This window comes from Uloborus diversus, chromosome 10 (assembly GCF_026930045.1).
Source record: "Uloborus diversus isolate 005 chromosome 10, Udiv.v.3.1, whole genome shotgun sequence".
NCBI lineage: Eukaryota > Metazoa > Arthropoda > Arachnida > Araneae > Uloboridae > Uloborus > Uloborus diversus.
This window is the reverse complement of record NC_072740.1, coordinates 105276068-105348156: the sequence shown is the minus strand read 5'-3', so window position 1 is coordinate 105348156 and position 72089 is coordinate 105276068.

Sequence of the window (72089 nt, the reverse complement as noted above, 5' to 3'; positions counted from 1 at the left end):
TACACATTGACGTCTGAACGATATCCACAAAAAAACTGACGACTGCAATATTGTGTTGTTCTTCTGCAGAGACAGCGAATAAATTTATGCATTTAAAAAATTCATAGACGAACTCTAATGTAAAAAATCCACGTTATAATTGGTTTGCTTATTTTGTTGAACATTTTTTTTCTTTTTTTACGAAGAAACCAACTTTCAAAATTTCTGTTTTAAAAAAGTATACGATCCCCTAAAGTAGGAAAAAATGAATTTTTAAGCATAGCGCAAAAACTACTGAATATTTCGAGCTAAAATTTTGGATTCCCCCATAAAAGCTCTTCAAGATTGTTTTTCTGTTAAAATTTAATATGGTTTCAGATCATATTTTTTTCAAAAAATATTAAAATAATTCATAAAAAAACTAAAATTACATTTTAGGTATTGTAATCTATGTTTTTATTATTGGGTCGATTCATATTTTGATATAAAAAACAATCTTTGCCGTGCCTAATATAGTTTTTGTGTTTTGAGTAAAAATATCAAAATACGTTTTAACATTACGAAAGGAATTTTTCAAAACTCGATTCTGAAGTAACGGCTGGATCGAATTAAACAACACTTTGTATACAAAGTTAAAAAAGGATGCTGATCACAAATATGTGATAAAAAATTGGGGTTCTTATTGAAAAATTTGAAGTTGATGCTCGTTTTAATATGAAGACGACCCCTTTAACAACAATTTTTTACCATAATTATGTAGAACTTTTTAATCCTGAAACAATGACACCTTACACGTGTCTCTAGTGTCAATAATCTTGGAATACGATCGAGTGTTTCGTTTTTTTTCGATGGAGTGTTTCGTTCACTGTAAAAACGATTCAGAAACGTTCCTAGAAAATAATGGGCAGCTGATGTGCCCAATTTCTGCCAGTAACATATCTTGCAAAATACAGGAATGTTTTCCTCTAAATGTCAGTAACCTTCCTGTAATTATCTTGGAATCTTTCTGAAAAAATCAGTTATCTCCCCAGTTAAAGTCAATTAAAAGAAAACTTGCGTGAGTTTAACATAAAAGTTCAGCGCCTTCTTGATTTTCCAAGAAAGTTAAGACGCAATTAGAAACACCTCTCGTGCTTGAAATGCTCCGAAACCCAGAGACTTACACGCGTCTTTTAGAAGTTTAACTAAGCCTAGACTGACTATACTCAAACTAAAACCGGTACACTTAATATATATACGCTCAGTTAATCTTTAAACTGGTAGCCATAAATATTTTTCACAACAGTAAGAGGTCTGTATTCGTGCAACTAGAAGCAATTCAGGAAACTTTTTAACAATGATACTTGATTTTCTCTGGAAGTGGATGAAAAATATTGAAATCTCGAAATGTTACACTAAAATAATCAGTAACGTTTCGGAATTTTTTTACAGTGTAGGGCGTGTGGTCTCCTCGAATAGCTAAGAATGCTGCACACCTGTTTGCCATGGATGCGATGACGTTTTCGATTAGTTTTTGGGGAATACTGTTCCACTCCTCAAGAAATCCAATCTCCAAGTCTCGAATAGTAACAGGCATCCTTGGCGCAGCAATGCGTCGACCGAGCATGTTCCAAACATGCTCGATTGGATTCAGATCAGGAGAGCTCTATACGCTATTGTTTCAGCTTCAAGCGTATTCTCCACCAGACGAACTTTATGCTGTCGGGCATTATGATCCTGGAAAACAAAGGAATCTCCAATGGCTGCCGCGTAAGACGAGGTCGCAGTATCTCGTCTGCATAGCTTTGAACCGTCAAAGTGCCATTCCGAATGATATGCAGATCCGTACGTCCGCTTATGCTGATTCCACTCCCTACCTTGCAACCAGCTCGTCTGTATTGTGACCTTTCACGAACGAATAAAGGGTTATTTCGAGTGCTCCTATGCCTCCATACCAGAAAAAGCACTCCAGACTGAATCGGGACTGGTCTGTAAACAGCACTTGGTGACTTTGTTAAAACCATGTTGATTCCCTAATTGTTTTGGTCAGTGTATAATAGCACGGCACAGCCCAAAGTTTCCAAAAACGCTTCTAAGGCATTTAAGTATATCTGGGCGAAGCTGAAGCAGTATTTTAATCACACACAAAGAAGCTTACATGCCTGAACAGATATAGTATCGACAGTCTCATTTAACAGCTATAGCATCGACACTCTTTTTCGCCTTCATTTAAGATGGAACCAGTTAAATGAGAAGCACTCAATACGAAAACAAATTATATGTTCACACGGTTGGGTTAATTATACAGGGTGTTTCAAAATGAATAGCGGGGTTTTAACATGTTATAATATTTATTACACCAAACTTACAGCCACAAGTGATATATCAAATGAAGGAGAAACTCAAACAGTTTTACACAATAGCCTACAAGTGTTCAATGTGAGCACCATTCGTCACTCGGCACACGTCAAGACGATATGCGAGTTCTTCCCAAACTTTGATGAATATCTCATTAGTAATTGCTGCAACAGCTGTTTCAATCCTGTTCCTTAATTCGGGAAGGTCGGCTCTCAGTGGAGGCACTTACACACGTTCCTTAATAAACCCCCAAAGATAGAAATCACACGGCGTTAGGTCGGGTGACCGTGGAGGCCATGGGGAACAAGCCCTGTCATTAGGCCCCTTACTGCCAATCTAGCGGTCGGGTACAGTTCGGTTAAGCCAATCGCGTACCTCATTATGCCAGTGAGAAGGCGCACCATCTTGCTGAAAGATGAAGTTTTCTGTAAAACACAAAACGCTTTCTGTTCTTTAGTCGCAATCTTTGCTACAAGCGCTTTCTAGCGGATTGCAGCAGAAACATTCCACGCGCATGCGCACTGATGCTAACAAACAAAACTTTGAGTTTATCTTTCATTTGATATATCACTTCGGGCTGTAAGTTTGGTGTAATAAATATTATAGCATGTTAAAACCCCGCCATTCATTTTGAAACACCCTGTATTTTTCACATTATGTCTGCATTCATGCAGCTTGTAGCTTCATAGGTTATTCATTTCAGTGAATGAACTTACGTTTAATGTCAGTTTTAGAAATCTAATGATGGTTTAATATTTACTACTTAGTGTAACACATCAACCTTCCAGTAGGAGTACGCATTTAAGAGATACACAAAGCGATACTTTTGTTTTTTAGGTTTGTGCGAGATAGCCCTACGAACATATGACCTTAGCAAATGTTTTCCCCTTTCTAATCCTACTTTTTGATATCATTGGCATTTTTGCTTGCGTCAGGAGCAGTCTGCATATCTGCTGATTGTATCTGTGAGCTACGCATGATTGTTGAGAAAAGGTTTTGCTGCATTCGTTTTTCTACATAAATAAAATTTTTAAGTTTAAAAAATGTCACCTCTTTTGATAACGGTCGATATAAATACGTTTAAACCGTGCTCCTTGGTAACAAAAACATCCTATTAAACGTAGAATACCCAAGAAAATTACCAATTACTTAAAAAGTCTTGTGTATCTCTCAGAAACACTTCTTTTATTCAAACCTTAAACTAATGTTAGTGTAAAAACTACATGAATTTATCATCCAAAATGACAAGCACACTAAACTCAGCTGCCAAGTCTGCAAAAAATGTATGTGTATCGATAAACATAGCTGAGAAATACGCGCAACCTTTCATATTGGCAAAAAGGTTGCTCTCACTAGTATATTAAAACCCGTTCGCACCCAGTGTCACGCGGACGCTACGCAACGATTCCTCTCTTATCAGCCCAGCGTCACTTCCCTGCTACGCGATCTGATCAACGCTGAGGTCCCAGCGTCATGTATATGCTTTCTCGAAATGGAACGATTGAATGGAATATTTAAACGATAATAGATGGCGCTAAATGGCTATAACTTTGATCATATTCGAGTCGCATGGTATTTGATGTTCATGTACAAGCTTTAGTTTCTTATTTGGGCCTCTCAATGGGATAGATTTTTTTTATGTAAACAGCAGTGAATCACTGCTCTGCGCATATGATTTATGAGGTCTCAATTGCTCTTGTTTATATCTTTGCTTCTCTTTTTTTTTTTTGTTACGAGTAGTTGAAAGATATATACAGCTAGCTGAATAAATTATGGGGGAGGGGAGGAAGGTTAAAATATGTTTGCGTATGTGTTCCAGACTTTTGGGATTCCATATTCCATGAGAGTACAGGAATGATTTCAAGTGGCACTGAAGTTTATGATTATGTTTGAATCCTTTCTAATATTGTTCTTGTTTATTTATTCTTTTTCATTTGGAGATTGGAAAACTGCAATAAAAATGGTTAGCGAAGTGAGAGAAAGGGAGTGTTTTCGAGTGAATTACGAAGCAGTTTTGAGACTTGTCGCGTGGGAATTTAACTAGTTTAAATTAGTTGACCTAAGTTGTTTGAATTAAAATTACATAAGGAACATATTTTTTTGCTAAATTTCTTTTTCTTTCATTGCACACTCACAACGTCAAACTCTAACTTTGTTTTTGTGCACATATCATTTAACTTTGTGCATATAGTTAAAGTTTTAGTATTCTACTTATTTCACTTCCTTCTAATAATGTAATCGTCTTTATATTAATAATTAGTAATCAGTAGTACATTGTTTAAGCAAATTTGAAATTTCAAGTCATTATTTTGAGATGCTAATTTTATATGACTATTTTTGTTCAGTTAGGCTTAACTGCTGTAATTGCTTGGGCCGATGGCGGCGTTCCATTTCGGAACGTTCGGTCCCGTAGCTGCGCTTCGTTTTCCATGCTCTGGTCCTCAAGGGGTTTTAAAATCATTTAAAGACAAATGCGTCAAAATTCAAAAGAAACTGTAAGAAAAAGTCCAAGTTTAGAAACAATTAAGCTACTGACATATTTTTTTGCCTTTTCTTAGAAAAAAAAAATCCTAGCTTGAGATACAGCCCGCCAAAGATGGTATTACAAGACTATTTCTCATTTGCAATTTTAAATTCTTTCTTTCAAAACTGCTACGACTCAGGAACGGTGAGTGCAGTTTTTCTAGCAAAAGTTTTCAGAAAAAAACATTAAATTTTGATTCCCCCCCCATTTTACTGAAAAATATTATGTTCTACTCTTATAACTTTACGTTGCACAAAATTGGGTATTTCTTATAAGGCCCAACGTTACTGATTTCATGAAAATAACAAATCGAATTACATTTACCAAGCATCGAAAGTTTCATCATGAAACAAAGAATGTTATAAGGGGAAATATTTGCAGCATAAAAGTTACGACCAGGTACAGATGCATCATTGATTGATTGTGATAAGTTAATCATTGAAATAAAAAATAACACTACTACAACTATTCCCATGGTGAATTAGTCTTTACGATGACTTTATACATTTCAGTATGCAAATTTATTTTGTTTGACTTTTGGTTTAGTTAATTATTCACGTTTTTTCTCTTTACTCTCGTGTTTTAAATTTTCCGGATATTGTGCATCCCCAGAGGCACGCCCCGCATGCTGAGAACGCTGCATTACATGAAACACACTAATAATATAATAATACATTTAGTTATCTACAGCAACTATCTGTCTCAAAGTATAAAACCTTTAATTCCTCTCTCACTTCGTTAAAACAAGCAACCGATAAAAAAAAATGCCATAAAATGAAAAAAATACACAAACAATTTCCCACTGATTGTCAGAAAAGTAGATAAATAAAAATTGAAGCGAAGCAACTCAGGAACGTAGTACGAGTACCATAAAATAATATTTTTAGTGCCTTTAAAAATTACTCAGGTAACTACTTAGGCGGTAGTATTCCCATGAAACGATACTTGCTGCATGTTTTATACCTCGTAAAGAAATGTTCAGTTTTTGTTCTGCATGTTTGAGAGGAAAGAAATTGGAGACAGATTTCGTAAATCCACCCACCCGTTATGTCTGTACAGTTTTTTAAGACGTTTGTTTCGTTTTAACTCTGCAGTTAAAGTGGAATGGCATTGCAAAAAATATTGAATACTGGCTTGTATTTACACGATATCTTCAGGTTCAACTAGAAATAAATATGTCAATTTCGATTTTTTAACATGAGTTTAGAATCTCCCTTTATTGACATAGACTACATTTATTTAGAATATACATTTTTTTAGGAACTTAAATAAGTTTCTGTACGAAAACTATGTCACTCTAACATAAAATAAAATATTTTAGTTGGAATAAAAATTATTTGATATTAACCATTATTCATAAGTAAAGTGATATATTTATTTATTTAAAACGAGTACAGTGTTTTTAAAATGACACCAAAACAATGAAAAATTTTTTTAATCTATCACGATTTGCTTATTGTTCTCATTTGACCGTTTTGATGTCCTTCCGTCCGTCTTTTGTTTTTATTTTTGAATCGCCTTCCTTTGCAGCAAACCAAAAAAAAAAAAACCAAAACATGGACGAGCAAATTAGCATAAGATATTGGCAAGAAATTCAAAATCCATTACATTTCATTAAATTAAGCTTAACGTCAACTTAATATTTTAAAAACAAAATACGCTTTTTTTATTACAGTATGCTTGAAGTTCATCTGGTAGTTCAGCGTTTTGGGGGCACATTAATAAACTTGTTAATGTACTCTCACTACCAAAAGCGTTCAAAGATCTCAAGGATGTTACCCATGCGGCAGTGATGATCATTAGCTGGATAACTCTATCAAATGTGTTGAGTGAGTTAATCTACGTAATGACTATCACTGCCACATGGATGCTATCCTTGAATTTTTTTAACCTTTTTGGAAGTGAAATATATAAACAAAGCATTAATGTGCCCCCAGGGCCCCACTGAAAGAATAAATGATCAGTATACACAACATAAAACCTAAGGTCACTGTATAAGAGCAGCTGACTCGTTCGGCATATTAGTTCCAAAAACGTCGGGGGAAAAAACTAGTACTTGTACAAAAGCCTCTTTGAAGAAAACTGGTGCCCAAGCTTTAGATGTTTACCTGATTCATGTTTAGTTATTTTATTCTGTAAATGAAGAAGGTTTATTACAGTAAACATTTCCCGATCCACTTTTGCTGAATTTGAAAATTAAGTTAACTTTCTAGATTTACCTTACGGGACATTTTACTCAACTTATTATTAATGTTTTTTAACGACGTAGCAACCAGCGAATACTTTAACGTATTTATAAATACTAGAAACGAGGTTGGATTCAAGGTCGTCTTGGAATCAAGATATCGTATAAGTCGCCGGTCCTTTTCAAGTAAATCAATAGAAACAACTCAGAAGCGTTCCTAGAAATCAGTGGGTAGCTGATATTCCCAATATCTGTCAATAACACATCTTGCAAAAACACGACCGTTTTTCACTAAATATAATTAACCTTTCTGATATTATTCTTAAAACTTTCAGAAGAATTTGGAAACCTTCAACAAAAATTTGAAAGATCTAGAAGCGTTTCTCCAACCATGGCCAAAACCAAGACAGAATTTCAAGCAAGAACCATGTATGGCCTTCTGCTCAATTATAGCTATCGAGTGACTTTTTCAATCTTATTGGGAGCTTAGCCAGTCTAGACGGATCGTTGGCCAATGTAATCAGATACACTTAATAAATATGTTTAGTTAATCTTTAAACTGATATCTTCAAATATTTTCCACTGCAGTGAGAAGTCTACGCTCGTGCAACTTGTAGTAATTCAGGAAAACTTTTGACAAAGATACTAAAATTTTTCAGTAAACTGCTAAAATCCCGAAACGTCAAACGGAAATAATCAATGATGTTTCGAAATTTTTTACAGTGTAATCGAAGCGATTGTTTTAACTCAGAGCAGTGGAGTCGGAAAGAAAGTGATTGACTTCTTCTTCGATTCCGTCAACCCAAAATCAGTCAGACTTCAATTCAATGTTTCCAAATGCTCCAAAGGTCTGGCAGAACTAATTAAGAAAAATAACTAACTCCGACAAAGACTCTTGGAATTTTAATGCTTAATTCCGACTCTTGACTCCGAATCATTTATTTCAAATCTCAAAATCAATCCGACAGTGCAGCTATGCCTTAAATGAACTTTGCATTTTCTTAACCTTATTTGAGAAATGCAGCTGTCTGGTTAGACTAGGCAGCAGCTGCTTTAAAATTCATTGAGAATGCTTTAACTAAATCAAAAGGTATTTAAAACTTTTTCAATGCAGTGAACATATATGTACTTTCATACGTTTTTTTTTTAATGTATAAATTCATATTTGCCGTACACTGTACTCTAAAACTTGTTTCGCTCTTCACATTCACATATCACCCGTTTGGAGTTTCAGGCAAGTTGTACATTCCAAACAATAATCATCTATCAAACTTGACACCTAATTAACATTTACGTAGATTCAAACTGTGCAGTTTCTTCTCTGAGTGGCAGCAGATATTAATTACGGGGTTTATATTTCGTAAGGTGATTGAGCTAATTAAAGATTGTTAATTTTTATTCAATTGCAGTTTTCAGTTTTTTCTCTTGAGTCTTTATAAGGAAAATTGTATTTAGGGATTTTACCATCCTTTGTACACTTTGCTCCACTGTCTTTAACATATACTTCCAGTGTTCAATGCTATAAGAGACAGGATAGAGTAACTCGTAAATGTTAATTTAAGCTTAATTTTATTTTTAAAAAACTCATAGTTTGGTTTAATCTACAGAATTTGTCACATGAGGATAAAAACGTTTTACTTCATGTATGTTACACTTACTAAAATTAGTGAAATCTTTTATGATTCTTTATAAGGTTTTCTGAAACGTTGCTGATTATTTCCGTGCAACGTTGCGGGATTTCACGGGTTTTCACTTATTTCCTCGTAAAATCAGGTTAAAAAAAAAAAATCCTTATTTGCTTCAAGTTGCACGAATGCAGACTGTTAACGGATGTGAAAAATATTTTTAGCTAGCACTTTAAAGATTAACTGAGTGTACTTATTAAGTGCATCGTCCAATTTTCGATGGTACTGTCAGTCCAGGCTGACGAGGTTCCCTATGAGAGTGTTTAAAACTCTGGACAACTGCAGGCCCGAGAGATGTGTGGTTCCTACTTGCAATGCTGCCCTAGCGCTTTAGCCATGGTTGAATTGATGCTTCTGGAGCTTTCTTATAACTCTGGAAGGTTCTAATAAATTGTATTAAACCTACCGGATTTCCATTAAAGACTCTACACTTGCTTTAACCGGTGAGATCTCCATATTCTTTAGAATGGTTACTGATTTGTATAGGAAAATATTTCTGGTTTTTGCAAGGCATGTTACTGGCAGAATGTGGGCGTATCAGCTGCCCATCAATTTCCAATAACGTTTCTGAATCGTTTTTACAGTATAGTTTGAGCGCGTAATAATCAGTTAAGAAATTTACATTTTTCTTTGGAAATGGTATGTAGAGACGTTACTGTCTTTTTTCATCTAAGAAAAAGCTTTTGAAACTTAGTTAAAAAATAAACATTAACTGCCCATTCCATGGTCGATCTAATTTAGTTTGTTTTTTGGAAAAATTGAAAGAAAAGATCTACCTGCGTCTTTGTCTCATAAAATAAACGAAATATTTTTTTGTTTGTTTAACACACTGAAATTTAATTTCCTAGACGCCACAGGGTTTTGATAGGTAAACTCACGGAACTTAATGGATTTCAACCAATTTCTCGTAAAAAAAGGATATTTTTCGAAAGTTTTCTAAATTTCTACACGTTGCTTGCTTTTAGGCTTTTTAATAATGAGGAAAATACTTAAGTTAGAGGTATGAAGATATGTCCGTCTTTCTTATCAGCTGTTTCACGTACAGGTCTGTTTCGGACCTCTTGGACTTTGATTAAGCTCTTAATGAAGGTTAAATTTCAGTCGATTTCAGTCAAATTTAATCATTCCAGCCTTTGCCTCCATGAAGCATATTAAGAAGTGTGACAAGCCATAACGGGTTTTGATATTCGGTAATAGCTTCAATTATGGCCCACTCTAGCAGACATTTTCAAGAAAAACATACCTAAACTTTATGATATACTGTTTCCAAGGGATGTTTTATATGCTGAAGATATATATTTTTTGATCTACTTTGTAATAGCCGCTTGTTTAGCACTTACACTGTTATAACCAGGGGTTCCGAACGAGTGAATATATTCCCTTTAAGGTGAAAGCATGGTGCCTGAAGGTGCAACGCAGGCCAGGAAATAGAGCAGAGGAGCCGAAACAGCATGCAATCGCAGAAAGACTTATTGCGCATGCGCTTTTGCCTTAGACATACATTCAACCACCTCAATATGGCGGACAAATGATGATTGCGTTTATGTGTCTTTCACATTGAATGAAGTACACTATTGGATTAAAACACAACTTTTCTAGGTTTAATTATCCGAAATTACAAGTAAGTACAGCTTTTGATCACTTTGTAGCTTTTACGGCTTTCAAACATAGTTAAAAGTATTTAAAAGTGCATTTACTGCTTTTCAGTTACCGTTACTATCTTTTAGTTTCAGTTTACCGTTACTATCGTGAAATTTCCATCATTCAAAACGCTACTAAAAATATCCCTCATTATTTTCTTGAGTACTCGATAAGCAGCTTTTATTATTCACCAAAATAAAAAAACACCGACAATATGGTTATCAATAATCAACAAGTGAAAACCTTAATAAAAATGATTCTTGTGCTTCGTAGATTATAACAGAAAGCTAGTGAAAAAAAAAAAATCTCTCAGTCTAGCTCTGTTTTTTTTTTTTGCTTTTTCATTCAAGTGTTAGAATTATTTCTTGTTAGCGGTGAATGTCTCGATAGCGTTAGAAATTTCTTTTTTAGTGTCGTTAAACTTCATGTGCATTTTATTTTGTTAATCTTGATTAACGTTTATGAAACGGTTTTTTTTCCGTAACTGAATCCCTGGATAATTTTGGTTATTCATGTAAATAATCCATAAGTACAGCTATGCTTCATTTTCGGAATGCGTCATGTTTTAGTAAATGTATAATTTCGCACATTATTTAAATAATTATTCGTCTTTAAATTATAACGTATTTTTGACAGATCTTTGATACCAAGTAAAGGGGTAGATATTTATGTTTTATTAATTTTTAACATTGCATGTTTTTAACGGCCCCAGAGTTATTATTATTAATATTATTTATTTTATGAATTTTTAAGAAAACTGTAAAGGTTTCACCGGTCCGCAAAGTTTTTCATTTGCTTTTACCGCGCCCGTGGGTCAAAAGAGGTTGAGAAACACTGAGTAAGAGCACAATCAGATGAATTAAAGCAATGAGCACTTCTTAACTATGTTGAAAACTCATAAATATGATCAAATGCTGTAATTAGATGTTTTAATCATTTTCAGTATCGAATTCAATGTGAAAAATGTCCAAAACGTAGAATATCATAGATAAAAACAAAGCTTTAAATAAATAAATAAATAAATAATAAAATAATACGCAACTGTATTCAAAAACGCACACAATACGGGGAAGGGGGGGGGAGGATCTGTAGTAAGGGTGCCATTTCTCTCTCCGAAGGTTCCTTTTTTTCACTCTGGCTGTCTATTTTTTAAAAGGTTCCTGTTTTTCACTTTATTTAGAGGTGCCATTTCGGCTCCGTATTGGGTGCCGCTGGTGAACAAGCGTTTCTCCCCTGAAAGGTGCCGAATGCATCCTGTAGTTTTAACAGTGTACTAATAAGAGTTTGTGTTTTCTTATTTCAAGTTCAGACATATTTATCCATACCTGCCAACATGTATACTAGGAAAACCTTACAATCTCTCGTACAAAACCTTAAAATGATAAAATTACAATAACACTCCAATTCATCGAGGAGGGTAACAACTTTCAACAGTTTTCTTTTAATTTTAATTAATATTTTAAAAGTCTTTTGCATTTTTAATGAAGTATATTTTTTTCACATTACAAGAATCATAATTCTACTAGAAAAATAAATTTTGCTCACACTATTTTTCGTTCTAAAGTGTTTCCTTTTGAAGAATTATTTTTTTTAAAGTGAATTCTTTATATTTGTGTTTGTAATTTACTTTTATTTATAACCAGTGGCGCCGACTCCATGGGGCCTGAGGGGGCCCGAGCCCCCTCAAAAATATTATTGAGGGGGCAGAGCCCCCCCAATAAATCAAGAAAATTATTAGTTATATTATGCTTTCTAAACTCATAAATTTAACTTTTATTTTCTTTGTTTGAAGATAGTTAATATTAGTTACCTTGTAAAATACATTCAGTAATGAGTTAAAACAAATAATTATTGCGGTAGTAAGCAGGTTAACTGAAAACAAATGGTGTGAATAATGATAGTGTTATGGTGTTGCAAGCACACTTAGAATTTGTCCCAGTTCGCGAACTTACGGATCAAGTCAGTTGCTGGTGGGCAGCGCTGCGACGCGCTCATCTAAGTTTTGCTGATCTGGAAAAAATATACGAGGGTTTGATTTGTCTATTAAATGGGAGGCGTGGTAGTTTTGAATACTTTTGGGTATTGTGTTTAAAAGAAAAACCTTCACAAAATGAACAAATTCAACATCCTTCGCTTCCTCAGAATCGACGTATACCAAAGAAGTATGAAAACAATGAAGCCAGCGCACCGCACACTTTCAAAATCCCAAAGTACTACAAGGCAATACATTGATGAGGTTTGCGAAATGGCGCAATCTTGCATTATTGAGCGATTTACATCAACTGGACACTGGACTCCCACAGGTCATTGCAGTTAAACAAGAGTGCTTAATTTTATTAAACAGAGGTGAAACAAATTTTGAAAAATCAACTGTTTTTCAAAAATGACATAGACATTGAGAGACTGCGTTTACATTTGAATATGTTAGCCGATATCACTAATGAAAAAAAAACCTGGTCTTAAAAAAACATGTGTAAATTAAGTTACCATTTTACAAAAATACTGTGCATTTTTGTATTTATTTTTTCCCTTTTTCAAAGTCAAAAAATATGTTTCAGGCTTGTCGAGTTTTCGGGGTTCTAATGTTCATTATATAACTTTAAAATGCTTTAAAACTCACTGTTTTTCATCTCAAATTTAGAAAATTTCCCGCTACAAGACTTTCCAGTATGACCCTCCCCCCCCCCCCCTCCAATATTTTTTTTTTTTAGTCGGCGTCTCTGGGAGTGCTTTTCTATGCAAGTCAAGTGCCCTACCTTTTTCAATGCCTAGCTACGGCACTGCACGGCTCCCCGTAAAAAAGAACAAAAAAATGCCTCTTACTAAGACAAGTGACATGATCTAGTTGAACCAGAAAATTTGTATACAAATTTTTAGATTAGTTTACTTTGAAAACGCCATTTCACATTTGTTTGTTTAAATTATACACACCAGAAAATATGTAAATTGGCATTTTCAAGGAACAAAAATCTGAATTTTTATTGGGGGGGAAGGGGGAACCTCCTAAGACCCCGGTGATGCTTAGCCCCACCAATAATTTTTGCAAGTCGGCGCCCCTGTTTATAACTAACTGTTCCCTTACGGCGATGCCCATGCGAAGAATTAAAATGAAGTTCCTCCAGTTAACAAACTTTCCCGCCATCAGTTAAAAACAATGCTTTTGTTTGAATAAAATGTACTTATATTTTAACCTGAGATCCAAGAAAATTGCACGCAGTATTAAAATTTTGCATTAGAATAACAACAGCTGTCAATAGAGCCTCTTATCTCCTACCCCCGAGAAAAAATACGATACAGTTGGAACAATTTTTTTTTTTTTGCATCCGTAGTAAAAAAACAAATTTAATAAAAATACGCATTGCAATTAGAGTAAAATGAGAACTACAATCTTTCATACTACAAAAATTCCTCTTTCAGAAAAGAGAAGGTTTCCTAGATGCAAACTCTGTTCTTAGTAGTAGTTTGCCTTTTTTAATGCGGCAAAATAGCCATATAAGATCAGTTTAAAAAGTCGTTTTGAATTTGGGGTTTCTAAACGCGAACCAATTACAATATTGTCAACTAGCTAACCCAGCCACGCGTCGCTATGGCTCAGTAGTTATAATAGATTAAACTCACTTTTTACTCTCAGATTCAATGATATAACATATGCTTCCTGTGCAGTTTAACCCAAAGCAGGACTGTTTTGCCTTCTATTAAAGCGCAAAAATAGTATTCGAATGTCATAATCGAACTTTTTTCTCTTTTTTTTTTCTTTTTATTTTGCTCAGTAGGCGTCTGGCCCGCGGGCCATGTCCGGCTCGCGAAGCCGGTCCGTGTAACACGTTGTTTTGGTTATTGTTATTAATCGAAAAGCCCGATTAATGACGATGTAACAAATTTGGAGCCAAATATAAAAAATCGGCTTCTGAAAAACGTGCATTTATTAAATACGCATGAAGTAATTGATATCAACAATGATTTATTTAAAATTTCTTTCTTTTGAAATATTTTTAAATGTTACATATTTAGAAAAGAAGAAATTTTTTTGAAATTTTATATGTGTTCTGGCTTGTTCGAGATTGATATTAATGAGAAGTGCAGAGATTATGACAAAGAAAGTAAATTGAAAAATAGTCTTTAATTAATAATTAAAAATCAACAAAATTCTACCTAAGCTTACATTCAAATTAATGTTTTGTTTAATCTTTGACGAAGTATAAAAAGGTTCAAAATTAGCCACATGAGCTACTTTGCGTGCAGAATTTGGGCTCAAAGCAAGTGGCCCACTACTGACACTCTGGTGATCGACATTTCCTCTCCTAGATCTTAATACATTGAAAATTATTTAAACACTTGGCAAAAAAAATTATTTGTAAAAATCATCAACTGATCTAACAGCAAATATTACGTAATGGCCCATCTGGATACTGTTAAAGGAGAAATTTTACACAGTCGGTGATTTTTCGAGTGATAATTTTTTCTTCTAGCAAATTATCAAAGTAACGATCCATTCTACACTTCCTAATGCAACATATCTAGCATAACGATTAGGTTTTTTTTTATGTAGATAACTGTTAAAAAGTTGTGTATATTTTTTTTTTCCAGAGTTGTTTTACAAAAGTATACTGCAATGGCTAAACGCAGAAAAAAAGGAAAAAAAAAAACAGAAGTATTTAAGAGTAGCTTTTAATTTAAAATGTTCTGGAAAATGTACTTTAATAGACAATGAAATAGTGTTTCGCATTTTTTTACATATTGACGTTTTAACGATATCCACATAAAACTGACTATTGCAGTTACATGTTATTCTTTTGCATAGACAGCGAATAAATTTATACATTTGAAAAATTCATACACGTAACTCTAATGCAGAAAAACCACGCTATAATTGGTTAGCTTATTTTGTTCAACAATTTTGTTCTTTTTTTACGACGAAACCAGCTTTCATAATTTCAGTTTTAAAACATGTATACGGTCCCCTAAAAAAAGGAAAAAATGAATTTTTAAGCATAGCGTGAAATCTACTGAATATTTTGAGCTCAAATTTGGGATTCCCACACAAAAGCTCTTCTAGACGGTTTTTCTATTAAAATTTAATATGTTTTTTTTAATATTAATATTTTTTTTTTCAAAAACTATTATCATAATTCATAAAAAAAATCTAAATTTACACTTTATTTGTTGTAAACCATGTTTTTATTATTGGGTCGATTCATATTTTGAAAAAAAAAAACAATCTTTGCCGTACCTAATCTAATTTATGTGTTATGTGTAAAAATATCAAAATACGTGATAAAAAAGGGGGGTTCTAATTGAAAATTTCGAAGTTTATGCTCGTATTAAAATAAAGACGAACCCTTAACAACAATTTATTAACATAATTGTGTAGAACACATTATTCCTGAAAAAATACCACCTTACACGTGTTTTGAGTGTCAATAGTGTTCGAATCCGAACGAGTGTGACTGCAATATGAAGATAGTAAGCACCTTCATTTGCCTTCGATTCTTCCCTTCAAAACTACAGCAATTCAAAGACTCATTCGCTCTCGCTGGGAGTTCAGGTAACCTGGACGTGCTCTAATCGAAACGAAGCCGACATACTATTAGCTCTTTCTCTGCGTTTAGGTAATCCGAACGTGCTGTACTGGAAATTGAATCCGACATACTAGCTAAAAACGCTCAGTCAATCTTTAAACCGGTAGCTAAAAATATTTTCATAACCGTAAAAAGTTTGCGTTTGTGCAACTTTTTGCAGTTTAGGAAACTGTTTTGTAAAGTTACTTGACTTTACGGGGAAATAGATTAAAACCTGTGAAATCCCGAAACGTTGCATGGGAATCATCAGTGACGTTTCTGAAATTATTTTGAAGTGTATTTGGAATTTTATTGATACAAGAAGTGTCCATTTATTTCAAAAACAGCTCAATGCGATTTGTTTTTATCAATAAAAAGTTAGATAGCTTGCTAATTTAAGAGAGAACAAAAATGATGTTGGGAACGAAAGGTTATTCAAATAAATAGATAAATGAATAATAATAATAACAATAATAATAAAATAAAATAAATAAATAAAATAATAATAATAAAGTCCTTTGGAAAATCAAGTGGGCAGAGCGAGAAATGTTTTGTTTCTGCTCTGGAAAATTAAAGAACGCGAACGAAAGATCTGGTTTTTATATTAGATACCTCATTTATCATATGAAATATAATCCCACATGCTGACTGAAGGGGAAAAATAGGTAATACATATAAGCAATAAATTTGCTTATAGAACTGTAGCGTAAGTTAATCTTTAAAGTTACACGGATAAATCATTTTAAACAAAAGAATTGTTCACAAACATTTGGAAAATGAAAATAAGAGAAGATAATATTGAAACATTAATAAGAAATCAATATTGAAAAAGGGAAATCCGGTTAAAGTAGCCTAGTGAAAATAATTGAGAGCTTAGATAAAATCTAGCAAAGACAAATTATGCTATTGCTCTGCAGGGAAAAAAAACTACCAATTTGAACGAGTAAAAAATCTAATCCCTTCGATTTTCAATTTAAAAACATTGCTGTGTAAAAATATAAGATAAAAACTTCATCAAATGACACGATGATTTGTACTTTTGATGATAAAATCAAGTTCATTATCGATTATTTGATTAGATGATGGAAAAACACATAAAGCTAATGATCTGATTTTATGAGGAGCATGTTTAGAAATGACCTTTTTGGCATATTTAAATGGCTTTGGCTGATACTCAATAAACTGTTTCTAGAAGGGAAAACAATGTTTCTTTTTGAAAAAAATCTGTTGTCCTTTTTAAGGCAGGTATGGCGTATCGTTACAAATCTATTTTTATAAGCATTTTGAAAATTATCAACAAATATTTACTTTAACATTTAATAAAAATGGCTTAAACTAATGAATGTATGCTGCTTTAAGGTAATACGTTTAAAAGTAACATTAGAAGTAGAAAAAAAAAATCTGCAAAATTACGTTGTGCAAAATTTATACGCGACTTTTTGGGGTGGGGGGAAGAGGAATTTTCCAGATGAAATGGACGCGTTTCTTGTTTGAATTCCAATCTTTACTTGATTTATCTTTCTACGTAATAATCGGTTATCAGTGTGGTTAACTTTTACTTTTGCGATATTAACGTGAGTTTAATATGCTGTAAAAGTCATATATAACTGCATAAAAGGTACGAAATTAATAATGCCATTAGTTCACTTTTTAGTCTGAAGGTTTTCGTTTACAATGATTCGTCCTCGTCTCCTGCAGTAAATTAGCCTCTCCTTCTGTTGTTGAACAAAAGTAGCATCAGGATCCAAATTCAACAGTCAATTGAGTATGCATGTTTACACCTTTTAAATGTTGCAACAAAAGTGATTATTACCTGTTGCAAAATGTTTTTTTTCTTTTTTACATCGTACACTATAAGAAAATTCTGCGACGACGCTGGTTATTCCTGCGATCTGATGGCAAAAAGTTATAAGTTTTATTTTTAATTGAGCTTTTGATGATATGATGTTTCTTGTATGTAAATCTACGCAATATACAAAGGCAATATACAATGCCGAAACGTGAAAGATTAGTTTCGGGCTGCGTTCCGGGATTTCATACGTTTTCATGATTTTCATGTAAAAATCAAGTGTCTTTGTCAAAAGGCTACAAATTTCATGAATGCAAACTGCTCACTGCTGTGAAAAATATTTTTAGCAACCAGTTTAAAGATTGACTGATTGCATTTATTAAATGTATCGGCCTGGAGAATGATTAAGGTCCTTCCCAGTCGACAAAGCTTCTAATAGAATAGAAACGTAAGTCACTGAATTCCGTAGCCAGGTCGACGAAGTTTCCGTTTGGAAGGAACGTAGGTCTTTGGTTTACGTAGCTTAGGAAGAACTTCGGGTAAGTTTGCTGTTAAGTACTTAGCTGCAGTTCTGTTCAAGCGCCGACTGTGGTTACGATGATGCATTAAAGCCTTCTTGGGATATCAGGAAGGTTTCAAGCTATTGTTTTAAACTTCCCTATGTTTTCATTGGTGGTTCCAACTATGTTCCAGAGACATAACTAGTATTTACTTGAAGATTTAGTACTTCTTCAGAAATAGTCCAGTATGATTTTATGAACGTTACTGACTATTAGCGGAAAACTTTTCTGTTTTTACCCGACTGCGCGTGCGCGACGCAAAGGAGGGTAATGTGTTTATTAGTCTATGTATGTATGTCTGTTTCTATGTGGCGTTCTACAGGCTAAACGCCTTGGCCAATTTTGGTAATTCTTACGTCAATCTATTTTTCTTAACCTCGGGAGTGTCACTAAACACGTGACAGTAATCAAAAGTACCATTTCAAAAACCAGTTCCATTTTGTCAGTTTGGGATCCGCGCACGCTGGGTGTCGCCCACTGTGTCGCACGCTACCTGCGTGCGATAAATGCAGGTAGTTATCACTACCTGCATTTTTTGTTTACTAAGTCTACTAATTGGGGTCTCAGTGGCCGAGTGGTCTAAGCGATTGCTTCTCCCACTAGAGGCGGTGGATCAAGACACCCTCGCTCCGGATGTACTTTCCCCTCTTTCTGATGTAAATTCTTTCATATGTTTTTCATATGTATTCTGTACTGTAATAAAAATATATTATGCGTAACGAAGGCAAGACACTCAGATTGTAGTCCTCATCAAAATAAACCCGTGTAATAAGCACCATAAGAAAGAGAGTCTACTAATTCGATTTTCATCTCTAACATGTTGCATTTTTGTTTCTGCCTTGATTCAAGGTACTGAGTTTCGCGACGTGTACTTTCTTGAGAGGCTTTTTTAGCTTTGCGAGAAAGATTTGACTGACGACGTTTCCGATTTCGCGTCATCATTAGTTATACAGGCTGTTTATATAGCTGTGCTGTGGTTGACTTAAGTTCGCGCATTCTTGCCGAAGGTCAAACACATGTAGTTTTAAGCCGAGTTAGGTCCCTAGAGGGATTAATTATCACTAGTTAAGACCGCCGCAAGTTACTGAATAAGCCTCACGATACAAACAAACTCTCCCAATAAAATGACAAGGTTGCGAAATGTACCGTCTTATAATCGTAATGACTAAGTCAATGAAAATAAACTAAAATGTGTAAAATAAAAAAGTATTAAATAAAAATAAAAAACCCGACTGCGTAAAAACCAAAAAAAAAAAAAAACTAAAAAGAAAAATGTATAAGCCCAGGAGTTTAGAATGCTATTAAGTACTACTGAATAACTGCATCATTGAAATAGTTTTATATTCGTACACAGATACGACATATCTTAAATTCAAAAACAGAATAGAAGGATCAACAGTCAGGGCCCATTCAAATTTTACGGGGTTCCTTGAATCAGAAAGGAATGGGCCCCGACTGTTGATCCTTCTATTCTGTTTTTGAATTTATGATTTGTCTTATCTGTGTACGAATATAAAACTATTTCAATGGTGCAGTTATTCAGTAGTATTTAGTAGCATTCTAAACTACTGGGCTTATACATTTTTCTTTTTAGTTTTTTTTGGTTTTTACGCAATCGGGTTTTTTATTTTTATTTAATTTTTTTCCCATATGTTATTGGCAGAAATTGGGCGCATTAGCTACTCAATATTTTCCAGTCACATTTCTGAATAGTTTTTACAGTTTGGATGGGGAATTTGGTGGAAAAATATTTTTTTCTGATTTTTCCTGTTTCATTAAACTTTAAGACTGCTATAAATGTAATGTAAAAAAACTATGTAATGAAAAAAAATAAAGAAAGTTTCTTAAAATATTTTGCTATATGACCACAGATTTTCAACGACGAATTTTAACGATGTTAGAGACAACCTAATATCATTCAGGTTCATTTCGTGTTTGCGGTCGCACTCTTGCAGGTCAGTGATTTTGTTCCACTTTTGCTCCTATTTTATGGCTCTCGGGGAGCATGTTTTTAGGAACTTACCTCATGCTAAATAGAAAAAGTCTTGAGAAGTCAAGGGTTGGCTTTCTTGATTTTTCATGTTTTTCCTGAAAAAAAAAAAAAAAAAGATATATTCGTCATCAGTTTCGGTAACTGAGTAACAACATAGTTTCTTATGAAAGAACGCATGTCAATGATTTGCATCTGTTCAATTAAATTTTATTTACGAGAACAAAGCTTCTCTAAAAAAATGTGCTGATGCATCTCTTTTTAATAAAAAAAAAAAAAACTACTAAATATGCCAAACATTGGAGTTAAATAATAATTATATCCTTTTTTAAAAGGGCTTATCAGTATTTACTTTTTTATTTAATATACTATGCTTGAACTATTGCAATTAATTGTTGCTCAAAAAGTAATCAATTATGTGTATTCCTCTTTTTTTCCCTTCCCTTTAAGCGAGAAATATTAACATTATATAAATACATCAGAGAATATTTGCACAGCATTGAATTCTTGGAGCAAAGAAAAGAAAGCAAAAAATATGTCTTAATTAGTGCCCCCTTAACTTAACCTGGAATAAAGTAATTGATTTCAGATTACACAAACAATTATTCTTTTCCAAACGAGCCTTTGTGGTAAGACACAAAAGTAATTAATTAACATCAATTGAGCAGAATTAACAGTTTCTCGGTGATAAAGTTATTCGCGAAACATTGCTTAATGGATTGAATATTTTTAAAAATTGCACTTCTGAGGGAAAGTAACACTTGCGCAGGTGGTTTAACATTAACTGAAGTGGAGGAGTACAAAATTTATCGTATCAAACATGTAGCTTATTTTACACCAATACTTATTTCAAAAACTTGAGAGGACTTGGTAAAAGCTGTAATTGGAAAATGTATTTTTAGCAATATATGACTGCATATATTAAGCAGTTAATTACAAATTATAGCATAAGCAAAATAAAGTAACAAGTACTACTTTATGCATTCTCAATGATTGAAAAATAACCGATTTGTTCTACTTACAATTCATTTATGCAACAAATTACCATACATGAGTTACAAAAAAGTGTATCATTTGCAATGATTTAGAATTTCTTTGGTTGGTTCACGGTATAATTAAATCGCTTAGTTACATCGATAAATCTCGTAAAATGTAAACATATGAAGATAATTTCACATAGTATTACGATTTCTAACGTAATATAACGATTTAGATGTTAAAGAGGTTTTTTAATTTTAACCATAATTTTAGATTTAGAAAAATATTATTTTGATTACTGGAAACGATTTATTTTTTTTTCACTGTTAAAAGAACGCTATTTGCAGTAAGTTTTCAATGCGGCAATATTCAACATATACTTGTAGTAAAAAAATTAATTTGTAATATTATTTTCTGGTTTTTTATGGTATTAATAGCGCAAATCTAATTTTGCTACTCTGGGCGGTCTGTTATTTAGGCAAAAAAATTACTCAGGAGCCTTTCTTGAAAATAAGGGGTATCTAGTGCGCCTAATTTATTGCAGATACATATCAGGAATAAGCAAGAAAGTTTCCCGATATCAGTTACTAATCTTGTTGAAATTACTTTAAGCATTTCTGAATATATCAGAAACCTTCACAATAAAATCTACTCATGTTCCTGAAATACGCCAGAAACCCTGGAAGGAAACTTAGGCTATAAATAGCTATAGCTTCGCACTTTCCATATTTAAAGAAAGCTTTCAGACAGAATATGACCAAATCTATAACAAAGCTAGAAGGAAATACCTAACTGTTTATTTATCTACTATTCTTGTTAAGCTACAATCTCCATAGCTTGAAATCCACCCTCGTGAGACTTATAGTCTGGATAGACCTACCATAAGCTGACGATAAATAACCTAATTAAAACCCCTTTAATGACAGGTTAAGCAATCCGACATTTTGATTCCAAATGAGTTCTGGATCAGCCTTGTTTTAAATAGGGGAAACTAGAGAGGCTTGACCCAACCTCTGTTCTTCATATTTAATTATTTTTTTAACTGGTCAGAATAATGTGGTAGCATAGTATCAAGCAGAATTTAATGTTGATTATATTAGCTAGGCATTTTCAAGTAGAATCACGGAAAAATCGTATGGGATGTTTTTTTCGGGCGTTTTGTTTACTGTAAGAACATCTTTCCCGTCATTAACATTCATTTTAGTAAATTGAATTATTTGTGTATTAGTAATTATGCTAAAATACTAAATACTTACTTTGTTATCTTCACTTAAGTGTGTTTTTCAGTTTTTTTGATAAAATGGCTATTAGGAGAGATATGACCCATATCAATTCTGGGAGGTTTGACCCGGATCAAAGCTTCCCATGTAGTGTCATTTTATGGTGTAACAATTTGTAAACTAATAACAACATTTAGTTTGTTTTGAAAAGAAACGTTGTTAATTCAAATGAAAGATATTTTTGTCCTTAACTTGCAATCAGTCCTTTGATACTCATATTTCATTATTCTGATAAAACTAAACATATCTGAAATTTGTTATTACGATACTCAACCCAACTCTACTTTCCTCAATATTAGCTACGCTTTAATCTATCGTAACTAAAGTGCATTTTATTTCACAATTTCAAAATCAATAAAAAAGTACCCTTTAACTGCACATGTTACAGAAAACGTAATAAATGAAGGGTTTACGGATACTCCTGCCAAAGCTTATATCGAAAAGATGCACAAAATATATTTTTTTTCAAATTGCTTATTACAGCAGTTATTTCAATAACTGATAGTATAACAATTGCTATCATTTTTATAACTATCTGAAATTTTTAATCAGATAATAGCACAAGCTACGTAAAACAAAAAAGGGTGCGTTTGATCCACTAGTATTGTTTTGCCCCACTTTCCCTTATTTTGGGTCTAAAGGACTTTGACCAATATAAATTTAATGAACGAGACAATTGCAAGTTTTCCTACAAACTACATACATTGTTATTAGTGAACAGTGCATGCACCACTTTCAGCTCCATTGCTGCTGAAATTGAGCCTTTACTTGAAGAAGCATATAGTATGAGATCCAATTAGGTTGATCTTTCCTTACCGAGATTTTGAGCAAAACAAATACATTCAGGAACGTAGAAAATAGCGTCCCAAGAAAGAAGAAAGGTACTATCGCGAAATTTTGCATATAAGAAGAGTGACATCTGATATGCAAATCATCCAAGTTTGGTGTCAATGCGTATGACCGTTTACCCTACAGCACCAGTGAAATCGGGGAAAAGGTGCTAGATAAACCAGTGCATAATATAAGATTTATAAATGTTACGATTTTATCCGGATAGTCGGAGAACCTTAATGAGTAAAGGATGCCAGGTAGACGAGTTAGAATGCGTTTCTAACAGTTGAGCGTGTTTGAGAGAGGTTTGATCATCGGCCAGAAAATTGCAGGCTGGTCGACGAGCCGTGTTGCTGCCCAGGTGAATCGTTCAGAGTGTTCCTTTAGAAGTTGTTGGAGGCAGTGGACACGAGATGGTACTCACGTGCAAAACACCGGGTCTGGAGTGACCAGAAAGACAACGAGGTGAGAGGATGGAAGAATCGTACGGCAAGCGCTTGTGGATCCCACAGGGACTCGTTTCACCATACAAGCAGATGTAGGGGTAGTAGTTGTTCCCCGAACCATTTCTAAACGTCTTGCGGAAATAAATCTGCAGTCCAAGTGCCCTTTTCACGTACTCCCTTTGACACCAAAACATGGCAACTCTGTGTTCAAATGGTGCGATCTTCACAAATGGTGCGAAGTCAGAGCGATGTAGGATGTCACTGCTAGGCAAAAGGTGGTACTCAGTGATGAATCCCGATTCGTTTTGGGGTCAGAGGGTATCAGCGCACGGATAAAGAGGTGCCCTGTAGAAAGGTACCACACAACCCATTCTATAGCACGACTCACTGCCCGCACAGCGGGCATAGTGGTCTGGTAGGCTATAGCCCATGATAGCTGGCCCACTCTAGTTGTGGTACGTGGAACCTAAACGGGCCACCGTTATGTTAATGACATTCTGAAACCACATCTAGGACCGTTCCTAAATGGCCTCCCAGGAGCAATTTTCCAGCAAGATAATGCTCGCCTGCATATAGCTAGAGTTGCTCAAGACTTCTTACGTCCGTTTGAGACTCTTCCATGGCCATCCCGCTTTCCCAACTTGTCCCCTATAGAGCATTTATGGGATCAACTGAAACGCCAGATGTCGCCGTGCTAATCTGTGCAAGATTTAGAAGTGGCTGTTCAAAATTTGGAGGTCCAACGGTCGGAGAATAGCATCAGACGTTTAATTTGCTCAATGTCGGACGGTATTGCGACATGTATTGCAGCAAAAGGGGACCCAACGCGCTATTGAAGTAGCACTGTATTTATCTCATTTCTTAGCTTGTATTTGTTTAATTGTCTAGATTTTGGGATCAAGTGTATATCTCATCTGTGTTATTCTGTACATTAATTTTCACTTCAATTCAATGCTTTCTTCTTGGGGCGCTATTTTCAATGTTACAGAGTGTATGTTATTTCATCTAGAGCACCTTGAAAAGGAGAGGTCGACTTGTCTGACATTTTGGTTCCAAGAGAAATTTGGATCCAACCTTGTTTCTAGCATTTATAAATACGTATTCGCTGGTTGCTATGTAGTCAAAGTATTGATGTAATTGATGATGTTGAGTGAAATATCACTTAAGGTAAATCTATACGAATAACATGAAAATGCAACACAATTCCAACATAATTTTAATCAGGTAATTTTAAAAGAAACTTTTATTCAACAAATATAGACTCCAAAATTTAACTTCATTCGTTTTACTGTAAGCTAGTTTACACCGAAAAAAATTAAAAATCTGACTTTTAATCAAAAACAGACTTTTTTATTTATCTAATTTTGAATCCTGAATTCAAATTCATTTTGTTTTACATACTTTCAACAGCAAACTATTACACGCTTTAAAAAGCTAATTTTAATCAAAAATTATTAGTGTTTGTCTTGTAATGAAGCACAAATAGCTATAATTTGATCGTAGAGTAGCACCTCGCTTTCATTCACGCTCTTAGCTTTGTCTTACTAATGGAAACCAACACATTCGGTTTTTTATTCTAACAATTAACGGTAATTCAATTTCTCAATGATAGGATAAATAGCAGTAAGGAGTCATTTTTCTAGAAGGAAATAATTGAATCATTACTCAGTTTCTAATTTCCCAGCGCGAAATGTTTAGCTTCCGCATGTATGTTGCATGAAGCTGTGAATTGAATTTATCCTTTAGGAATGCTTAAAAAGTTGCTTCAGTTTAAACTGGATTAAGTACCAAGGAAAAGATCTAAGAATCTTACACACTCATACACAGGTTAGCTCTTACTCTGATATTGTTTTCTAAAGATACCTTTTTCAGTCGAATTTTTGTTGATATAGAGCTATCGCTTAGACAGACAACAGTACCTATCGTGTCCGAAAAGTCTGAAACGCCCAAAAACACTTCCGGGAAAATTCAGAGATTCCACTGGTATCTCGTAAAAATCAATGGTACTTGCGAAACATTGTCTGGAATCGCTATATATTTCACGAAGAATTTCTCTGTTGTGAAAATATTTTTAACTTCCATTGTGAAACTATACTCCAGGTTTCATTAAAAGTTTTACTTTTGCTTAAATTCCGGCCCAACTAGTTTGACTGATTCCCAAATGAGGATACAGTACAGTTTCTATATTAATAGTGGCTTTCGATAATTGCAACCTACTACTATATCCACTTGCAGTCAGTGTTGGGCATTAATAAATTATTTTTTCAATTGCCTTGTTAATTGATAAAAAAGTAATTGCAATTAATTTAATTACAATTAATTAATTGCAATTAAATCAATTGCAATTAAACTATTAATTGTAATTTACAATTAATTTAATTAGATAAATGTACGTTAATCCCTTTTCACAATTAAAATAATTGCAATTAATTTTTTAAATTGTTTTATGAAACAATTAAAACTAACAATTAACTTAATGTATCCATAGGTACAGGGCAGCGTACAGAGTTCAAAGTATTATTCGAATTCTTATTTTCGTACAGTGCAGATTGCTCGCTCGCCGCGTGAACTATTCTCGTCTTGGCAAGTTTTTTCCACACGTAAATGTTTGTGTTTTAATTAAGTGTTTTAAAATTGTGCAAATCATTGTTTTGTAGTTTAACCTTTAACAGGGAAATCTGAAAGAAGGTCATAACAGGGGACGTAAGATCTCAGAGACCGCTCTGTTTATTTATTTATTTATTTATTTTTATTATTATTTTTTTTTTTTTGAACAATCACGATTGCTTATTGTTCTCACTTGACCGTTCTTGACGTTGTGGTTCCTTTTTCAGCTTAGATCAGCGGCTCTACAGCACCACCGCCCACCGGCCTCTGCAGACGGCGCGGCGGCTCTCCCCCGGTCGTGAGCTATCTGCTTTTCCTGGTCGGAGGCGTCCATGTCCGGTACACACACGCCTACGTGCATACACACAGGTCTATGTACACACACAAGCCTACACATGCATGTACGCACGCCTACGCACACACAACTATACACACGTAACCACCCAGGAGGAGGGGCAAGCTTGGGGGACAGGAGCCGTTTATAGAAACAGTAACTCCAATAAATAGGGTCCTGTCGTAACTCGTGATTGCGAAATACATAATTTGAATTCAAAATGTCAGAATTCAAATTATTTTTTTTTATCGTGTAATTAAGATGCATTTCTGTAATTTCCCTCAGATGTTCTTCGGACTTTTACTAGTACGGATTTTTTTTTTAATTGAAATATTTCTTTTTTGAGGATATCTTGCTGTCGCCATAAGATTTTTTGAGAAAAGTCATATGCTGCAGTAAATAATCTATTTCTTTTAACAAAGTTGCATACACCGCCAGCTCAGTCATTTCCAGCCGAGAACTGCAGTTTCGTGCTTATTAGCACGCATCAGCTCGGCATAAGAAAGAGACTGAGATGGAGATTGAAAACATCTTAAGGGAGCCAAGAGTGCCAAACAAACTGGTAGCTAATATAGAATTAGCGCAGATCAGGCGAGTGACTAAAGCAATGGTTCGGTTCAACTCGAGTATTTCATATATTTCTGCTTTAGCTCTGGCTATTGGGCGGTAATTTACTGAAAGTTACTGATATTTTATTGATATTTTATTTGTTGCTAACATGTGCATTTAAATAGTAAGACAGTAATATGGTACAGTCATAGAAAAAAAAACGAAACACTCGATCGTATTCAAAGACTATTGACAATAGAGACACGTGTAAGGTGTCATTGTTTCAGGAATAAAAAGTTCTACATAATTTTGGTAAAAAAGTGTTGTTAAGGGGATCGTCTTCACATTAAAACGAGCATCAACTTCAAATTTTTCAATGAGAACCCCCCTTTTTTATCACATATTTGTGATCAGCATCCTTTTTAAACTTTGTATACAAAGTTTTGTTTAATTCGATCCAGCCGTTACTTCAGAATCGAGTTTTGAAAAATCCGTCTCGTAATGTTGAAACGTGTTTTGATATTTTTACTCATAACACAAAAACTAGATTTGGCACGGCAAAGATTAATAGTAAAGTAAGACAAAACAACGTTAGAAGAAGCACAAATTTGTAAATTACAGCAGACACGTGTTTCGGCGTTACAGGGAACGCCTTTTTCAATGCAAAAAATAATGAGCTTATGAATGAAAAGACATCCGACAAAGTGTTTTTGTCGGATGTCTTTTCATGTCTTTTTTTTCTTTCTGCGTTTAGTCATTGCCTTTTGTAAAACAATAACTCAGAAAAAAAATTAACATGCACAACTTTTTCACAGAAACATACAACAAAACCTCATTGTGTTGCTAGTCATGTTGCAATAGACAGTGTAGAATTAATGGCTCTTCCCGGTGATAATTTACTAAAAGGAAAAATTATTGCCTTGTCTAAATTGGGAAAAAGTACTCGAAAAATAGCCTACAGTGTGAAGTTTCGCCTTTAACAGTATCCAGATGGGTCAATAGGTAATATTTGCTCTTAGATAAGTTTACTGATGAATGGAATGATTTTTTTTTTTTTTTGTATAGTGTTTGAATGATTTTCAATGTGTTAAGATGTAGGAGAGGAAATGTCAGTCGCATTAGTGGGACGCGTGTTTTGAGCTGTATTCTGCACGAAAGTAGTAGTTGTGGCTAATTGTGAACTTTTTTTTTTCTTTTTTTGACTTCGTCAAACATTTAACAAACTATTAATTTGCGTGTTAGATTAAGTTGAATTTTGTCTATTCTTAATTATAATTTAAATACTTATTTTTCTATTTACTTTCTCGGTCATTGTGGGTGCATTTCACATTAAAATCACCCTCGCAAGACAAAGATAAAATTTAAAATTATTTTCTTTTTTGAATAACATGGAAAAATATCTACGAAAAAAGAGTTATAATAAGTTATTGTTATCAACTACTAGATGCCTATCTTATATATATAAAAATCTCGTGTCACGATGTTTGTTCGGGGTAAACTCCGAAACTACTGAACCGATTTTTATCAAATTTCATACCTATCTGTAATTTGATCCAACTTAAAAGATAGGATAGTTTTTATAATTTTTAATTGCAAATAAAATGTTAATTACACATTAATAGTGTGTATTAATTGTTTAGTTCTGAAAATTCTTAATAGATGGCGGTGTAAGTTAATTAATCGATATAACTCTAACATCGTTTGACCTACTGCTAAAAACACTATAATGAAAAAAACCCTCCGAAACGTTGCTTATTGTTTCCATATAATGTTTCGGGATTTTACAGGTTTTTATTCACTTTCTGAGGAAGTCAGTTATCTTTGTCAAAAAGTTTCCTGAAATGCTACAAATTGCAGATTTCACACCGTTGTGAAAAATATTTTTGTCCACCGGTATCAAGATTAACTGAACGTATTTATTTGGTGTATCGGTTTCAGCTCGTTGACGGTCAGTCGAGATTGACTCAGCTCCCAATGAGAGCGAAAAGATGCATGGATCAAGAAGCTATGCAGGAAGTTGCACATGAGTTACATTCGAGCCAGCACTTACTTTAGAATCTAGCTTAGCAATGATTGCATTAATGCTTCGAGATCTTAGTTGGGAAAGCAGGAAGGGGTTCCAGATTATTATATTAAACCTACGTTAGGCTTCTCTGAAGTTGCCAGAATCATAACTGTTTTTAACCAGGAAGACTACTGAATTCTTCAAAAATATTCCAGGATAATTTCTGGAAGGTTACTGAATTTAAGCGGAAAACATTAATTTTCTTTCTTTTTTCCGCCAGGAGATTTTTAATAACATTAACTCTTGCAAATATACTTTCGCAACAGAAAATTTCAGTGACAATTGCATCGTCAGGCATTGCTGCTACTTTTTTTTAGATGGTAGACGAACAGCACATACAGCTTTAAAGTTGCCTATTAGATATTTATAACAAACCAAACGCAATGTGTAATGTAGCATTAAAGAAAAAACGCGGAATGGCTGTAGTGTTGCAATGCAATTATAGTTTGGGATAAGTGTACTATGGTTCATGAGCAAAAATCATTCATTCGAAGCGCATCATAGGATTATGCAAGATTTAAAAGGCAACGATAAACTTTTAGGTATTATTTTCTGAATACTGTCTGGGGACTTCCGGCAGACAATACCAGTTATTCCGATGAAATCAACGGATGTTTAAAACAATCGTTTTTATAGCGTAATGTCGAGATGATGCGATTGACCAAGAACATGCGAGTTCAAATGCAAAATTAGGTATTCGCACAAGTATTTTCTAAGCGATTTCTGGGTATTGCAAACATTGAAACTGAAATATATCAAAATACACAGTACATCAATTAGCCCGAAAAGTTCTGCACTGCAATTGAGACGAAAAATGAACTCATTAAGAGTGTATTCCCGATTTTTTTTTTTTTTTTTTATTATGACCGCTTCTGTAGTCACGCTATTTTGGCAGCAAAAAAGTTAATGTAGACACAATTAACTTTTAAATGCAACAGCTGTTGCCCGGTAATTTGAAAAAAATTAAATCAATCGATACAATTGCTGATTAGAACAAATCAGTAAGGTTTCCAACTGAATTTTAAATTATCTGGACATACCAGGAATGACACTACACAATTTCCAGTTGAAAATTATTTCACGAATTAATATTCTCCATAATTTAAACCCACCTAGGTTTTTACAAATATACACGTATATTTGTCAAAAGGGTCACCGGAAATGTTCTTGAAGCAGCAATTTTATTGTAAAAGTTTAAAGGAGGAATTATCCTGCTGCCATGCATTCCATTAATATCGTCAGAATCTCCAATACAGCTTAGAAGGCTTCATATTTCGCTTTGCTTAGCCTTCGCGATAACCATAAATAGATCTCAAGGCCAAACAATGGCGGTTTGAACCAGGAAAATAGGTGTTTCTCCCATGGGTACAACTACATGTAACATGCTCATGTGTGGAAAAACCATCAAATCTGTTCGTCTTAGCAAAAGAAAGATTAACCAAAAATATTGTAAACAAATTAGTACAAGGATAATTTTCAATTTTAATAATTTAAAATAATCGAAACAATAGTTCGAAATAAATGTTATCTACCTTATTCATAAAATTCCACATTTATAGCTTATCAATTTATGTATAAACTGTGCATACAAAGTCTGTATATTGGTTAATGCTTAATTTCAACATTCTGATACTTTACTTACCACGTTCAAGTTATTTTGCACCTTTGGACGATGTAAGTACACTGCAAAAGATTTCCGAAACGTTTCTGAGTATTTCCGTGCAACGTTTCAGGATTTCATTGGTTTTTATACACTTTCCAGAAATATCAAGTATTATTGTCAAAAAGTTCTCTGAATTGCTACACGTTGCAAGAATGCAATTTTCTCACTGTTGTGAAAAATATTTCTAGCTTCCAGTTCAAAGATTAACTGATCGTATTTATAAAGTGTATGGGCTTCAGTTTGATTATGGTCTGTCCAAGCTGAGTAAGTGCCGATAGGGAGTAAATAGGCATGGACGACGTTGTTTCGCAAGAATTGCAAGCGAGTGTAATGCACGATCCTTTCCTGCAATTCTTGCTTGACTTCGGCCATGTTTGCAATAATGCTGATGGAACTTTCAAATTAAATCAGGAAGGTGCCGAACGATTATACCTACCTAAGTTTTCTCTGATTTTCCAGAAACATGACTGGCTTTAAACGGAAAGATGTCTGAATTTTTTACGCGGCTTCCGGAATAATTTCAGGAATATTACTTAATTTTAGCGGAAAAAATTCCTGATTTTTATAAGGTATCTTAAAGGTAGAAATTGGGCATATCAGCTGCCCGTTATTTTCTAGGAACGTAGATAGTAATGGTTTTACTATAGAAAATTTAGTTAGTTCCTACTTCGGGCAAACACGACCATTCTCATTCCCCAGTGATTTAAAATCAACGGAACTTTTTCCAGCTTTGTTAAAAATATTAATTTGATCGTACAAAAATAATTTCCATTCTCAGCCACAGCAACGCGTGGCTGGGTCAGCTAGTATTTTATATTTTTGTGTGCGATGACCCAAATTTCTGTCGATGTTCTGCGAAATCAAAAACGCGCAATTCCATTTTACATCAAAAGACTTTCTATTCATTCCAAAATAAACCTGTAACATAGGTGCAATACATTTATCAAACATATTCACATCATGTTTCTAGATATAAGGTTGGATATTTGCATTTCTATGAGGCTAATTTGCTGAATGATTATATAAGCAATCCAATAGGTTCATATTAAAAAAGGCAAAAAGTTCCATTACTTTTAATTTGTCATTATTCGATTTACTGAACAACGATCTATACGATGAACCAGCCAAAACCCACCCGTCTTTCTTAGGTTAATCCAGATAGACAAAAATCAGTAAATATTTTAACTTTTTTTTTTTTTTTTCAAAAAAAAAAAAAAAATTCGACCGTAAATCGCTTTTTGCTGCAACATAATCGGCTAAAAAGTATCGGATTACGGAAAAAAAGATAACTTCAAAAAATCATGAATTGAGCTGGATAATCTCAATCTTTTCTTTGTTTACATTCCGTTACTTGATAAGCCGTGACCTTGAAAGAAGCGTTTTCAATGTGGTGACAGTCCCTAAAACGTTTTTCATTAATAACTCCTGTTCTACTGCACGGAATGCAGTGAAATTTCGTACCCTGGCTGAATTTCACGATCTAAACGTAATTATGTAGCAAAAAATAGAGGTTCCTATTTGAAAATCAAGAGTTGGTGCTTATTTTGCTATGTATATGGTCCCTTATCAAAAGTTTACCTACGTAGTTTTAAAGAAGACTTTAAACCAAGTCGAATGACACCTTTCTTTCCTTTCTAGCATGTATAATGGCCAAATAATTAAAAGTGTTTCGTTTTTACTTCCTTTTACAAAAAAGGAAGTATTGTATTCGCGAAATAATTTTCACTCAAAAATCGCCCTTAATTTCCATTTTGCTCACCCCCAAATGAATGTTGAGTTTTTTTTTCGATTCGACCACATGCGGAAAAGTGCCTAAGAATGTATAGACACGCGAAATATCCATTTTGACCATCACCGAGGTAATTACAACGACTTTTCTCGTGACGTCTGTATGTATGTGCGTATGTGTGTATGTGCGTATGTGCGTATGTGCGTATGTATCTCGCATAACTCAAAAATGGTATGTCCTAGAAAGTTGAAATTTGGTACATAGACTCGTAGTGGGGTCTAGTTGTGCACCTCCCCTTTTGGTTGCTTTCGGATGTTCCTAAGGGGGTCTTTTGCACCTTTTTGGGGGGGAAATCATTGTTAATATCAATGCAAACTTAAGTGGTGTTATAATTTGGTAAACACTTGGTGACGTATCGCCAAGCTTTTGGTCGCCAAGTTTTTTCGCCAACTTGGCGACGTTTTTTTTTTTTTTAAATAACTTGGTATTAACTTGGCCACCGATGGAAATATTTAGAGAGTTAATCATTGAATCACATTAAAATTGCCAATTTTGGGAATGTTAATATGTACAGAACGTTTTACTTCCTTTTAGATAGTAAAAGAAGTATTGTATTCGCGAAAAAAAAATTCCCTCACATTTCGTCCTAATTTATTTTGTAAAAGGAAGTAAAAATGAAGTATTGTATTCGCGAAGAAATTTTCACTCAAAATTCAACCTTAATTTCCATTTTGCTCACCCCCGAATTAATGTTAAGTTTTTTTTTTCAACCCGACCACACGCGGAGAAGTGCCTAAGAACGTATAGACACTCGAAATATCCTTTTTGACATTCCCCGAGTTAATTACCACGACTTTTCTCGTGACGTCCTATGTGCGGATGTGCGTATGTATGTCGCATAACTCAAGAACGGTATGTCCTAGAAAGTTGAAATTTGGTACGTAGACTCCAAGTAGAGTCTAGTTGTGCACCTCCCTTTTTGGTTGCATTCGGATGTTCCAAAAGGGGTGTTTCACACCTTTTTGGGGGGAAATCATTGTTAATATCGATGCAAACTCAAGTGGTGTCAAAATTTGGCGGACACTTGGCGATATATTGCCAGTCTTTTGGTCGCCAAGGTTTGTCGCCAAATGGAGACAAACTTGGAGATGTTTTTTAAAATCTGGTTTCAAACTGGCCACTGTTGGTTATATTTAGAGAGTTAACTATTAAGTCACATTATATTTTCCAATAATGGGGAAATAACATTAAATTGGTGTAAAAGGAAGTCATGTGATGCACACATCAGCTCGTTTTTTTTCTATGACTGTACCCGTTTAGCGTCCACGTTCCAGGTAGACCTGTCGTCTGTAGAATATATTGTACAAAACCAGCAATTTTTTTATGAGTTTGTTTTAATTAAAATTCACAGAACAATCGACAATTGTTAATTGTAGTAAACTACAATTAACAATTAATTAATTGTTAACTGTGGTAAACTACAGCTAACAATTAATTAATTGTTAACTGTAGTAAACTACAATTAACAATTGATTAATTGTTAATCGCAACAGAATATTGCAGTGACAATTGCATCGTCAGGCATTGCTGCTACTTTTTTCAGATGGTAGACGAACAGCACATTCAGCTTTAAAGTTGCCTACTAGATATTCATAACAAACAAAACGCAATGTATAGCATTAAAGAAAAAATAAAAAACGCAGAAACGGGTGTAGTGTTGCAAAAGAGTGAAATTATAATTTTCGATAAGTGTACTAAGGCTCACACATGAGTAAAAGCATTCATTCGAAGCACATCATAGGATTGTGCAAGATTCGAACGGCAACGATAAATTTTTAGGCGAAATTGTCTGAATACTCCTATGAATTTCCGGCAGACATTACCAGTTATTCCGATGAAATCAACGCATGTTAAAAACAATCGTTTTTATAGCGTAATGTCGAGATAATGCGATTGGCCATGAGCATGCGAGTATAAACGCAAAATAATCTAATCGCACAAGTATTTTCTAAGCAATTGCTATGTATTGGAAACGGTGAAATTGAACTGTATCAAAATATACAGTACAACAAATAGCCAGACAATTTCTACACTGCCGTTGAGACGAAAAGTGAACTAATTGAGAGTATATTCCGAGATAAATTTATTTTTTAAAAAATCATATTTGCCTCTGTAATCGCGCTGGTTTTGTAGCAGTTTTGTTTTCGGTAAACATTCCCGAACAGACAGGAATATTTGTGGATCGTCAATTGTCGACTGTCAAATACATATCCCGAAGCATGTCGCAAATTGCATTTATTGGCCGCACAAAGTCATTGGGAGTTGACACTTTCTAATGCAGGTTTGACATAAGGAGAAACAGTATTCGTCAACTGTTTAAAACAATTTTGACGACATACTATCCAACACAATCATCATTTTTTAAGGAGAAACTATATAACTTTCACGTTTGAAGACGTATTTCATAAAGTTTAACAAACACATAAATGTCAAAATCCAGATTTTACACCAGAGATGAATATGAAGCTTTAGTTTTAACTGAAGGTTTTTGCGTTTCAATTTCAAATTTGCCACTTAATTATTATGATATGCCGTCACTTGATAGCTGGGCCACCGGCTTAGTTCACACTGATTTGCAGCGTATAACAACAGAGCAATGACGCTGTCTTAGCTACAATTATTGCGAATAATGAGCCATTACTGACGGCTGGAAAAAAAGCTCTCCATTGATGCTGAACAAGCCTATACAGTTGTCGATGAAAACAAAGCAGTAAACATTCCAACTGAATTTTTAAATTCCCTGGATACACCAGGAATGCGACTACACGATTTCCGGTTGAAAATTGGCTCAACAATTTATTCTCTTTCGCGATTTAAACCCACCTAAATTACGCAACGTACACGTTTCTTAATCAAAAGTCAACAATTTTGACGGGAAAGTTTAAAGGAGACATGTTTGTGTTGCCACGTAATCCATTAACAGCGTCATAATTTTCAAACACATTTGAAAGGCTTCAATTTTTGATTCGTTTAGCTTTTGCAAAGACCATAAATAGATCTCAAGAACAAACAATGTCTTCTTTCGGTTTGGACTTGAAACATAAATATTTCTCTCATGGGCAACCATATATCGCCTACTCTCACGTTTAAAGTTATCATATTTTTCTTATTAGCAAAAGACTGGTTAAGCAAGAACATTGTGCAAAACTTAGTGCTTAGACAGTTTTCAGTTTTCAAATAATAGAAACAATAGTTCGAAGTCAATGTTATCTACTTCATTGAAAAAAAATTAATTTTTATATGTTTTTAATTTAGTTAGTGTATTTTGTAAAGAAGTTATTGATTAGAAACTATAGAGAAAGCTGAGGTGAATAAAATGTAGTGTAGAATCTAAAAATGTATGGGGGTTCACGCGTAGTTTCCACATTCAGTTTTTTTACAATCAGTTTCGATATTTACTATCACTTTCAAGTTATTATTATTATTATTTTTTTTTGCCGAAGTCATACTTACAAAATTTACTAAGCGTAAGTATAGTGCTTTTTCCATAGAAAATTTAGTTGGTACTTACTGAATTCAATAAGTACTTTCTTCAGCCTGCACTGTAAAAAAAAAAAAAGAAAAAAAAATCCGAAACGTTACTGAATAAAAATTTTCGATACTTGCTTGCAGTTCTGGTTAAGGTTTGGCTATTTTTGCATTACTGCTTATAGAAGTTCCTTTATAAATCAGAACGGTGCTAAGCTTTTTTTGTATCCCTTCCTAAGTTTACACTAGAGTTCCAGAAACACGACTAGCTTCAAACGGGAAGATCTTCGAATTTTTCAAGAGGCTTCCGAGATAATTTCAGGAAGGTTATTAACTTTTATCGGAAAACTTTCCGGATTTTGGCATGACATGTTACTAGCAGAAATTCGCCGCATCAGCTGCCCATAATTTTCCAGGAACATTTATGAAACATTTTTACATTGAATTGAATTGATTACATTGATTACATTGGAAGTTGATTACATTATTGATTACAATTGATTACATTGGAAGAAATTGGCCACATCAGCTGCCCATAATTTTCCAGGAACATTTCTGAATCGTTTTTACATTGAATCACGCTCATTATCAATCTCATATGTTTTAAAATCAGCTATATTATTTTAAGCTCTATTAAAAAATATTTATTTGATTCTATCAAAATAATGAGTAAAAGTTTATTTTAATTCAACTTCTTTGCCACAGCAACGCGTGGCTGGGTCAGCTAGTATATATATATATATTCGTTTCATGAAATAAAATGCTCATTTGACAGTTTATAGCACACCGTTTCATGAAAAAGTTCAGGCCCAGACGTATCAAATTTGAGCATACATGTATGTTAGTTAAACCTCTCCATTTTTTTCAAAAGTTGTTGCTGAAAAGTTATAAAATGTTCAAGTTTTACTTTGACTTTACAGTTCCACTCGAAGCTTTTAAATGCATTTGGGGGGGGGGGGGGGAGTTAATACCTTTATCATGTTACACAGTTAAAATAATCAGCACATTTTTGTGCTTCAAAACGTTGGATATCTAATTATTTTAATTTTCAGCACAAAGGTATTTGTTATTATGATACACAGTTGTTTTATTTTCAAATCTATAAACAATAATAGCCATAGATTAAAGATACGAATGTAAAGTAAAAACATATTTGTAAAAATGTTACTTTAGCGTAAATGGATTGAATGAAATGTAGAGCGATTTTGATCTGCACGAAGGGAAAAAAAATATTTTTTGCTATTTAGTTTTGAAATTGGTGTATGATTTTTCTTAGTTAGGCAAAAAGTATTGAATCAGCAACCAGAAAACTTATAAATAAATGTTGATATTGTGCGTTTTCTTACACAAATCATTACACTCATTTCAACGAAACTCATGTTCTAGCTGCAGTGATTGTTTTCGTATGCTTAATGTTGGCAAAGTGCCAGACGTGACTGCAAGTGAAACAGTTGAGATTGAACATTGCGTGACTATATATTACACACCCATAGGTAATTAAATAATTTCCCGTTGATGAGTATTGGACTAGTTTTCAAATCGAAACAATGCATGCAACAGACGATTGACGTTTAGCATTCAGTTGATACTTCTAGTTTTAAATGTTGACGGAAATTTTGATTTTTTTAAGGCGAACAACCTGACCCTGGAATTAATAGCCTTAAAATATAGAATATCTGCCTTTTCTTTTTTAAATAAAGATAAATGTAATTGGTGTTTGAATTCCGAAAATGCATTCTTGCAGAAACAATTTTGTATAAGAAGATATGCGTGCATAGTAATAACTAAAACCTATTTTGAACCATATTTGAAGACAATTTAACGTATTACATCTTTAAACTTTATGGTCCCTATTCACAAACTAATCTTGTAAACAAGAACAAGATAAGCTCTTTGGATAAGCAGAACTAGCAAAATAATAACAGAAGCGAAAATGTAATAAATGCTTCTACTACAAGCATTTGTTTATAAGCGCAGAAATGCTATTTTGTTTTTAAATTATTGATTTTAAAACAATGAATAGATTGTTTTTGAAAAGAATTATGTTCTCTTTGAATTCTAAATCGTATGAATAACAAAGACTAAGAGTTTTGAATAGCAATATTTTTTAAAAAATTGCCATTCAGTTTAACCAAAGGAATATGATATACGATAATTACATGCTTTTGTTACAACAATTCTTCAAAGTTTTATCCACATAAACCGGGAGTTGTTGTAATATTTAATATTTATAGACATATTTTTCGTGAGACGTTCTTATTTCTTTTGTGTTTTGGCTCAGCTTTAATAGAGAGAAATACTCTTCTAGACATAAAATTTTAAAAGCTAAAACTTTAGTTATTTAGATTAGAAGACCAGTACATATTATTATTTATTTTATGTTGATATTTTCCCCTTCTTCCTCAAAAATAATTTTGTGTTATCGTGATGGTTTTATGCGGTGCTGTATTTCTTTTTTAAATTTATCCATTATGAGCAAGTTTTTTTTATTGCTATCATCCATTGTAATATTTCCAAACTTTTTTGTAAACAAGTTTAATGGCCCACAGCCCTTAAGCAATTTCGACAACAGCTTATATTCTTTGAAAGTATAGTTGGAAGCTATTTCTCAAACATGCAAAATATGTCTTTGTGATTTTTTTAAATGTTCTCTTTCATGTGGTAGTAATATATGACTTACTTCTCATAGTTCTCAGAATACTATTAAAAAACTCAGTTTTTCACTCAAAAATTTTCACTCAAAAGACCTAATGCAACATTGCAGTCGGAAAAAAAATTGTTGGATACAGTGCAATATTGCAGCTTTTGCTGAAGTTATGAATTGTTTTGGGAAGAAAAAAAAAATGCATCGACTGTATATTTTTAGAAAGGTTTAAGTTGGATACGATTTGTACTTTAACTGGTGCTTTTCAAGCAATAACAGTTGATATTTTTAGTTAGAGAAGTAAGAACCGCTACTTTCGAAAGCAAGTAAAATGTGATGAATTTAATACTTGTAATATAAACCTCATAGACAAGTTCAAATCTATTTTGGAAATTTTGAATGCTTTGCACAGTTTTCTTAATTACAAAAGCTTGTAATTAAATATGTTCAATATCCTCCAAATTTCCGAATTTAGTCATTTTTTCCCCATCTTTTGTTGCTTTTTATGTAAAAATATGTTCCAAATATCACTCTTCAGTGAAAATGCCGAAATTATGCCTTGCTCAGCGATATTAAGTATTCAAAAGTTTTGGAACTTATTTAAAGACCTCCAATTTAAAAACGATGCCGATATTTTCAGCGTTTCTTTTTTGTGTGCCAACACTCATTGTAAACAAAAAAAAAAAAAAAAAATCCGGACGTTACTTAGAAATAATGGCCAACTAAGATGCCTAAATTCTGCCAGTTCTACACTGGCACAAAACAGGAAAGTGTCCCCCAAAACACAGTAGGTAACCGTTCTGAAGTTAACTCGATATCTCCCTAAAGAATCCAGAAACATTCCCAATAGAAGAATGCCATGTGTTAGATTAAATGCGAATCCTTCCAAGAACACTTATGCACACTTGTAGTAACAGCTTGGCACCATCCTTATTCACCCGGAAAACTTCTACAGCATTTCATCTTCCGCGGCAGAAGTTGATGCTTCAATTACGGCTAATATGAAGTACCTAAAATCTGCCCAATATCCTCAACGGAAGTCCCGTGAACCTGAGCAGGCCAGAACAAACCGTAACTAAGGCTATTGAAAAAACCTAATAAAAACGCTGAGCACATTTTCAAACTGTTAGCAAAACATATTTTTTTACACCAGTGATGTATCAGGATTCGCGCAACTTGAAGCAATTCAAGATTTTTTTTAACCTGTTTTTCAAAGGACAATGAAGAAAACCCGTGAAATCCCAGAATATTACCCGGAAATAGTCTGTTGTGACGTTCCAGAATTTCTTTACAGTGCTGTTCAACAGATCGTTCAGAAAAAACCTTTGGAAGGCTTATTACAATACCTAACATGAATCTGCAGCTTTTTGCATTCTTTGTGCAATAAAAAAAAGTGAGTTTTATGTGAAGCAGTATAAAACTCGTTGTAAAGTTAGCTAATGTTTTTAAAAAAATGTAGTTAAAAACGCACAACTACGGCATTTAAATTAAATTATAATGCTGTTAATGGGGAAGAGACAGAGGATTTCAATAGAACTAAATAAATACGAATATCTAACATTTCAAATGACTATCATTCAAACTTCTTACTGTTAGGAAAAATATTTCACCTGCTAGTAAAAACATGTACTTGGTTCCCTTAATAGGTGTACCCTCCGATGAGTTATGTTTCTTGAAGATTGACTGAACCCAAAATGAGCGCGAAGTGCTACTATATGTTGGCTTTGCTCGAATATCAGGAAAATAATATGTTTTCTTGCAATTGCGTCTTAGTTTTGGATATATTTCCTAAAATGCTGTACATACTATATTGGTAAGTCAGGAAGGTGAGAAGCTATGACGATAGACATATATAAATTTTCTTTCGGAGTTCCTGATGTATTCTATAAATGTGACTGATTGTTATTGGGGAGGTGTTTCACTTCTTTAGAAAAATTCTAGGTAATTTCAAGATATTTTCCTGATTTTTAGAGGGAAATTTTCCTGTTCTTTATATCTATGCCGCTAGCAGAGATCAGACTCACTAGCTACTCATTATTTTCCAGGAACGCTCCTAAACTTTTCTTACTGTGTACGGCACTACGCTGACACCAGCAATCCCTCACCACCTTGAGTTCAACTCACTATCCTTTTTTATAACAAAAACATTGCAAAAAACGACCTAATTGGTGATACAAACTATAAGAAACCATTTAAAGTCATAAGAACCTTCTAAAGGAACATTTGTATACATTAAAAGAAGAAAAGCTGAAAATTTAAGTGAATCCGAAAATTAAGGATCCGGGATTCAATGAAAAATATTTCTATGGTGTTAAAATTTTGAATACTTAATTCATGTGAGAGAAGCTACTTTTTCGTAACTATTTTCAGTAAATTTATACATTTTTAACAGATGTATTCATCAAATAAATAAAAAGTGAGATTTTTGGAAAGGACGCGTTTTAGGAAAACATGCTTTGATTTCCTCAAAATCTGGAAAATTTAAGTTAGAAAGGTTCAGTTAAAGGTATTTTAAATTGGATCAAACATTTGAACACTTGACTAAGATGATAAAAATCTTATTTTGGCATCATTGCGAAGCGAATCATATATTCGAGCACATAGTTATATTAAAGAAGAAAAAAATTGAAAAAGTAGATAAATTTTTTAATTAAAGGTCCCTTATGAAAATTGTTTTTGATCTTACCAATTTTTTGTACACATAAATTTAAAAATGCTCCTTTTTAGAATTTTTACTAAGGAATTCATGAGCTCCCTTTTTTTCCAATATGCGTTTTTTGTGCAGACGAAGCTTTATTCAAAAAATATGTTTAACAATGTATTCTGTTACAATACTTCTAAAAAAAATCCAAGCTGTTAATTATTATTCAGAGTTCCTTCTAATGTATGTATAATATTTCGATAGATATTTTTATTCAGCAAGCATGATATACAAAATAATCCACTTACAATAAACATCGTGCTTGTTTTCGAGTACGGGTTTAAACTATGCATTGAATTCAGCTATTGTTAACTCAGTGCTTTGAAATATTCAAACGGCAAAATATATTCGCCGTCAACCCTATTGATTTGATAGTAAAATGCTTTATAAATGCAAATTTTATTAGAAACGTTTGGACCAAGGTGATTGCCTAACAATATGGAATCCTTAATTATAATGGCTTCTAGGAAGCATACATAACTATTGAAAACATCGTAAAAGTGATATTTTACGCATATTGTGGATTGTATTATTAACTCCTGAAAGGAGTAAATGTATTATTAACTCCTCCCTTTCCCCCGTCCAGGAAAGTGGACGAAGATGAAAATTGTTGTTATAGAATGAAACTATTCACTGTGTTCATAGACTGATTAGAACTCAATTTGTGAAACATACTTATTCAAACAGCAGTTGTTTGCTTTTCGATAACATAATCAAAAATATTACTGAAAAATTCTATGCAGGTATACACAGTTGCGTGCAGGTGTTTAAAAATGTTAGCTTTTATTTATACAGGGTGTATCAGTACAGTATTTACAAACTTTCAAGGCATATAGAGTACACCTTAATTATGGGAAATCGCATAGCAATGCATGGTCGGAAACGCTTTCCTGACGCGATAGTGACGACACGAAGCACAAGACAAGACACGAATAGGAGGAGAAAACATGTTTATTATTTTTAATATAGCAAAAATGCTGGTACGTTTGTGTCTGGTGTACACGATAGATGCCGTTACGTAAATCGAAGCATCACATGACAGTGCAAGCGCACAAGCGGTTTTTGTTGCCGGTATGCATTACGGCCCTAGATCGTGATTTCAAACAAACTTTGATGACGATCTTTGGTTCGTTTGTGTATTTTTCTTAGTTTTTGCTGTACTAAGGATAATAAACATGTTTTCTTCTCTTATTCGTGTGTTGGATTTTTCTTGTTGTTGATTTGTGTCGTCACTACCGTACCGGGAAAGCGTTTCCGACCATGCATTGCTATGTGGTTCCCTATCGTCTAGGGGTACTCTATCTGTCTTGAAAGTCTGTAAACGCTGTACTGATACACCATGTAGAATGAATTAAGCAAAAAACTCCAGATGGTGCAAATTTTTATCAGCTACTTATAAGCTCTTGTGTGAAAGTTTAACACTTTTAATAAAGTTGGGTAATATAGACTAAAGACAACGAAATTTCAATGTTTCAATTTTAGATTCTTTCGTTTTTTAATAAATTAAGACACAATTTTGTTTATTTGTATACGACTACACTGTAAGAAAATTTCGAAAAATCACTGATTACTCAGTTGAACGTTTCTGGGTTTCACAGGTTTCCATCAATATCCGGGAAAATCATGTATATTTGTCAAAATGTTTCCTGAATTGCTACAAGTTGCATGAATGCAGACTCACTGTTGTGAAGAATATTTTAAACCTACCAATTGAAAGATTAACTGAGCTTATTTATTAGGTGTACCGGCTTCAATTAGCTGAGGGACCGCCCAGGTTGACTAAGCACCCAGTATTAGCGAATAATTTTGTGGAGTTCATTGCTGCGCAAGAGTTGCTGTCAAGCAATTTGCTCTATACTTACCTGAAGTCCCGCTCCAGTAACATATTCTGTACTTAATCGAAATCCTGCCTGAGCTGCGGCCATGGTTTTAGTAATGCTTATGAAGCTTTCTTGCTCAGACAGGAAAATGCCAAGCTATTCTGTTGTTAAACCTACCTGTGAAGGTTCCAGGGACATCGCTGGCTTTTCCCGTGGCGCTTTCTGAATGCGTCAAGAGGGTTACTGACTTTTAGCGGAAATCATTCCTTTTTTTTATTACAAGATAAATTACAGACAGAAATTGAGCACATTAGCTTCCCGTTATTTTCCAGGAATGCTACTGATTTGTTTTTACAGTGTACAATCTCTGAGAGTTACTAGGTATGAGAAATTTTACTTTATGACTGTTTGCTAGCGAATGAAATCATGTTTAATTTTTCCCCGGAGATGAGGTACTAAATGGAAACTCTCCTTTTATTTTCTCTATGTGGTTGATGTAGGTAGATAACACAGGTCAACGAAAAAAAAAAATTCTTTGGTGCCCAGAGTTTGAGAACTGATTTTAGATATGCTTGGGGCTCTGAATTGAAATATGAAATTAGTTTTTCTTTAGCAGCTCTACTTTTTTAGATAAATGCTGCTGTTTTACCCAAAATGTACAGTTTTAGCTCCATTTTGAGCATTTCTAAAGCAAGTGTAGGCTTCTTAATCAAGGATTGCTTCTGTAATATTTACCCTATTGTCAGCCTGCAGTCTAGTAACTTAAAGGAAAATTCACCAGATGCAGTAAAACTTTAACAAGTTTAGTAATAACGCTTTAAAAAGTTAAGGTCAATGTTTAAGTTCTTGACTTGCATATATTCGCTTCTTGTGTTGTGTGATGAACTGGATCTTTGTATACAGTATTTTTCAGGGCCTGATTAATAAAGCGGGTGACCCGAAATAAACATGTTTTGTGGGGTACTCTGAAGTCAAACCTTATAAACATAAACATTAATGAGGAACCACCATTTCAGGGGTGTTGAGGTGTTTTACCACTCGTTCAAAATATTTGTTAGGAGGCTGAGTATCCCACACTTAAGTACACGTAAAAAAGGTAACTAAATAAAGGACAAAACTTAAGAAAATTAAGGTAAAGTTTTTTTAAGTAAGACTACTACAATTTTAGTCATTTTGAGGCTATTAGGGACTCATGTCCAAGAGCCTAATTGGACTGTTTGGTAATCAATCTCTTATTATTTGTACAATACAATAGGAATAAAAAATCCCTGTTTTGTAATTTATTTGATCTATAGATGTAACTTCAATCTGTTTTATGTATATTAAAATGTTATATCTTACAAATTTGAGCTTCTGGCCAAAAACTGATGTCATATTTGAACTCAGGGTACCAAATTCATGCGAAATCAGTTTCAAAAACCCCAGCATCAAAATCACTGTTGCCCTGTGTAATGGAGTTGTTTCCTTCAGTCAAAAGTACTACTTTTAGTCACTGAAATTTATAGAATAAGTAAAAATAATAACATGGGCCCAGAAAATACTTTCATTTTCCCAACAGTTATTTTTAAATTAATTTTTTAAAATGTCCGAATTTTCAAACAAGGCGTGGTCTTGATGACTTCACAAATGATGCATTTTGGCGCATATTTCTACAGCATTTCCACGTTATTATAATCAAGAAGCGAATTAAACATTGCGCACTACGCTTGCTATCAACCATATCGTTGCCAATACACGTGAGTAAAGATGCAAATTAAATATTTTGCTCTGTGAATGGTCACACTGAATGCCATTTCATCATTTTTGATGTCATCGGCAGAAATATAAACAATGAAAGCGCCCCGATTTAAGTATTTTTTTAAAAATATTAAACTTAAGCCAATTATTTAAAAAATGGTCAGATCCTACGTTTTTAAACATGCTCTTTCAGAAAAAATATTTTTACATTTTTGGAAACTTCCCCATTGCGCTATACACAATCCGTTCAAAAGCTAAAGAAGTTAAACATCAACAATACTCAAGCTGTAGCTCGCAAGTCTCAAGCGCTTAAAAAACCTTTTAAACAAATAAGAACATTTGCTTGCGACAAATTTAAAAAAAAAAAACCCCAAAGAAAGTACCGAATTTAGAACAAAACGAAAACCCCAATCCCCCCCTGGAGTGGTAAATATAATTTAATTAAAAACAGCATTAAAACCACAACGAAACGAAAAGGTAATTGCTCCTCTCCTCTCCTAACGTAGAGAAAATTATTTATTTAAAAACGGAATAAAAAAGCACAACGAAGATCACGTTCTACCTTAGCCACATAAAATGTAAAAAAAAAAAAAAAAAATCGGTTTTTTATTTATTTGAAAAAAAAAATCCCCTAAAATCTATCTATATTTATGCTATAAAAAATATGTAACATTTATAAACATTTATAACCTGTAACATACCTCTATTAATCCACACAATGTTTCCAGAATTTTGTTTTCCAGGACAGCACACAGACAACACAATAGATGGTGGTGCCATCTATGAACAGTTCGAAAGACAATTTAGAACCAGGCCAGGAGCCGAATAACTTCCTAGTCTGGCACCCCCAGAGGTATCGTTTCACTTGGAGGACATTGTGACCACGAGCATATTTAACGTCGCCCAGCCACCATTAATGACGACGGTGGGTCTTCGACCAGTGAGGATCGAACCCGAGACCCTTCGGTCCCGAGTCCAATGCCTTACCGATCAGGCTACCACGGCCCTATTTATAATATTTCCTACGAAAATGTCGCAGAAGAAACACAGCTCGATTAAGAACTATGACTCAATAAAGCGATCTTCGTAGCTAGAAATGTAAGCACATTGATGATGCCAGATTTTAATTGTAAAATTTTAACTGAACAAAACAATGAAACTTCTTTTCTGATCAGAAGTTAAAAATAATACTAGTCGACCCGTGCGGAACTCCGCACTGTGCTTCAAATCGTTTCATAAGGCATTTCGCTCTTTTAAAATGTCAGAAAGAACATTATAAAGAAGAACCGAAAAAAGTAAACGGAAAAACGTAAGCGCACAAGAGAAGGTATGAAATTTGAAGACATCAGTAACAAAACGTCGTTAAATTCAACGTTGTGATAATTTGATCATCGCTAACCTTTTGATTGTAAATATTTTCAATGCAAACATAAATATCATTAAAAGTGTGGCTGAGTGACTCGCGAAAAAGCAGTAATTGTGCATATGAAAAAACAGGTTGTGGCAAATACAGTCATGCCCATGTGAGCATCTGACGGGAAAGAAAGAAACATCATTGGCACGGATTAGAACTGGCACCATTCTGATTAACAGTACGACACTCCAACAAACCTAGCAATTGCGCCTTCCTTTTCGAACGCTATTCATTGAAGGAATGCGTAGTAAAAAACAGCAAAACAGCTTTTTGCCAAAAAAAAAGAACATTCGTCTATGTTTTGTCATTAGCCAACATGACACGATTTAAAATTATTCGTAAAGCATGGCATTTGGTTAAAGAATGAGGAAGATCTCACATAGCAATTGAAACAAATATTCTAAAGAAGTTATAAATTAGATTGAAAATAAGTGTTTTTATTTTTGAATATTGAACTATTTTCCACAGCAGGCTGTTTTAATCGTTCCAGCTTAAATGCCCGCACATGTTTCACTTTTAATCGAACACTTAAAATTCAAAACCAAAACCAGTTGAACTGAGTCCGTTTTTTAAGTGTAATTTTTCAAACGTAGATAAAAAGTTTTTTTTTTTTTTTTTTTTTTTTCAGCCGAAAGCAGAGGAGTACAAAATGATTTCTTACTAATGAAATTGATAATGATTTCAATGTTTTATATCGTATTCGAATAAAAATTTAAATGTTTACTGGGTGAAACTCGTAGTTTCAATTTGGCGTAATATTTTTTCATTTGTACAAAATGTCGAACACTGCTATTAGAAAAATCTACATTTCAACATACAATGAAAATGTTTTTCTGCACAAAAAGGATTCCCTTGAGGTAAATCTCATACATTTTTATGCTTACAGTATGCTTAGTGGTCTGGACGGTGTCAAAGCTTAAAAAAAAGGAAGAACACCCTTCGATTAACAATCAACTTACCCGAATGGTATTTGTAGCCGGCATAAAGGAGTCGAAACACCAAGTAGCATTCCCATTGCATTTATTTTATTACGTGTGATATCTGTTGTATGTTATGAGTAAATGTAATGCGTAATATTAATCAAAATTTGCTATTATGTCGGACAGCCCGAGCTTGTCCGAAGTTCAGTTAGTTTATAGCCGAACACTCTACCGAAAAAAACTTATTAATTTAACCGAACAACTAAGTCCTGTGCTTTTAATCTTTATTTAAAAACATACACACACAGGTTAATTTTATTTTTTTTTCTTCGCGAAAGGGACGCAAAAAATTGCTAAATTGTATTAGAACTTTGCTTAAAAAAAAAAGAAAACCTGCATAAGAACTTCAGGTTTCATCAAGGTTTTACAACAGCAAGGGGCGTCTCCGAAAACTTGATTTTTCGACCTAAGTCTACTTTTCGTCATTAGCTGGCCTGATAAATTTTGAAATGAGCGGCGAATAATATATAAAATAAGATATTGAAGAGAAGTGTTTTTATTTTTGAAATTTTTTACAATTTGTTATCGCAGGCTGCTTGAACCGTTATGACTTAGGTGACAGCACGTGTTCATCATTTAACAGCACGGTTAAAATGCAAAATAATTTAAACTAAGTTATTTTTAAGCATAGCTTTTCGAATGTAGTAAAAATGTGATAGGCTATTTGCTTTTTACAAAAGAAAGAAAAAAAATACAGTTTACCCTTGAAATTGAGGTAGTAATTTTTTTACTTGTAACCAGAGTCAACAATTCATTAGAGAAATCTATATTTAAATATACGATTTATTTTTTTTTTCTGAACAAAAAACAATTTTCATTGTAGTCTGAAATCTTAAACCTGATACTTATACATTCGCTTGCATTATGCTTTAATTTTCTTACCGGAGCCAAAGCTTATAAAAAAAAAGCCTCACAATTAAGAATCAATTTAGCTTAACGTTGCATCAAGTTTTCATAAGAGCAGGGACCGTTTGCATCACTTATTCTACTCCCTCATATTTGTTATTCTTTGATTTTAAGTGTTCGTGTAATGCGCGATATCTATCTAATTTTTTGATGCAGATTGTTCGGCCGTAGGCCCGAACACGCAGTCTCCTGGTTACCAGTCGAGCGTTCTGCCAATCAAGCTATTCAGCTCTGTCCGTCTCACTGCAAGTTAAAGTTATAAATTTAACCGAAAATTTCATTCTGGTTCTTTAAAACCGGTTTTTTGACAGAAAAAAACAAGTTTTAGGCCGTGGGTCTATTTTTCGTCAGTAGCCTGCACGATTAACTTTAAAATAAGGTGTAAATCAAAGAAATCGATCAAGAATTGAGGAAGATCTGGCGTAGAAACCAAAAACAGGCTACAGAAATAATATATAAGGATAATCGTAAGACTTTCCTGGGACAAAAGTTATGTTAAGACAAATGTAAAAATCAGAGATTAAATAAGCATTCTACTTGAATGACAAATGCTTATTAATAATTTTCAACATTTCGGATATTTAGTTTTATTCAGCTTATGAGATCATCAATATTTGTGTTATCTGTATTAGCAACAGCCCAAACGGAAGAATAATTAGCAGACTACGTGATTCTTGCAGAACAAACCTTCCTGGATTATCAGCGAAGTTCCATGAGCAGTATCGCAAACACGACCAAGACTCAAACAGAAGTATACTTTAAATTCTTACTCGTCTGCCTTTCTAGTAGAACTACATAGCCCAAGACTTTATTGACTCCCTTCGGGAGTCTAATCATTCTGGCCGGATATTGACTCCCTTTGGGGGGTCTAATCAGTCTAACTGGACCGCAGTCAAACAGAAGCCGATGCAATTTATAAATATGTTCAGTTAATCTTTAAACTGGGAGCTAAAAATAGTTTTCAGGACAGTGAAAAGTGTGCATCTGTGCAACTTGTAGAAATTCAGGAATTTTTTTTTTACGATTGTACTTGATTTTCCAGGAAGACGATAAAAAACATTGAAATCACAAAACGTAACACGAAAATACTTTGTAATGATTCGGAATTTTTTAGTTTGCGTTGAAGCTGGAATTCGCTTCTCTGACCTTCTGCACCCCATGTGCAATGCGCAAAACAGCCAGCTCACAAATTGATGGCATATTTGTGACTGCGATATGTACGGATAATGATATCTGATAGAAAAACTTTAGAATGACTTTCAAAATCCAAATGAACTGGCAAATAGTCTTATTCTTGCAATCGGAGACTATCATGCGAAATTTTTCGTTAAACATCGAGGAAAATGTTATTTCAAAACATGAAATGGAACATTAAAGTGTTATACGAGTTTTTTATTTTATTTTAACTACTTCTTGAGGGTATTAAAAATTAACTTTTAAATCGTAGCCTTTATTTTTGCTCGATTTACACATTTACAAATTATCATATCATCGCATTTAAGTGTGAATCAAAGCTGACGGAAGGGGCAGAGGTTTTATGTCATACAGATTTAAAAAAAAATATTTATTTAAATACCTATGTTTCTAACGGTTTTTTGAGGATTTCGGCAATTCTTCTGTTTCCACCTTAAGTCAAAAAAAAAAAAAAAAGAAAGAAAGAAAAAAACACAAAAATGAAAATGTACCTAAATCTACCAGTAAACTTAATATCAAGGTTTTGATTTAAAAAAAAAAACTAAATACTTCATCTGCGATCAAAATCCAGAATTCTCTGAAGCATTCGTGAAATGTACCTTGGACGCGCGGTCCAGGGTGCTGGCCGAGAAAACCCAGAATTCTTTGAAGCATTATTAAAAGGAACCTTGGCCGCGAAGTCCTGGGTCCTCTCCAAGAAAACCCAGAATTCTTCGAAGCATTCTTAAAAGGAACCTTGAATCCTCGCTGAAAAAATATATTAGGGCAAGGACCGACGTAGGATAATTTACCCCCCCCCCCATAAGAGTTTTCTAGTAAAATTAACATAAAAACTGCTTTGTTTCTTGTTATAATGATTTGCAAAGAAGTTTTTCTCCTCTTCCCCCTTGACCATACATAAAGCAGGATCAGTAGAGTTTTTTATTTTTTTATTTTTTTTAACAACGGTATATTAATAACAACACGGAAAGTCGTTTTTTTTTGAATAGTTACTGTTTATGCTAGGGCCTATGAAATTCCGATCAGCAAAATTATGTTTGACGAAAGTGACGCAGTTGCTTTGTTTGACGAAAACTCGCACATGCACTCAACTCTTTGTCGATGTTTCAAATTGCGTGTAGTGTAGATCGAGACACGTTTACGTGAATTTATTCAATGGATATGCTAATTTTCATGCTTTAAACAAGAACGTTTTTGACATTGTGCTTTTATGAAGCAGTTAATGAAGTTAAAATTTGTATATTCAGTAAATGCTCAGCTTGTGTTTTTAACCATTAAAAAAATGTTTTTTGCGTCCAAATCGGTTACACAAACTTGCTCAAAATACGGGGCAAATTTACGCATCAAGTAGCGCATGTAAAATACAATCCTGTTTGTGAAAACTGCAACACCATGAAGTAAGCATCATAGTTGAATGAAATTTAATACACATTTGAGTGGTAATGGTACAGTCATAGAAAAAAAAAAAAAACGAAACACTTTTAATTATTCGGCCATTATACATGCTAGAAAGGAAAGAAAGGTGTCATCCGACTTGGTTTAAAGTCTTCTTTAAAACTACGTAGGTAAAATTTTGATAAGGGAACATATACAAAGCAAAATGAGCACCAACTCTTGATTTTCAAATGGGAACCCCTAATTTTTGCTACATAATTATGTTTAGACCGCAGAATACAGCCAGTGTACGAAATTTCACTGTATTCCGTGCAGTAGAACAGGAGTTATTAACAAAAAACGTTTTAGGGACCGTCTCCACATTGAAAACGCTTCTTTCAAGGTCACGGCTTAAATGGAATGTAAACAAAGAAAAAATAGAGGTTATCCAGCTCAATTCATGATTTTTTGAAGTTCTCTTCGATACTTTTTAGCCGATTATGTTGCGGCAAAAAGCGATTTAAGGTCTTTTTTTTTTTTTTTTTAAAAAGTTAAAATATTTACTGATTTTTGTTTATCTGGATTAACCCAAGAAAGATGTATGGGGTTTGGCTCGTCCATCGCATAGATCGTTGTTTAGTAAGTCGAATAATGAAAAATTAAAAGTAATGGAACTTTTTGCCTTTTCTAATATGAACCTATTGGATTGCTTATATTAAGCAAATTAGCCTCATAGAAATGTAAATATCCAACCTTATACCTAGAAATGTGATGTGAATATGTTTGATAAATGTATTGCGTCTATGTTGCAGGTTTATTTTGGAATGAATAGAAAGCCTTTTGATGTAAAATGGAATTGCCCGTTTCTAATTTCGCAGAACTTCGGCAGAAGTTAGGGTCATCGCACACAAAAATATAAAAAATATACCGCACTACGTGGGAAGACGCAGCATTAAATAGATTGGAGACTCGAGCGAAGCAAGGTCAATTTATTCCGTGAAAATTTGCTCTAAATATATAAAATGAAAGAAGTATCAATCTAAAAAATAAAACAGAAACAGGAGAATATAAATACCCGTTAATGAGCAAACCGTTCATACTCGAACTTTATTTGGGAAAAATTTGGTTATTTGAATTAACACAATGGACAAACATAGTAATTGTTCTAGCGGCTTTTTTGTAACCAAAAAAAGAGAATTTGTTTTAAATCCAAATTTGATGCGAAAGATCATAATGCGTGGTATTATTTAAAAAGCATAACACAATCGGCGGTTTTAGTTAAACATGTAATGGCTCATAAAAGCAATTTAGGAAAGTAATTTCCCAATGCTGTTTCTAGCAACGAGATTCGAGATGGTCCAACCCGTAATTAAAAAAAGACAAAAGTAATTTTAGCTCAAACCAAGGTGAACCGAAATCTGACTTCTGGTCATTTCTCAGATTTTGTAAGATTGCTAACAAAACCTCGCATTGCTTGATTTTGTTTCGCGATCTATATGCCTGCAAACTAATATTTTCTCTGGTATCAGGATGGCTCACCTATAGCAATACTATACGCGGCATACCCGCAAACTAATATTTTCTCTGGTATCAGGATGGCTCACCTATAGCAATACTATACGCGGCATACCCGCAAACTAATATTTTCTCTGGTATCAGAATGGTACACCTATAGCAATACTATACGCGGTATACCCGACAGGCTGGTTGATCTATCCAGAGCCTACAATTTCGTCCTCATGATAGATTTCTCGGACTGGCCCCGGAACTAATCGTGTGGGATGCAGAAGTCCTCTTATTGAAGCTGAGATTTTGAATAAACTGGTAGATAAAGTAAATTTATCTGTTGTATGTTTACGGCATCTCACTGGTCAGATAAATTTTCTTTTCTCCACCAGTTTTTAGGCACTCTTCGCTTCAATGACATGACACCTGCTTCATTGTTCGGTTAAACCTAGTTCAGGGCTGTTGGGCTCATTATTAGGACCCACAGCAACCATCGAATGGGATTACCAAACCGTAGTTGCATCGCAGTTAAGACGCGGGACTTGTTCAGTCCGCGAAGCCGGTCCGTGGGGCCCGTTGGTTGCTTAAAGAGTAAGATCAGAAAGTAAAAATAGTTCCAGTGGCATAACGTTGGAGCCGAATATTCAGATACTGGATTCTGAAAAACATGCATATCATAAGATAGGCATCTATAATTGATAACAATAATTTATTATAACTTTCTTTCTTTGTCGATATTTTTCCATGTTATTCAAAAAAAGAAGAAAACTGCTTGAAATTTTGCCTTGCGGGAATGATTTTAATGTGAAATGCACCGACAATGACTGAGAAAGTAAATAGAAAAATAGTATTTAAATTATAATTAAGAATAGACAAAAACTCAACTTAATCTAACACCCAAATTAATGTTTTGTTAAATCTTTGACGAAGTCAAAAAAAAAAAAAAAAGTTCACAATTAGCCACAACAATTACTTTGCGTTCAGAATTCGGGCTCAAAACATGCGGCCCACTACTGCGATCGACATTTCCTTTCCTACATCTTAACACATTGAAAAGTATTCAAACACTATACAAAAATAATAATAATAATAATAATAATAATAATAATAATAATAATAATAATAATTCCTGAAAACCAGTAAACTTATCTAAGAGCAAATATTACTTTTTGACCCATCTGGATACTGTTAAAGGCGAAACTTCACACTGTCGGCTATTTTTCGAACACTTTTTCCCGATTTATGCAAGGCAATAATTTTTCCTTTTAGTAAATTATCACCGGAAAGAGCAATTAATTCTACATTGTCTATTGCAACATGACTAGCAAGACAATGAGGTTTTGTTGTATGTTTCTGTGAAAAAGTTGTGCATGTTTATTTATTTATTTTTTGAGTTATTGTTTTACAAAAGGCAATGGCTAAACGAAAAAAAAAAAACAAAAAACAGAAGTATTTTAAGTGTAGCTTTTAATTTAAAAAGTTCTATAAAATATTCTTTTATTACACAATGAAGTAGTGTTTCGCATTATTTACACATTGACGTCTGAACGATATCCACAAAAAACTGACGGTTGCAATATTGTGTTGTTCTTCTGCAGAGACAGCGAATAAATTTATTCATTTAAAAAATTCATGGACGAACTCTAATGTAGAAAATCCACGTTATAATTGGTTTGCTTATTTTGTTGAACATTTTTTTTTCTTTTTTTACGAAGAAACCAACTTTCATAATTTCTGTTTTAAAAAAGTATACGGTCCCCTAAAGTAGGAAAAAATGAATTTTTTTGCATAGCGCAAAAATTACTGAATATTTAGAGCTCAAATTTTGGATTCCCACATAAAAGCTCTTCCAGATTGTTTTTCTGTTAAAATTTAATGTAGTTTCAGATCATATTTTTTTCAAAAAATATTAAAATAATTCATAAAAAAACTAAAATTTCATTTTAGATGTTGTAAATTATATTTTTATTATTGGGTCGGTTCATATTTTGATATAAAAAAACAATCTTTGCCGTGCCTAATATAGTTTTTGTGTTATTAGTAAAAATATCAAAATACGTTTTAACATTACGAGAGGAATTTTTCAAAACTTGATTCTGAAGTAACGGCTGGATCGAACTAAACAAAACTTTGTATACAATGTTAAAAAAGAATGCTGATCACAAATATGTGATAAAAAAAGAGGGTTCTCATTGAAAAATTTGAGGTTGATGCTCGTTTTAATATGAAGACGACCCCTTAACAACAATTTTTTACCATAATTATGTAGAACTTTTTATTTCTGAAATAATGACACCTTACACGTGTCTCTAGTGTCAATAGTCTTTGAATACGATCGAGTGTTTCGTTTTTTTTCTTCTATGACTGTACAAATAAATGATTACATTTTCAAACCAAACAAACAATAAACAGATAGAAATTAGTATTTTGTGTGGCCACCACGCGCCGCAATAAGATCTGCCTTACGACTCGGCATAGAGTGAAACACAGTTTGAACATCTGCCTGCGGTAGAGTACTCCATATTGTTTGTATGCGCAACCAAAGTTCGTTTGTCGAAGCAACAGGACGAGGATCACGAGCGAGACGCAGTCCAACGAAATCCCACACATGTTCAATCGGTGATATATCCGGGGAATATGCAGGATTTGACATTCCTGGCGACATGTGGACGGGCATTATCCTGCTGGAATACAGCCCCTGCCAATCGTTGCAAGGAAGGAATAGCTTGGGGCTGTAAAACTTCGTTTATCTATCGGGTACTGTCGTAGGAATTGTGATCGTCCATGATATGCTATGTCACCCCAGACCATAACTCCGGGTGTTCGTCCAGGCTTTTGCGGCTTTCGATAATGCACTCAGGAATGTGCCGTTCACTGGCATAGCGCTTGACACGAATTCGGTCATCATGGTTCCACAAACTGAAGCGGGATTCGTCAGAAAAGACGACCTGCTGCCAATCAGCACGCCATTTCCTATGCACATTGGCCAATTGTGGCCGCAGGAGGCGATGGTTTTGCGTGAGAGGAATCCTGTTTAAAGTAGTCCTTGCGCGCAGCCCACGCTGCAGAAGACGTCTCCGAATTGATGAAGCACACAATGAAACACCTGTAGCTGTTGACCACTGTGCTGCCAATTGTCTAGAAGAAACTGTTCGGTCCATCAGCGCCATACATACCAGGTATCTGTCATCGCGAGCTGACGTCACATTTCGGGATCCTTCTCGGATTTCCGAGCTGTCCAACCCTTGTCCATCCACTGCTTCCAAATACGAATGATTGTGCTGCTATTACGCTGCACACGAGCGGCTACTGCACTATAAGACAATCCAGCATCAGGAAGGCCGACGATTCTGCCCCGTTCTAACTCCGGAAGTTGCTCAAATTTCGCTTTCTTTCATCGAAGAGGCATAGTAAAGTCTTCAGTTAGCGTTCACTCTAGCATATAACCACCGATAATCATACACGCCTCGCTACAGCCGTCTTTTTATATTCGGCTTGATCCGCGGTTCAGAGGGCGCTGCTCAGCATACCCATGAGCTACCGGTCTGCAATTCTAATCATTTGCATATCATGCCCTACTTTACTTTTCCTGAAATTTTCAGCTCACTCGCGTAAGTCCTTCGTGGTGTTGCAATTTTCACACAGAATTCAAACAATAGATGCAAGCACAATTTTCTACTTCGTCATCAGAATCGTTCACTAATTTCCTTTTTACAGAGTGTACCAACTTTTTCCTTGTCGCAGGTTTTGGTTTCAAACTTTTTTCTTTGCTGTCTACTAGTTCTGATTCAATAGAAGCTTGAAATTTTTAATTTTTTTTTCGCTTTTATCTGTCCCTTATGTTTTCTTTCTGGCTTCTAACTGCTCTTGCCTGAGGATTTCTTTAATCGGAGTATCAGTTTGGATTGCGAGCATCCTCTTTTTTTCCCTTCACTGGCTCCTAAGCTTTAAAACTGCTTTTTTAAAATGTCTCAATTGGGGTAGTTCATATGTGACGAAGTGGAAGGCTTACTGAGAGAAATGCTTGGATCATCAGCAAGTTTATTCATTATTTTGACGTCTTACGTGGTTCTGTTAGTGTTTTGAACGTAATGTCTAACCATCTTTAAAATAAACAAAATGTATTACAGAATGAATAGTGTATATAGTTAACGCAAAACAGGCATGGAGACAACACTATATGATTATAAGCTATAAGATACGAATATGTTTCTCACTGAAAAATGTATGGTGATTATCAAAACTAACCAGCCTTAAAATATTAAAAGCTTGAGACAGTACGTAGCGAAAACAGCGTCATGGGCACGTTTAGAAGTGAGACAGAGTAGTAAGATACAGTAAGAAAGTGCGTAAATTTGTCCTGATGTCAATGCATGAACTTGCCCCGTCGCCAAGTTTGGATTTATTTTTAACCTGCACGAAAATTTAATAACGTTTCTGTTCATACAACTATAAACCTCGAAAAATTTTAAAACTCTGTCAATTTTTATGCATTTGTTTATTCTTAACTAAGTATTATTTATTCACAATAAGCTTCAAAGCGTCCAACACAAAATGTACTCAACTTGGCAAAAAACAGTTTATCCTTTCCGCATGGTAGACATAAGCACGGCTGATGCTCAAAAAATTGTGAGAATACTTGTTAGGGAGTAGCATCAATCTGTTGTGACTGTTGGCTCTCCAGTTATAACTCGTTTTGGAAAAAGGGTACCGCATAAACGTGCCCCGGTCTACCCTACTGCTTTGAGCACTGCCCTTAATTGTTGACAGAGCATCCGTCGAAACACGTGGGCAAAATCAACTCAGTTTAAGTACTGTTCAGTTTTCTCGTTATTTAAAATCTGTTTTCCTCATGCTTTCCATTATTCTAAAATTAGTGTTTGTTCCGGGTAATTTTTTGAAAATACTGCTCTTATTTGAAAAAAAAAAAAAAAAAAAAAAAAAACCCAATTAATTATAATTTGAATTCAGAAACTTTGAATTCAAATTATGTTTTTCGCAATCACGAGTTGCGACAAGACCCTACTGATTAGAGTTACTGTTTCTAGAAACGGCCCCCCCCCCAAGCATGTCCCTCCTCCTGGGTGGTTACGTGTGTATAGTTGTGTGTGTAGGCTTACGTGTGTGCACGTAGGCGTGTGTATGTGTGTAAAGGCGTGCGCACGTAGGGGAGTGTATTATGAGCGTGCGTGTGTAGGACATGGACGCCACCGCCCAGCAAAAGTGGATTCCGGTGGACAGTGCTCAGGACCAGCCGCGCCGCCGCCGGTGGACGGTGGTGCTGCAGCCCTGGTCCAAGCTGAAAAAGGAACCGTAACGTCAAGGACAGTCAAATGAAAGCAATAAGCAATCGTGATTGCTCAAAAAACTCTCTGTATCAAAGGCACATTTTTACAGCGTGACATAGGTTATAAATTACGCATATTTGTATCAGTACTGTTTTATTAGTATTTTTTTAAGTTCATAATTTGTCTCGACTACTAGTTTTTGACATGTTTCGCATTGTTCAATTCCTATAAACTTAAAACCGAACACGATTGCTCTGCATCTGTGTTGAGGGAATCTGTTGAAGACTCTATTCCAATTGTATGAAAAGGGAGGAAAGCATATGAAAAAAAATTGTCCTTAGAGTAAAAACTGCCAAGCTGTATTTAACATGCATTTGAGTTTGCAAAGAATTAGGTATGAAGCATCAGTACGCCTTAGGCAGTGCAGGATCACCTAATATTTATGCCTCATGATTCATTTTGACGAAGTAGAGGGCTCTGCTCCCTGCTTCTTTTGCTCACGACCCCCCCCCCCCCCTTCACCATCTGCGGTGGATCAATGCTACCTGCGGCGGATTACAATTGATGATTTTAAGGGTGCCAAGACATCCCTGCATATTCTCTGGACATTGTCAATGCTGAGCGGAAGGACTGATGCCAGTCAATATTTTCCGCTACTGATTGTTATATTTTTTCTTGGACGTTTCATGTAGTCTTAGTTATGCTCGTCCATTCATTTGCTTTCTAAAATTTGCATTTAGTTTATTTTCCAAATATTTTTATTTTCTTAGCTCATACTACAATAAACTGATTCCTGTTAGTCTTATCTCACTTCTTAGAAAGCATCTTGGTGGTACTTCTAACTGTTACTTAGAGAGAAACAAGCTAGATAACTGCTGATGACGCTGAGTGTGTATTAAAATAAAAATTCTGCAAAGATCCAATGGATTACAACTAGGGCTGCGGAGTCGGAGTAGGATTGATTTTGGGTTAAAGGAGTCCAAAGTCGAATGTCTAGAAATATTTTTGAAATCCTGAAACGTTCCACGGAAATAACCAGTAACGCTTCGGAATCACTCATTAGTGCCTTTTGAAAGAAATCATTCCAATAACTTAAAGCATTTGAAATGTTTTTGTACAGTCATAGAAAAAAAAACCGAAACACTTTTAATTATTAGGCCATTATACATGCTAGAAAGGAAAGAAAGGTGTCATCCGACTTGGTTTAAAGTCTTCTTTAAAACTACGTTGGTAAAATTTTGATAAGGGACCATATACAAAGCAAAACGAGCACCAACTCTTGATTTTCAAATAGGAACCCCTATTTTTTACTACATAATTATGTTTAGACCGCAAAATACAGCCAGGGTACGAAATTTCACTGCATTCCGTGCAGTAGAACAGAGTTATTAACGAAAAACGTTTTAGGGACCGTCACCACATTGAAAACGCTTCTTTCAAGGTCACGGCTTATCAAGTAACGGAATGTAAACAAAGAAAAGATCGAGATTATCCAGCTCAATTCTTGATCTTTTGAAATTCTCTCTTTTTCCGTAATTCGAAACTTTTTGGGCCGATAACGTTGCGCCAAAAAGCGATTTACGGTCGAAAACTTTTTTTTTTGAAAAAAAAGTTAAAATATTTACAGATTTTTGTCTATCAGGATTAACCTAAGAATGACGGACCGGGTTTGACTGGTCCATCGTATAGATCGTTGTTTAGTAAATCGAATAAGGACAAATTAAAATTAATGGAACTTTTTGCCTTTTCTAATATGAGCCTATTGGATTGCTTATATAATCATTCAGCAAATTAGCCTCAAAGAAATGAAAATATCAAACCTTATACCTAGAATCATGATGCGAATATGTTTGATAAATGTATTGCACCTATGTTACAGGTTTATTTTGGAATAAATAGAAAGTCTTTTGATGTCAAATGAAACTGCGCGTTTTTAATTTCGCAGAACATCGGCAGAAGTTTGGGCCATCGCACACAAAAATATAAAAAATGTACCGCACAACGTGGGAAGTTGCTGCATTAAATAGATTGGAGACACGAGAGAAGCAAGGGTTATTTATTCCGTGAAAATTTGCTCTATATACATAAAATGAACGAAGCATCAATCTGAAAAATAAAACAGAAACAGAAGAATATAAATACCCGTTAATGAGCAAACTGTTCATACTCGAACTTTATTTGGTAAAAATTTGATTATACAAATTAACACAGTGGACAAACACGGTAATTGTTTTAGCGGCTTTTTTTGTAATAAAAAAAAGAGAATTTGTTTCAAATCCAAATTTGATGCGGAAGATCATAATGCGTGGTAATATTAAAAAAGCATAACACAATTGGCGGTTTAAGTTAAACATGTAATGACTCTCAAAAACAATTTAGGAAAGTAATTTCCCAATGCTATTTCTAGCAACAAGTTTCGACATGGTCCAACCCGTGATTTAAAAAGACAAAAGTTATTTTAGCTTAAACCAAGGTGAACCGAAATCAGACTTTTGTCATTCTCCGATCTTGTCATTTCTCCGATTTTGTAACTTAGCAGATGCAAACAAAGCTTAGTATTATTTGGTTTTGTATCGCGTACTATATACTTGCAAATGAACATCTCCTATAGTGTGAGGCTGTAGGCTGGCGCAGCTACAGCAATACTACATGAAGCATACCCGGGACAGATTAGTTTAATCTATATAGAGACTACAATTTCGTCCTTGCTACGGATTTCCCAGACTGGAATCGAAACTAATCGTGCGGGATGCAGAAGTTACCTCATTGAAGCTAAGAGTGCGAATAAACTGGTAGGTAAAGTAAATTTATTTGCTGTATGTTTACGGCATCTCACTGGTGAGATAAATTTTCTTCATCCACCAGTTTTTAGGCACTCTCGGCTTCAATGACATGACACCTGCTTCATTGTTCGGTTAAACCTGATGTTCGGTGCAGTAGAGCCCCTTGAAAAAGACAGGCTGACTTATCCGACATTTTGGTTCCAAGACAGAATTGGATCCAACCTCGTTTCTAGTATTTATAAATACGTCATAATATTCGCTGGTTGCTAAGTCGTAAAATAATTGATGACTAGTCGACCCGTGCGGAACTCCGCACTGTGCTTCAAATCGTTTCATAAGGCATTTCGCTCTTTAGGAATTTCAAAGGAAGAACATTATGACGAAGAACCGAAAAAAAAGTAAGCGCAGAAGAGAAGGCATATAATTTAAAGACATCAGTAACAAAACCTCGTTAAATACAACGTTGTGATAATTTGATCATAGCTCCCCTTTTAATCGCACATATTTTCAATGCAAACATAAATGTCATTAAAAGTGTGGCTGAGTGGTGACTCGTGAAAAAGCAATAATTGTGCATGTAAAAAAACAGGTTGTGGCAAATACAGTCCTGCACATGTCAGCATCTGACGGGAAAAAAAGAAACATTAAAGAGATATTTATTGGCACGTATTCGAATTGGCGCCATTCTAACTAACAGCCCGACACCCCAACAAACCTAGCAATTGCGCCTTCCTTTTCGAAAGCTATTCATTGAAGGAATGCGTAGTAAAAAACAGCAAAAAAGCTTTTTTCCAAAAAAAAAAAATAATAATAATAATAAGATCATGCATCTGTGTTTTGTCATTAACCAGCATGATACGATTTAAAATTATTCGCAAAGCATGGAATTTGATTCAAGAATGACGAAGATCTCACGTAGCGATTGAAACAAACATTCTAGAGAAGTAATAAATTTGATTGAAAATAAGTGTTTTTATCTTTGAATATTGAACTATTTCACATAGAAGGTTGCTTTAACCGTTACGGCTTAAATGCCCTCACATGTTTCTCTTTTAATCGAACACTTAAAATTCAAAACCAAAACCAGTTGCACTGAGTCCGTTCTTAAGTGTAATTTTTCGAACGTAGAGAAAATATTTTTTTTTTCAGCAGAAAGCAGAGGAGTAGAAAATAATTTCTTGCTAATGAAGTTGATAATACTTTTAATGCTTTATATCGTATTCGCGCGAATAAAAAATTAAAGGTTTACTGAGTGAAACTCGTAGTTTTAATCGGGCGTTGTATTTTTTCATTTGTACAAAAGGTCGAACACTGCTATTAGAAACATCTACATTTTAGCATACAATAAAAATGTTTTTCTGCACAAAAAGGATTTCTTTAGGTAAATCTAATACTTTTTTATGCTTACATTATGTTGAGTGGTCTGGATGTAGTCAAAGAACACAGTTCGATTAACAATCAACTTATCCGAATGATAACTGTAGCCTGCATAAAGGAGTCGAAACACCATGTAGCATTCCCACTGCATTTATTTTATTAGGTGTGTATGTTATGAGCACATGTAATGCGTAATACTAATATAAATTTGATATTATGTCGGACAGCCCAAGCTTGCCCGAAGTTCAGATAGTTTATAGCCGAACGCTCTACCGAAAAAACTTATCAATTAAACCGAACAACTAAGTCCAGTGCTGTTAAGCTTTATTGAAATATGAACACACACACAGGTTATTTATTTATTTTTTTTTTTTTTTTGCCGAAAGCGACGTAAAAAATGGAAAACTGCATTAGAACTTTGCTTTAAAAAATGCATAAGAACTACAGGCAGCATCAAGGTTTTGAAACAGCAAGAGGCGATTTCGAAAACTTGAATTTTCGACCGTAAGTCTTTTTTTCGTCATTGGCCAGCCTGATAAGTTTTAAAATGAGAGGGGATTAATATATAAGATAAGATATTGAAGAAAAATGTTTTTATTTTTGAAAATTTTTACAATTTGTTATCGCAGGCTGCTTAAACCGTTATAACTTAGATGGCAGCACGTGTTCATCATTTAACAGCACGGTTAAAATACAAAATAAATTGAACTATGCTTTCGAATGTAGTAAAAATGTGATAAGCTATTTGTTTTTTAGCAAAAAGAAGAAAAAATATATATTTTACCCTTCAAATTGAGGTAGTATTTTATTTATTTGTACAAAGAGTCAAAAACTCATTAGAAGAATATATATTTCAATATACGATTTATTATTTTTTTCTGAACAAAAAACAATTCTATTATAGTCTGAAATCTTAAACCTGTTACTTATATTTTCGCTTAGATTATGCTTTAATTTTCTTTCCAGAGCTAAAGCTTCAAAAAAAAAAAAAAAAAACACGTGCAATTTCGAAGTAATTTAGCACAAAATCACTGAATGTTTTCATATCAGCAAGGAGCATTTCCTTCTCATTTAGTCTATTCCCTCATAGCTGTTCCTCATTTAATTCAGTGTTCATGTAATGCGCGATATTTCTCTAATTTTTTTTGTTGCAGATTGTTCGGACGTGGGCCCGAACACGTAATCTCCTGGTTACGAAGAGAACGCTCTGCCGATCAAGCTACTCAGCTCTGTCGGTCATAGCACAAATTAAAGTTATAAGTTTGACCGAAAACCTCATGCTGGTTCTTTAAAACAGGTTTTTCGGCTAAAAGAAACAATTTTCAGACCTTGGGTCTATTTTTCGTCAGTAGCCAGCACCATAAGCTATAAAATAAGCCGTAAATCAAAGAAATCGATCAAGAATTGAGGGAAATTTGGCGTAGAAACCAAAAACAGGCTACAGAAATAATATATAAGGATAACTATGATCTGCATTTGCGATGTGGTAAATTGTAACAGATCCACCGCACTCCTACGAAAAGGAAAGAAACATTGGAAAAAAATCGTTGTCAGTAACAGCACCGGCACGCTTTGACTTCCATAGATTTGTAGGCTGTTTTTTTTTTTTTTTTTTTTTTTTTTTTTTTTTTTTTTTTTGCAGTTAGCAATGGCATGGGGCGTAATTTAGTTTTGAACATTCTGCATGGTAACCCACAATCAAAACGTCACTAGTTATTTCCGTGAAGCGTTTAAGGATTTCATAGTGTTTCATTACATTTCTGAGAAATTAAAATGTTTATTTATTTACAATTTTTTCTTTATAATCCGAACATAATATGAATGTGCAAGAATGTGAACACAACCGTTTTAAGTACAACACTAGTCGACCCGTGCGGAACTCCGCACTGTGTTTCGAATCGTTTCATCAGGCATTTTGCTCTTAAAAAATTTCAAAGAACATTATGAAGAAGAACGGAAAAAAGTAAGCGCACAAGAGAAGGCATGTAATTTGAAGACATCAGTAACAAAACCTCGTTAAATACAACGTTGTGATAATTTGATCATAGCTCCCCTTTTAATCGTACATATTTTCAATGCAAACATAAATGTCATTAAAAGTGTGGCTGAGTGGTGACTCGTGAAAAAGCAATAACTGTGCATGTGAAAAAACATTTGTTTAAATACAGTCCTGTACATGTCAGCATCTGACGGGAAAAAAAGAAACATTAAAGAGATATTTATTCGCACGTATTCGAATTGGCGCCATTCTAACTAACAGCTCGACACCCCAACAAACTTAGCAATTGCGCCTTCCTTTTCAAAAGCTATTCATTGAAGGAATGCGTAGTAAAAAACAGCAAAAAAGCTTTTTGCCAAAAAAAAAAAAAATAATAATAATAATAAGATCATGCATCTGTGTTTTGTCATTAACCAGCATGATACGATTTAAAATTATTCGCAAAGCATGGAATTTGATTAAAGAATGACGAAGATCTCACGTAGCGATTGAAACAAACATTCTAGAGAAGTAATAAATTAGATTGAAAATAAGTGTTTTTATCTTTGAATATTGAACTATTTCACACAGAAGGTTGCTTTAACCGTTACGGCTTAAATGCCCTCACATGTTTCTCTTTTAATCGAACACTTAAAATTCAAAACCAAAACCAGTTGAACTGAGTCCGTTCTTAAGTGTAATTTTTCGAACGTAGACAAAATGTATTTTTTTTTTTCAGCAGAACGCAGAGGAGTAGAAAATAATTTCTTGCTAATGAAGTTGATAATACTTTTAATGCTTTATATCGTATTCGCGCGAATAAAAAATTAAAGGTTTACTGAGTGAAACTCGTAGTTATAATCAGGCGTAGTATTTTTTCATTTGTACAAAAGGTCGAACACTGCTATTAGAAACATCTACATTTTAGCATACAATAAAAATGTTTTTCTGCACAAAAAGGATTTCTTTAGGTAAATCTAATATTTTTTTATGCCTACATTATGTTGAGTGGTCTGGATGTAGTCAAAGAACACAGTTCGATTAACAATCAACTTATCCGAATGATAACTGTAGCCTGCATAAAGGAGTCGAAACACCAGGTAGCATTCCCACTGCATTTATTTTATTAGGTGTGTATGTTATGAGCACATGTAATGAGTAATACTAATATAAATTTGATATTATGTATGACAGCCCAAGCTTGCCCGAAGTTCAGATAGTTTATAGCCGAACGCTCTACCGAAAAAAACTTATCAATTAAACCGAAAAACTAAGTCCAGTGCTGTTAAGCTTTATTAAAATATGAACACACACACAGGCTATTTTTTATTTTTATTTTTTTTTGCCGAAAGCGACGTAAAAAAATGGAAAACTGCATTAGAACTTTGCTTTAAAAAATGCATAAGAACTACAGGCAGCATCAAGGTTTTGAAACAGCAAGAGGCGATTTCGAAAACTTGAATTTTCGACCGTAAGTCTTTTTTTCGTCATTGGCCAGCCTGATAAGTTTTAAAATGAGAGGGGATTAATATATAAGATAAGATATTGATGAAAAATGTTTTTATTTTTGAAAATTTTTACAATTTGTTATCGCAGATTGCTTAAGCCGTTATAACTTAGATGGCAGCGCGTGTTCATTTAACAGCACGGTTAAAATTCAAAATAATTTGAACTATGCTCTTTTTTAAGCGTAGCTTTTCGAATGTAGTAAAAATGTGATAAGCTATTTGTTTTTTAGCAAAAAGAAGAAAAAATATATATTTTACCCTTCAAATTGAATTAGTATTTTATTTATTTGTACAAAGAGTCAAAAACTCATTAGAAGAACATATATTTCAATATACGATTTATTATTTTTTTTCTGAACAAAAAACAATTCTATTGTAGTCTGAAATCTTAAACCTGTTACTTATATTTTCGCTTACATTATGCTTTAATTTTCTTTCCAGAGCCAAAGCTTCAAAAAAAAAAAAAAAAACACGTGCAATTTCGAATTAATTTAGCACAAAATCACTGAATGATTTCATATCAGCAAGGAGCATTTTCTTCTCATTTATTCTATTCCCTCATAGTATGTATTCATTTAATTCAGTGTAATGCACGATATTTCTCTAATTTTTTTGGTGCAGATTGTCCGGACATGGGTCCGAACACGTAATCTCCTGGTTACGAAGAGAACGCTCTGCCGATCAAGCTACTCAGCTCTGTCGGTCATGGCGCAAATTAAAGTTATAAGTTTGACCGAAAACCTTATTCTGGTTCTTTAAAACAGGTTTTTCGGTTAAAAGAAACAATTTTTAGACCTTGGGTCTATTTTTCGTCAGTAGCCAGCACCATAAGCTATAAAATTAGCCGTAAATCAAAGAAATCGATCAAGAATTGAGGGAAATTTGGCGTAGAAACCAAAAACAGGCTACAGAAATAATATATAAGGACTAGTCGACCCGTGCGGAACTCCGCACTGTGCTTCAAATCGTTTCATAAGGCATTTCGCTCTTTAAGAATTTCAAAGGAAGAACATTATGAAGAAGAACCGAAAAAAAAGTAAGCGCAGAAGAGAAGGCATGTAATTTAAAGACATCAGTAACAAAACCTCGTTAAATACAACATTGTGATAATTTGATCATCGCTCACCTTTTGGTCGTACATATTTTCAATGCAAACATAAATGTCATTAAAAGTGTGGCTGAATGGTGACTCGTGAAAAAGCAATAATTGTGCATGTGAAAAAACAGGTTGTGGCAAATACAGTCCTGCCTGTGTGAGCTTTTGACGGAAAAAAAGTGGCATAAAAGAAATGTGCATTGGCACGGATTCGAACTGGCGCCATTATGTGCTATTCATTGAAGCGATGTGTAATAAAAAACAGCCAAAAAGCTTTCTGCCAAAAAAAAAAAATAATAATAAGATCATGCATCTGTGTTTTGTCATTAACCAGCATGACACGTTTTAAAATTATTCGCAAAGCATGGAATTTGATTAAAGAATGACGAAGATCTCACGTAGCGATTGGAACAAACATTCTAGAGAAGTAATAAATTTGATTGAAAATAAGTGTTTTTATCTTTGAATATTGAACTATTTCACATAGAAGGTTGCTTTAACCGTTACGGATTAAATGCCCTCACATGTTTCTCTTTTAATCGAACACTTAAAATTCAAAACCAAAACCAGTTGAACTGAGTCCGTTCTTAAGTGTAATTTTTCGAACGTAGACAAAATGTTTTTTTTTTTTTCAGCAGAAAGCAGAGGAGTAGAAAATAATTTCTTGCTAACGAAGTTGACAATACTTTTAATGCTTTATATCGTATTCGCGCGAATAAAAAATTAAAGGTTTACTGAGTGAAACTCGTAGTTTTAATCGGGCGTAGTATTTTTTCATTTGTACAAAAGGTCGAACACTGCTATTAGAAACATCTACATTTTAGCATACAATAAAAATGTTTTTCTGCACAAAAAGGATTTCTTTAGGTAAATCTAATACATTTTTATGCTTACATTATGTTGAGTGGTCTGGATGTAGTCAAAGAACACAGTTCGATTAACAATCAACTTATCCGAATGATAACTGTAGCCTGCATAAAGGAGTCGAAACACCAAGTAGCATTCCCACTGCATTTATTTTATTAGGTGTGTATGTTATGAGCACATGTAATGCGTAATACTAATATAAATTTGATATTATGTCGGACAACCCAAGCTTGCCCGAAGTTCAGATAGTTTATAGCCGAACGCTCTACCGAAAAAAACTTATCAATTAAACCGAACAACTAAGTCCAGTGCTGTTAAGCTTTATTAAAATATGAACACACACAAAGGCTTTTTTTTTTGCCGCGAAAGCGACGTAAAAAATGGAAAACTGCATTAGAACTTTGCTTTAAAAAATGCATAAGAACTACAGGAAGCATCAAGGTTTTGAAACAGCAAGAGGCGATTTCGAAAACTTGAATTTTCGACCGTAAGTCTTTTTTTCGTCATTGGACAGCCTGATAAGTTTTAGAATGAGAGGGGATTAATATATAAGATAAGATATTGAAGAAAAATGTTTTTATTTTTGAAAATTTTTACAATTTGTTATCGCAGGCTGCTTAAACCGTTATAACTTAGATGGCAGCACGTGTTCATCATTTAACAGCACGGTTAAAATACAAAATAAATTGAACTATGCTCTTTTTTAAGCGTAGCTTTTCGAATGTAGTAAAAATGTGATAAGCTATTTGTTTTTTAGCAAAAAGAAGAAAAAATATATATTTTACCTTTCAAATTGAGGTAGTATTTTATTTATTTGTACAAAGAGTGAAAAACTCATTAGAAGAATATATATTTCAATATACAATTTATTAATTTTTTTTCTGAACAAAAAACAATTCTATTGTAGTCTGAAATCTTAAACCTGTTACTTATATTTTCGCTTACATTATGCTTTAATTTTCTTTTCAGAGCCAAAGCTTCAAAAAAAAAAAAAAAACCACGTGCAATTTCGAAGTAATTTAGCACAAAATCACTGAATGTTTTCATATCAGCATGGAGCATTTCCTTCTCATTTATTCTATTCCCTCATAGTTGTTATTCATTTAATTCAGTGTTCATGTAATGCGCGATATTTCTCTATTATTCTATTCCCTCATAGTTGTTATTCATTTAATTCAGTGTTCATGTAATGCGCGATATTTCTCTAATTTTTTTGTTGCAGATTGTCCGGACGTGGGCCCGAACACGTAATCTCCTGGTTACGAAGAGAACGCTCTGCCGATCAAGCTACTCAGCTCTGTCGGTCGTAGCGCAAATTAAAGTTATAAGTTTGACTGAAAACCTTATTATGGTTCTTTAAAACAGGTTTTTCGGCTAAAAGAAACAATTTTTAGACCTTGGGTCTATTTTTCGTCAGTAGCCAGCACCATAAGCTATAAAATTAGCCGTAAATCAAAAAAATCGATCAAAAATTGAGGGAAATTTGGCGTAGAAACCAAAAACAGGCTACAGAAATAATATATAAGGATAATAATTAATATTGACATATGTGTAGAAAAGTATAAAACAGGATAAAATTAGTTTAAAGTTAAAAGTTGTTCATTCATTACTAATTAGTTGGTATGAATAATATAAAGCACTGTTTCTTTAATTAAAAAATAAATAAGATTTTTTAAAGTTTAAATGAGATCGACTTGGTAAAATTAAATAAAACATACAATTTTGCATAAATAGCGTCTTAAATATAAAAACGTTGTTCTTCTATATGTCATCATAAATTTTCAAACATAAATAATAGATTTTTAGACTTCCAGACTAGTTTTGTAACTTCAGTAATATTCAATTCCTACTCCCCGTAATTATGAGGACACCGCAACCTTCATTAACCGTTCAGCATTACGTAATTTATAGACTTCCATGCATTAGTCAATGAAATCCCCGCCTCCATCTCGAATTTTAAATGCACCATAGTTTAATTACTGGACTTTTTCAGTTTATAATGTTGATTTTGAAACACCAATCATTTTTCAACTGGCACATTTTCGTTCGTTTTAAAAATTAAATAACATTCTCTAACACATTTTAGGATGTATTTTATGTCGAAGTTTTAACTATTGCTGAATACGTGTATTGACACTTGCTTCGGAGACGCATGTTTTTACTTTTCCATATGTGTGTTAGCTTGTAAAGTATCAATTTCCAAATAATTTTCTTCTTGCAATATTTTTATGCAATTTAAAATGAAGATATTTTTGTTAGAATCTTAATGATCGGGAAATGTTCGTATCGGGAAATGTTTTTGTAATGAACCTCATTTTCACACTTTATTTGTTTTTAATTTGTATTAACTAAATCTTTTTTATTTACAGAGTAAAACTATCAAACATGAATCAGACAAACCATAGAACTTGGATACCAGTTTTCGGCAACGAGGATCCTTATATATTATTTCTGTAGCCTGTTTTTGGTTTCTACGCCAGATCTTACTCAATTCTTGATCGATTTCTTTGATTTACACCTTAATTTAAAGTTAATTGTGCAGGCTACTGACGAAAAATAGACCCACGGCCTAAAACTTGTTTTTTTTCTGTCAAAAAACCGGTTTTAAAGAACCAAAATAAAGTTTTCGGTTAAATTTATAACTTTAACTTGCACTGAGACCGACGGAGCTGAATAGCTTGATTGGCAGAGCGTTCGACTGGTAACCAGGATAATGCATGTTCGGGCCTACGGCCGAACAATCTGCATCAAAAAATTAGATAAATATCGCGCATTACACGAACACTTAATATCAAAGAATAACAAATATGAGGGAGTAGAATAAATGATGGAAACGGTCCCTGCTGTTATGAAAACTGATGCGACGTTAAGCTAAATTGATTCTTAATTGTGAGACTTTTTTTTATAAGCTTTGGCTCCGGTAAGAAAATTAAAGCATAATGTAAGCGAATATATAAGTATCAGGTTTAAGATTTCAGACTACAATGGAAATTGTTTTTCGGTTCAGAAAAAAAATAATAAATCGTATATTTAAATATAGATTCTTCTAATGAATTGTTGACTCTTTGTACAAGTAAAAAATTACTACCTCAATTTGAAGGGTAAACTATATTTTTTTTCCTCTTTTGTAAAAAGCAAATAGCCTATCACGTTTTTACTACATTCGAAAAGCTATGCTTAAAAAAAACTTATTTCAAATTATTTTGCATTTTAACCGTGCTGTTAAATGATGAACACGTGCTGCCATCTAAGTCATAGCGTTTCAAGCAGCCTGCGATAACAAATTGTAAAAAATTTCAAAAATTAAAACACGTCTCTTCAATATCTTATTTTATATATTATTCGCCGCTCATTTTAAAATTTATCAGGCCAGCTAATGACGAAAAGTAGACTTAGGTCGAAAAATCAAGCTTTCGGAAACTCCCTTTGTTGTTGTAAAACCTTGATGCAGCCTGAAGTTCTTATGGAGATTTTTTTTTTTTTTTAAAGCAAAGTTCTAATACAATTTTGCAATTTTTTGCATCGCTTTCGCCAAGAAAAAATAAATAAAATTAACCTGTGTGTGTGTGTATGTTTTTAAATAAAGATTAAAAGCACGGGATTTAGTTGTTCGGTTAAATTGATAAGTTTTTTTCGGTAGAGTGTTCGGCTATAAACTAACTGAACTTCGGGCAAGCTCGGGCTGTCCGACATAATAGCAAATTTAGATTAATATTACGCATTACATGTATTCATAACATACAACAGATATCACACGTAATAAAATAAATGCAATGGGAATGCTACTTGGTGTTTCGACTCCTTTATGCCGGCTACAGTTATCATTCGGATAAGTTGATTGTTAATCGAAGGGTGTTCTTCCCTTTTTTTTAAAGCTTTGACACCGTCCAGACCACTAAGCATATTGTAAGCATAAAAATGTATTAGATTTACCTCAAGGGGATCCTTTTTGTGCAGAAAAACATTTTCATTGTATGTTGAAATGTAGATTTTTTTAATAGCAGTGTTCGACATTTTGTACAAATGAAAAAATATTACGCCAAATTGAAACTACGAGTTTCACCCAGTAAACATTTAAATTTTTATTCGAATACGATATAAAACATTTAAATTATTATCAATTTCATTAGTAAGAAATCACTTTCTACTCCTCTGCTTTCGGCTGAAAAAAAAAAATCTACGTTTAGTACGTAGATAATCTTTTTATCTACGTTTGAATTATTACACTTAAAAAACGAACTCAGTTCAACTAGTTCTGGTTTTGAATTTTAAGTGTTCGATTGAAAGCGAAACATGGTATTTAAGCTAGAACGGTTAAAGCAGCCTGCTGTGGAAAATAGTTCAATATTCAAAAATAAAAACACTTATTTATTAATCTAATTTATTACTTCTCTAGAATATTTGTTTCAATTGCTATGTGAGATCTTCCTCATTCTTTAACCAAATGCCATGCTTTACGAATAATTTTAAATCGTGTCATGTTGGCTAATGACAAAACATAGACGAATGTTTTTTTTTTTTTTTTTGGCAAAAAGCTTTTTTGCTGTTTTTTACTACGCATTCCTTCAATAAATAGCGTTCGAAAAGGAAGGCGAAATTGCTAGGTTTGTTTCAGTGTCGTGCTGTTAATCAGAATGGCGCCAGTTCGAATCCGTGCC